Raw genomic sequence first — 72089 nt, 5'->3', positions numbered from 1 at the left:
TAATTTGTTTGTTTCTAACAAATTTTATTGTGTCAATTATTTTCTTCGCTATGCCACTTGTTGGATTCTGATATGTCAAAATTCTAATAGGAAATTGAATTTGAATAAAAATAGTTATTCTTTAGTGAACGGATACGTATATCGGTGGATGTAAGTAGGATAGTATATGACTGTTGAAACAGATTCGAAGAACGTACAATGTAACTTATTAATGTGAAATTTAAATATTCCTCGGGTATTACCTACCCGTTAAAATATTTTCACCATTAACAGTTTGTACAAGAGAATTTTTAATTACAATCTTTATGAAAACATATATACATATATATTTTCTTCAGATGTATACATGGATTTAATGAGTTAATATGATATTAAACTCATTTGATTTTCGGTTGGAACTAGAATAAATAATCTCTAAAACTTTAGAGATTACATATTCGCCATGTCGAACGAAGATAAATAAGGTAGAATGATAAGTAAAACGAAGATCATACTCAAAGTACAGATGATGATATTGAAGCATGGATTGTTGATGGTACCGGTGCTGTTATTGATGGTACTGTTGGTGCCGATGATGTTGCTGAAGCTGGTACATTTTGTACCATATTTTCCAGATTGATTACTCGAGCGCGAAGTTCGTTGACTTCTCCTATTATTCCAAGATGATTGTCGGTCGGAACAAGCAGATGAATAAGGTTCAGAATTGTGGATAGAATATAATCTTGAATAGTTACTCTGGAAATAAGACTGAAAATGGTGTCTCAAACAGGTTCGCCGGTAAACGCTTCAGGTTCATTGTCAAGAGGTAAATTCGGTTGGTGGAAGGGATTTCCTTCTGCGTGTTTCCATTAATTAAGTCGACTACGAATGCATCAGATGAATTGGGGATGGCTGATTGATTGATTCATTCTGGTGACATTGCTTCCGGAGCTTAGGTGAATATCCATGTCGGAATAGCTGTCGGAATAACTATCGGAATAGTTATCGAAGCCTGAGGGACTCGAACTGGTTGAGGGATTCATCTTGTACAATCAGATGAAGGATTTTCGATAAGAAATAGATTATAGGATGTAAATTAGTACCCTGCAATACATAATTTACATATACATATATAATACTAAAATCCCATAAGTTACGGAGGAATTTACGGAATATGTCAGACAAAGTTACAGTAACAGATACGCTAAGATATGAAGTAGCAGATACGCTAAGATATGAATTTTGTCTTTACACTATTCATGCAGTCAATGCAGTAAAACGTGTCTAGACTAAGAATGATAAGCAAGTGATTCTCTAAGAATGATAAGCAGGTAATTTTTTGACACGAAATGATAAGCAAAACTTTTGACATGCAGACCAGGTTCAAGTCCAGACTCCTTAAAGTAACCTAACAACTATTAAGTCGAAGTCCAGACTCACTTATGTATCCTAACAACTCCTAGTTAGACACACTAATGCAAGACCTGGTTCGCTACGACCACCGCTCTGATACCAACTGAAAGGACCCGTCCTAATCCATCCGGACGAAGTCCATATCGATTATAAACGATTCACAACAGTTGATTACATCGCGAGGTACTTGACCTCTATATGATACATTTTACAAACATTGCATTCGTTTTAAAAAAAAAAGCAATCTTTCATTACATCTAAAGTTGACAGACATGCATACCATTTCATAATATATCTAATTATAATTAACTTAATAATAATCTTGATGAACTCGACGACTCGAATGCAACGACTTTTGAAATATGTCATGAATGACTCCAAGTAATATCTTTAAAGTGAGCAAATGCACAGCGGAAGATTTTCTTTCTTACCTGAGAATAAACATGCTTTAAAGTGTCAACCAAAAGGTTGGTGAGTTCATTAGTTTAACATAAATAATCATTTCCATCATTTTAATAGACCACAAGATTTTCATTTCTCATAAACATACGTCCCATACATAGAGACAAAAATATCATTCATATGGACTGAACACCTGGTAACCGACATTCACAATATGCATATAAGAATATCCCCATCATTCCGGGATCCTCCTTCGGACATGATATAAATTTCGAAGTACTAAAGCATCCGGTACTTTGGATGGGACTTGTTGGGCCCGATAGATCTATCTTTAGAATTCGCGTCAATTAGGGTGTCTGTTCCCTAATTCTTAGATTACCAGACTTAATAAAAAGGGGCATATTTGATTTCGATAATTCAATCATAGAATGTTGTTTCACGTACTTGTGTCTATTTCGTAAAACAGTTATAAAATTAGTGCATGTATTCTCAGTCCCAAAAATATATATTGCAAAAGCATTTAAAAAGGGAGCAAATGAAACTCAGGCATATAAATATTGTAAAATAGTTAATAAAGCATTTGCATGTATTCTCAGCCCAAAAATGTAAAGAGTAAAAGGGATCAAATGAAACTCACCTAATGTATTTTGTAGTAAAAATACATACGACTATATTGAACAACTGAACAATGCAGGGTTGGCCTCGAATTCACAAACCTATATCATTTGTTTATTTATTAATACCCATAATTGTAATCGATCAATATATATAAATTTATTAGTTATATCATTTTAAAATATCTATATATGTTTCATATGTTCATTTTGTATATGAAAATATTAATTTTGTTATATTATGTATATAAAATATATATATATATCGTTTGTTTGTCAAAATATAATAATTATAATAGTACCATATTATTATTTGTAAAAAAAAAATGATAATAATGATAATGCCTAATATTACTAGTAAAATATTAAAGTTGATAATTTTGTTAATAATAATATCGATGATAGATTTTTGTTATAAATCTAATAATTATAATATTAGTAGTTTTTGATAAAATGAATAATTTGGTAATAATGGTAGTGAAAATAATAATTTTTGATATTAGTACAAAATACATAATAATAATAATTATAACAATCTTATTATTAATGGTAATTTTAATAATAATACTTTTGCTAATAATAATAATAATAACTCCTAAATGTTTCTAATACTATAATTAATGATAATAATTATAATACTAGTAATAATAACAGTGATAATAATACTAATAATAAAAATATTAGTATTGATAATACTAATAAATTTAAGTTATAATTATAGTACCTACAATACTAATGATAATAATAGTAACTATAATACTTATAATTATGATGATACTAATAACAATAATATCAATACTAGTAATAACAACAATTAATAATAACAATAACAATAACAATCTATAATAATAATAATAATAATAATAATAATAATAATAATAATAATAATAATAATAATAATAATAATAATAATAATAATAATAATAATAATAATAATAATAATAATAATAATAATAATAATAATAATAATAATAAAAGAAAAGGGAAACTACCTCATAAGAGTTCTAAAAAAATTTGCCCATGCCGAGACTCGAACCCGAGACCTCTTGTTACCCTGACACACTCACAAACCATCCTGCTAGTCTTACTTTTCTGAATTAATACACACCTATTTTATTTATAACTCGAATTATTTTAGTGTTCTTCCTCACCTTCTTCTTCAACTCAGTCACGAACCGATTCAAATCAAAATAACAATCAACATCCAAACGATTTTTGGACTTTAAAAAAAAAAAGTAATCAATCTGTCTCCTTCCTCGAATTTATTGAAAACGAAAAAGAAAGAAAAAAATTTAAAAAAAAAACAGTATACCTGCTGTCGCAGGTTTGTTTTAAAAAAAAATTATGATTTCGAGTTTTAGCATGTTTTAGAGATATGTTCCTGAATGAAATCCATTTTAAAACTTTTATAGAACCTTTCTCCAACTTCAATTGAAACAAAAACTTAATAACGAACGCGAATTTGAGCAAAGAACAGTTGTTGACTTTTTTTGTAAAATAACTTTGAATTAAAAATTCAGATTATATAAGATGAATTGGAAGCTAATATTTTGCAGATAGTTTACTTACATGATTCCTAAAGCAACTGCATTATTACTTTTTGAAATTGAATTCAAATTTGAGCTGTTGTAATTCGAGTTCAAGAACAGAGATAAAAATTTATTTTTCTGTATTTTTCTCTATTTAAATCATTAACATTTATAATTGATGAAAAAAATGTGGACGTTTGTCTGATATTATTATGATATAGCTGATTGTCTTATAGTGTAACTTAATCAACCTCAATTATCGTGGTGGCAGGAAGACAAAACCAAAAGCAGAGAAAAAAATAAAAAAATAGAAAAATTAGAACCCGTTAAAAACACTTTGACAAAGTTGTACAATTGATATAGATGTCTAACTGTTTTTGATTTCTATTGAGGACAGATTCACCATCAGGTTAAAAGCATATAGCTGTATTTGATTTTTTTTAGTTGTATTATTATATTTATCATTAACATTATTAATTAACAAATATAAATATATTAAAAATAATAAAAAAATACTAATAATAATAGTAATAGAATTAATAATAATTATACTAATTTCACTAGTATTAATAATAATGATAAAAAAAAATGATATTGATAATATTATTAATGATAATAATAAAAATAATGATTTTTAATGATATTAATATCTAATGATAATACAAGTAACATTTAAGATATAGTAAGTTACATGTATCAAATTCTATATCTATAATAATATTATTACTAATACTGATTTCAATATTAATATTATTATTGAAAGTAATAATAATTTCAATATAACACTTATACTTCTAAATTGTAATTACACTTAACATATTAATATTACAATATATTAATTATGTAATATTTAATAGTCATATAATATGTATATAATAACATATATTAAATATTTAATATTTATAATTTACAATATATAATATCACTTATGTTTAGGATTCATTTATATATATTGATTATGTATTTTATTTTTACATTATTAATTCCCATTGATTAAGGTGTATTTCTATCAATTCAAAATAATATATATATGCATACATATATATTTATTTACAACCCAATGTTCGTGAATCGTCGGGCATAGTCAAGGTCAATGTATACATGAATATAGATTTCAAAACTTTCGAGACTCAATAATACATACTTTGCTTATCGTGTCGGAAACATATAAAGATTAAAGTTTAAATTTAGTCGGAAATTCCCGGGTCATCACAAACTTTTCCTATATCGTATATATATTTGGACATGTTATCAGTAGTATAAAAAATATATTATAATCTTGATTAATTCTGTGATTGTATATATGTATAATAATATTCTTGGTACGTCCTAACACAATAAGTATACAATACGTTTTGATAAATCCTAAGACAATACGTACACAATACGTCTTTGTTAATTCTAAGACAATACGTATACAATACGTCTCTGGGTTGATGCAAAGACAATACGTATACAATACGTCGTGGGGTAATTCTATATATATATATATATATATATATATATATATATATATACCGATTATTGGACTGTTGGACTTTTCAGACTATTTTGGACTACTAACAAAGGACTACTAACAATGGACTACTAACATAAAATGTTAAAAATTATTATATAAGTATTCTATGAACTTGCTTTATTTTATTCATATGTCGTATTATTATCTGAATCGTTATTATTGTTATAGGTTCGTGAATCCAAGGACCACGGTCATATTTTTAATAAGTTAAAAACTTATTATTAATATACTTTTACTACTGTGAGTATGTAGTCCCATTTTTAAACTCAAAAAATATTTTGGGATGAGAATACATGTATTTTATGTTTTACGCTATGGACACAAGTGCTTAAAATATATTATACGTTGAGTTGTACCACCTTGCATATCTTCCCTAATAGCTTGGTAACTAATATTTACATGTTGTAAGAACATGTAAGCGCGAATCCTATTGATAGATCTATCGGGTTTGACAACCCCAACCGGGCTAGTCGCTCTAGTATCGTAAACGGTTGCATAGTACTTCATTTTTACTACACTTGGTACAGTGTAGGGAGATTTCATAATAAAGGGAATATGCCACATTAATGGTTAAGTATGGTTACCGAAGCGCTCAACAACTTATAGAATGCTTTTATACACTTGCGAGTGTACATATATATATAACTATGAAATCTTGTGGTCTATATTTATATCGATGCGAAACCTATATATCTCACCAACCTTTGTGTTGACTGTTTAAGTATGTTTATTCTTAGGTCCTTAAGAAAGTCTTCCGCTGTTGCATTATCTGAGCAAACTGTGCATGGAGTCTCATGCTTTTGTTTAAATGAAATGTTGCATTCAATAAAACCTTTGTCATGTATTATATTCGACTGTTATGTCAAGTGTGTAGTATTTGGAAACCGATGTATTATGGGGATTATTTCTTAAATAATCGCCCACTTGTTTAAAACATGCATTATGTATAATGATAGTGTGCTTTTTATGAAACGAATGCAATATTTTCTAAAACGTGTCATATAGAGGTCAAATACCTCGCTATATGACCAATGAACAACGTACCACGTTTATAGTAATATGGACGAGTCGTTTCACAAGTATTGTTTACAATAAATGTCAACTTGGTCGGGTCAAGCAGGTTGTTACTCTATTTGTTCATTAGCGACAACACACAAAGTCTTGATATATCAACAACCTACTTTCATTTATAAAAAAAAAAATCTTAATGGGGTTGTTTGTTTGAGAGATATCAGTTTGAAATATTAACCCAAGGGTAGACACATCTTACGACTCCCAAACCTCATAACCTTAAGCGTAAATTCAGACAGTCCTTATTGTGAAAGAGTATATTAATCATAGGCAAATCCCAATGCATAACTATAACCAAATGGATTCTATTTCTAGTTTCCTTCTTTCAAAACCATTCATTATTTTATTACTAATTTAACAAAAAGTGGTATGAGTACACATAGCTTAAATCTAAAATGCTCAACAAAAAAACCAAAACTTTTAAACAGTTCATATATGCTTATCAAATGTACCATTAACATTAAATTCATTATACCTCTACACGCAATACATAGTTGGAAAATCATATCAACAATACAAACATGTTTAACAACATAAAGTTTAATGCTATGAGACCCATCTTTTCGCCCAGATAGCCTGTTGCACACAGAAAATGAGAAACATAAGCCATTGAAGGTTCGATTGAGCCAATAATTCATCTAAATGAACAACCAAATCGTATCAATATAATTATAATTACAGATATAATAAAATACCAGTAAGTAGTCTTGAACATACGTCTACCTTATATCTAATTTCTGAAATCGAAGGAATAAAAAACCCTTACCGTTGTTTGATTTCTCCACTGAAGATTTTAAGCATCGGAGGTTTAATTATCTGAAATACGGGAAGAAGCAAAATTAGGTTTTGCAATTTTGTCAATATCCGTACATGAATCGAACGTTTGTAGATCGTTTGTAAATTGATATGAAGAAGTAATCACTTTGAGAGAGAATATGGCCGTTTTTGTTGGTAGAGGAATTTGGGGTTTTTTTGGCTGCAGAAAGTGTAGTGAATGGTTTGAATTGTAAAGGACCCCTATTTTTTGAATTGGAGGCCGTCATTTTTTATTTTTTTTTAGGTTTTGGTATTGGATGAGTATTTTTGTAATCAAACAATTGAGGTTTGAGATTATTAGCTCATAATCTAGATTAGTAGTTAATCAATGGTTGAGATCAAAGAAAGCTAATGTAATGGGTGGCTAAAATTGTTTATTTATTTTAAAAGTGAGCTAATTTAGATTTGTTATTATATATAAGAGAGAAGAGAGATTTGTACGATATGGTGTAATGACGTTGTTACAACGTTGTTACATATAAAATCAATCATTTTTGCACAGAAAATTATCGATCATTTTTACAACACATAAAATCGATCATTTTTACAGCACATAACCATTCATCTTGATATAATAAGTTTGATAGTCTTTGTTTATGTCTTTTGGAACGTGAATGTTTTTAAATTGTTTGTTTTTACAAGGTTCATATAAATTTAAAGTATTTTACTACGGAATATTTTATATTTTGCGTTTATGTAAGCTTGATTTATACAAGTGCGAAGCATATTAAAATTTTTTTTTTTTTTTTTGAAATTTCTAATGACAACTCTAAGGGTTGTCGAGATATATTTGTACATAAAATAGTAGTACACTAAAGATTAGTTAATTTCAAAAGTGGGTGGGTGGTTAGGGAGTACACAATTATTTTTGTTATGTACACAACCAATCATGTTTTACATTATTGTACAGTATAATATTGTAAAGCATAATTGATTGTGTACATAACAAAAATAGTTGTATACATATTATTACCTCAAAAGTTGTACAAACCAGTGGCGATTCTAGGATGAAATGCCAATGGGGTCCTAAATTTTTTTTCTAAGGCTAATTATATTTGAAGGGTACCTTTAGTGGTTATTTACCTCTAAAAAAAACACAAATTTTAAAAATATATGAGGTCCTATACTTAAATTTAGTGATGTCTTGTACAATTTGAAGTATACATCGTATAAAAATTTGTTCCACTAGTGGGGTCACAGGACCCCACTTCCTTCAAGGTAGAGTCGCCTCTGGTAAAAACAAAACTTGCATGACCTAATTTCTTAAAGACAACCTTTAAGATTGTCTTTAGAAAATTTAAAAATATTTTTAAAATTATACATATACAATTATCTTTCATCCATTTATTCAGTATTCTATTTTAGAATGTCCTAAATTAATTGTTTGAAATGAAATTCAAAATTAATTGTCTTAAATAAAAAATATTAGTAGTTAGAATATAAACAAAAAAAATGCATTTCTTTTTAAAATGTCTCAAATTAATTATACTAAATGAAATATCAAAGTAATTGTTCTAAATAGAATTAGTAGTTACAATGCATACAAAAGTAATTAATAACATAGAAGGAAAAAGAAAGATCTTGTTAATTATCAATTAATAATAATAATAATAATAATAATAATAATAATAATAATAATAATAATAAACTTTAATAGCGTCAATAAGTGAACAATACAAAACGATAAAGCATAGAGGATGAAAATGTCAATCATGTCTTTCACCCTTGCTGCTTTTGGTAATGGAAGTGATTTGTGCATAAACACTTTTTATCTATTCACAACTAAATATACTTTATAACGTTATACGGTATATATATATATATATATATATATATATATATATATATATATATATATATATATATATATATATATATATATATATATATAATAGAGGGATCAAATGAGAACTTTTTTTGTGTGAGAACCCTGAGAACTAAAAAATATACTGAAATTCAAGCAAAAAATGTGAAATTCGAGTAAAAATGGGACACAGGCGAACAAAAAAAGTGCTATTCGACCAAAAAACGTGATATTCGAACAAAAAAAAAAGGCGGGCGAACAATTTGTGTTCTACATTTTGATAGTCGAACAAAAAAATATAGAACACGTTGATATTAGAAAAAAATGCGATATTCGAACAATTTGTGTTCTACATTTTGGTATTAGAACAAAAAAAAAAAAAAATTTGCTCGACTATGATTTTTTTGTTCGTCCGTGTTTTTAATTTTTGCTCGACTTCCCTTTTTTTTGCTCGAATTTTAGTATGTATATATATATATATATATATATGTGTGTGTGTGTGTGTGTGTGTGTGTGTGTGTGTGTGGATAAAAAAATAATTGTGTACAAATAATCACGCGGTTTATTAATGGTAATTGGTAATTTTTTGTTTTTTTTTTTTTTGTTAACATAGGTATCCAACATTTTCTAGCTGCGTAATCTTGTGATGACCCGGGAATTTTCAACCAAATTTAAACTTTAATCTCTATATGTTTCCGACATGATAAGCAAAGTCTGTAATGTTGAGTCTCGAAAATTTTGAAATTTATATTCATGTAATCAATTACCCTTTGACCATACCCGACGATTCACAAACAATTATGTGTATATAGATAAGTTTATATAATATATACTTATTAAGTGAAAACCTTAACAAAGTATTAAATGAATAATACCTTACATAAACGTGTTTGTTTCGATATTTGTTCAATATAGTTGTTGACGGAATTAATAGATAATATCATATGATTGATTTATCAGATACATTGAATTATGATTACGAGTCTCTGTTGAGAGGTCCACTTTGATTTGAGAAATCGTTTCTTTTTAACGGTATTTGAAAATAAATGATAAAGTAATTTACAAGTGAGAACAAAGTGTCAATTAACGGGAACTAGACAAAAGTTAATGGAGATTCCTGCTTAATATTCAATGCACACTTTACAATAATTTCTTGTGACTTTCGATAAGATAAATGTAAAGCTTCCATATTAATTAATGTGAAGAAAATGAATATCGACGTTTTATATTAAAATAATTTCATGCACTTAACTACCCATTGGACCTTATCCGACGATTCACGAACCTTTAAAAATGCAAATAGGAATGTATATATAAATGATTATATATGAAAATAAGTATATCTTATAAATTAAACTATTATGTGATTTAATTGCCATGAAAGATAACTTAAGATAAATTAAAACTTGATATTTAAAACATAATGATATATATGGTAGTTGAATATATGTATGATTTCTATACATAACTATTATCATATGTATAGTGATAAAATGTATAAATGTTATATATTCAATAAATGTTATTAAATAATATATTATATAGTTAGTAATTATTACATAATTAATAAATTGTAAATATATGAAATTACAAGTTGAAAAATAATTATTAATAATATTATTACTACTTTCATCAATATTAATATTAATATTAGTATTATGAATATTATTTGATACATTTAAATTGTTATTGTTATCATTATTATTATTAGTATTTTTTTATTTAATAATATTAACAAAATATTAGTATACTTTTATTTATTGATTATTAATGCTAATTACATGGATATAGTCACATGAGTAAAACAGAATCTGCTACACATCTATATCTACTTTATTTTTTTTCTTCCTCTTAATGTCCTTCTTGTCTGTAAATTTGTACCCGATGAAATAATTTTTTCAATGCAAACAAACTGATCAAGTCATCTGTACTAATTTCAATTATGCAATTACTAGCTATATATGATGCTATCCTATACTACAAGTTGAGAATAAAAACAGAAAAATCACAGAATAAGCTCGACACCTCTGTTCTTGATAATTTTTACCATATTTCAAGTTCGAACAAATTTTCAAAATGTAATAATACAGTCTTATTAGGAATCGTCTATCTAAACTATCTGTAAGTTTTCAATCCTCAATTCTTTCTATCGAATTCTAATTTTGGAGTCAAAATTTTGGTTTTAAAAGTCAACTGGGTGTTCTTGAATCAAATTCGAATTTGTTTTGATGTTTCCAGTTAATTTGATAATCCATAAAGATTATAGGGATCATTTGCAACATAATTCATGTTGTAATCATAATCTATAACAGTCTTAATCTAAAAATCAACTTTTGAGTTCATGGGTTCTTGACAGTGATATACAAAAACTTGAACTCGAAACAAATTTCAAAAACTAAAAATGCAGAGTTGTTAGGAATCATTTACTTAAACTTTCTGTAAAATCTCAAGTTCCAATTCTTAATAACGAATTCGAATTTGCGAGTCAAAGTTATTTTGTCAAAAGTCAACTAATTTGTTCAACGAGAAATTAGAGCTTTTTTTGATGTTTTAAGTTCAATTGACGATTCCAATAGTTTTTAGGAATGATTTGAAACATATTTCATGTTGTAAAGATTGTCCAAAAAGAACTCAAAACTGAAAACATTTTTTTTTTTTTTTGAAGCTACTAGCTTCAGCAGTAGGCTTTTTTTCAGTTTTTTTTTTAATTTTCTTGATTACAAGAACACTTTTATTTCTTTGTTTCATGTTGTTTACAAGTCATAAATGAAAACCCGAATTCGTTATTATGATTTTTGAAGTTCTATGGTTGAATGGATTTAAGGTAGAAGATGAAGAAGATGAGTCAAGTTGAAATAGATAATAGATATATATATATATATATATATATATATATATATATTTGGGTTGCATACTAAATAAGAAAGACATGATTGGCAGAATGGTTAAGGGTGTTTGTGGGTGAGCGAGAGGTCTCGGGTTCAAATCCGGTTCGGGACATTTTTTTTAGAAAGGCTTTTGAAGGTAGATTTCATTACCAAAATTATTATTATTATTATTATTGTTATTGTTATTGTTACTAAAATTATAATTTTTATCATTATCATTATTACTAATATATGTATTATTACTATTATTATGATTAGGATTATTATTATCAAAATAACACAAACTATTATTATTATTATTATTAATATTAGTATTAGTATCATTATGTACTTATTAGTATTATTAAAATCATTTTTAAATATATATATACAAAATAAATATATATAACACATAATTTAAGATATAATATAAGTATACGTTTTTAAATGGAATTTAGTATAAATTCTATATAACTACAAATACATAAATAATATATAGTAATAAATGAAATTATGTGATTTCCATTATATGTGTTAATAGATATATAAATGATATAGGTTCGTGAATCCAAGGTCAACCCTACACTTGTTCAATGTCGTCATATGTATTTTTACTACAAAATACAGTATGGTGAGTTTCATTTACCTTTTTACCCTTTATATTTTTGGGCTGAGAATACATGCGCAATTTTTATAAATGATTTACAAAATAGACACAAGTACGTGAAACTACATTCTATGGTTGAATTATCGAAATCGAATATGCCCCTTTTTATTAAGTCTGGTAATCTAAGAATTAGGGAACAGACACCCTAATTGACGCGAATCCTAAAGATAGATCTATTGGGCCTAACAAACCCCATCCAAAGTACCGGATGCTTTAGTACTTCAAAATTTATATCATGTCCGAAGGAGGATCCCGGAATGATAGGGGATATTCTTATATGCATCTTGTTAATGTCGGTTACCAGGTGTTCAATCCATATGAATGATATTTTTGTCTCTATGCATGGGACGTATATTTATGAGAAATGAAAATCTTGTGGTCTATTAAAATGATGGAAATGATTATTTATGTTAAACTAATGAACTCACCAACCTTTTGGTTGACACTTTAAAGCATGTTTATTCTCAGGTATGAAAGAAATCTTCCGCTGTGCATTTGCTCATTTTAGGGATATTACTTGGAGTCATTCATGACATATTTCAAAAGACGTTGCATTCGAGTCGTTGAGTTCATCAAGATTATTATTAAGTCAATTATAGTAAGATATATTACGAAATAGTATGCATGTGGTCAACTTTCGATGTAATGAAAGATTGTCTTTTCAAAAACAAATGCAATATTTGTAAAATGTATCATATAGAGGTCAAGTACCTCGCGATGTAATCAACTGTTGTGAATCATTTATAATCAATATGGACTTCGTCCGGATGGATTAGGACGGGTCTCTACAGTTGGTATCAGAGCGGTGGTCGTAGCGAACCAGGTCTTGCATTAGTGTGTCTAACTAGTAGTTGTTAGGATGCATTAGTGAGTCTGGACTTCGACCTGGTCTGCATGTTAAAAAGTTTTGCTTATCATTTTGTGTCAAAAATTATCTGCTTATCATTCTTAGTCAAGACACGTCTTGCTGCATTGATTGCATGAATAGTGTATAGACAAAATTCATATCTTAGCGTATCTATTACTGTAAACCTTACCTGGCGTATCCCGTAAATTCCTCCGTAATCTACGAAACCTTTTGTTCTATATATATGGATATTCTATGTAATTAGAATACCATCCGTTAGCCAGAAAATCATTTCATATCTAAAAATTCTTTATTCAATCGTACGAAATGGAATTCGTCATTAGTTCAAGTCACTCGGATTCCAAAATGGAATCCCACTCAAGCTCCGAAAGCAGTGTGACCGGAATGGATCAACCAATCAGTCATCATCTATTCTGGATGAATTGGGGATGAGTTCGTAGCCTCCTCAATCATTGGAGACAAGAAGAAGGTGATCCTTTCCATCCGCCACATTTCCCTATTGACGAAGAACCTGAAGCACTTACCGGTGAACCTGTTCGAAACACCATCTTTCCTCTCATTTCCAGAGTATCTTGCCACGATTATATACTATACCAAATTCTGGATTATATTTATCCGCTAGTCCGAACCGAAAATCACCCCGGTGTAATAGAAGAAGTCAACGAGCTTCGCGCTCGGGTAGTGGCTTTAGAGAATATGGTGCCAAGGTTACAAACACCAGCAGCAGCACCAGCAGCATAACCAGTACCACCACCAACGCCAACAGTACCATTACCACCACCAAAAATAACCGCATCGCAAACCTCAACTTCACAATCTGTCACGCGAACATCAACGTCATACGCACCATGGATACCAAGGAGTACCAACAACAATGAACGATGAAGTATTAATTCATAACTTCATTGAAGAAATATTCTGCGAAGAATATGTGGTTTCTAAAAGTTTTAAAGATTATTTATCTTAACTCAAACCAAAAATTTAATAAGTTTAATATCATATTGACTCATTAAATCCATAATTACATCTGAAGAAAATATATATGTATATATATTTTCATAAAGATTGTAATTAAAAATTCTTTCGTACAAACTGTTAATGGTGAAAATATTTTAACGGGTAGGTAATACCCGAGGAATATTTAAATTTCACATTAATAAGTTATACTGTACATTCTTCGAATCCGATTCAACAGTCATTTACTATCTTACTTACAACCACCGATATACATATCCGTTCACCGCAGAATAACCATTTTTATTCAATTTCATATTCGGATTTTGACCTATCAGAATCCAACAAGTGGCATAATGAAGAAAACATATGACAAAATAAAATTTGTTAGAAACAGACTAATTAACTCTGAGAAATTGTGTTAAGAATCCACGCTAACTGTTCCTAGCTAATTATTCCTAGCTAACTGATTACATTTTATTTATCCCAATTTAATTATCGCAATTTACATTCTCGCAATTTACATTCTCGCAATTTTATTTATTGTCATTTAATTTCTGTATTTATTTTACGCACTTTAAATATCGGGACACGTATACAAGGTTTTGACATATCATATCGATGCATATATATATATTATTTGGAATAACCATAGACACTCTATATGCAGTAATGATCGAGTTCTCTATACAGGGTTGAGGTTGATTCTATAATAATATATATACTTTGAGTTGTGATCGAGTCTGAGACGAATACGGGTCACGATATTTATTAATTAATTCGAATATTATATATTAAGTTATATATGAATTATTGGACTGTTATTTGTGGACTATCAACTGTGGACTGCCGGCATTGGACAATTAAAATGAATTAAAATATTGATTATAACATACGAAACTAAATAATTCTTCAAGTTTGCCACTTGATCTCATCTTAAACCTAATTGTATCTTGCTGATTACAATCTGCTTTTAAACCTTTCATGATTCTTGAAAACACCTCAATCAAGAGGATGAATCAACCGCACTTCATCTACGGGAGAAAAGACTGATGCATATAGTTATGCACCTGAAAACACTCAGAACCTGAGTAAACGCTTAAACGTATCTGTGCTAGCTCTTTTGGCGTTGTTATTACCGAAAATAACTTTGCTATTAATTTTCAAAGTAGCAAATTTTGTCACAGCTCCAGCAAGTCAACATCGACTTTTCGTTCGAAACAACCTTATTATAACCTTGATATATATGCGTGCTCTTTTATTGTTACCAGAGAACCTTTTATATTCTACCATATTACCAGCAGACATACCAGTAATCTCGTTGCTCCTTGGTTTAAATCCCTCCGACAAATTACTATATTTATCTATTGAAGTCTCATCATGTACTCGTCCACATCTTGTAACAAGAATTGCCATATCAATTACCGAGAATTAGCAACCAATATTTTGAAATCTCGCAGCATGCCTATGCCAACAGTTATATGTGTACATATAACGTCTATCATCTGGATTTACATGCTTGAATGTGAAGTTTCTGAAAAACATCTCAACTATGAACTAGTTCTTGAAATGCTAATGAAGTAACAAAAACTGTAAACGACGTTAACAGCCAAAAGTTTGATGATAAGGATTAATGTGTTGGTAAAGCCCAGAAAAAGAGAAGAGTTGGTACTGAACAACGGATTGAGCAGACTGTGAGGGAGACTAAGGACAAATACAAGGACCAAAGTCTGTATTTAAAGAATCCTGATGATTCTGTTTCTGACGAAGTCATTAATGAATACCTTGCTCCTGACTCTAAACCTTGCGGACATTATTCTTCATCATCATCTTATCTTAAATATTATAAGATATCTTCGTATCTCTCGTTATACATATTCTCCATATTTCTGGAGATATTTTCACAACTATTCTTATCTGAGATCATTTATCTCTCCGTAATATCTGCAACATAAAAGAAACTGTGTTAGTTTCTAAATTCTGAAAAATTCGAATATGAATGTTTTGAAGTAGTGTTGGGAACTGAAGCATGAGTTAGTATAATATAATGACACTTGATCAACATGATTATATTACAATAATTCATGCTGAGTTTCTAATGGAACGTGATGATTCACAGAACATACCGTCATCAGGTGCCATTTACACGACTCTTACATTCTACCCAATCTCCAAACATAATAAGAACATATCTTTTTGATAGTTCTATATTTTTGAAGATTCTGGTAATTTGCCAAATCAAGATCGTGCCATTACAATTTCTTTCTGAGTACATTAACTATGTTCATTTCAAAATCCATACGAATTCTGGACCAGTATTCGCTTGACTGGAAGTCGGGAAGAGGAGACAAAAGTATGGAACCCTTGAATATAAAAGAAAATATAAAGCTCGACAACAACACATAAATTACAAACTGTGCATATCAATACGTATTGCCACGTAAAGGCACGAGAAAACTAATAACACTATAATCCCAAAATAATAGTAGAAGTAAATAAAATCCTCCGGTGGTAGCTGAAAGAGAAGAATGACAGATATGAAGGTTAGAAATATATCAAGGATCAAAACGGGATGAAGCATATTAACAAATACTATAAAGTATGAAGTAAGGAGAAAGAATAGAAGGTGTGAGTTGTAAGGAAACGACGGGGGTGGATTTATAGTAAGATATCCGACAGAGCAATCAAAACACATGATCGCATTTAAAGTGGATCCTAATTCCCTTGATTACCGAAGAATCAAATCTTATTACGAAGATTTTCTCCAACTCTATTGAACTTGGGAAATCAATCCTATCTACGCCAAAAGATATGACGAATCTATACCTACTCATTTCACTCTTTGGTGATAGCTTCACTTGTACTCTTCACAAAATCAAATAGTTTTATCCATATTACTCAATAATGATAAAATCCTATTTATCAACTCATATTTGTCATGAAAACATTCTTATTGTATTCCATGACGACCTCTATCAAATTTCGAGGACAAAATTTCTTTAACGGGTAGGTACTGTGATGACCCGAGAATTTCCAACCAAATTTAAACTTTAATCTTTATATGTTTCCGACACGATAAGCAAAGTCTGTAATGTTGAGTCTCAAAAATTTTGAAATTTATATTCATGTAATCAATTACCCTTTGACCATACCCGACGATTCACAAACAATTATGTGTATATAGATATGTTTATATAATATATACTTATTAAGTGAAAACCTTAACAAAGTATTAAATGCATAATACCTTACATAAACGTGTTTGTTTCGATATTTGTTCAATATAGTTGTTGACGGAATTAAAAGATAATATCATATGATTGATTTATCAGATACATTGAATTATGATTACGAGTCTCTGTTGAGAGGTCCACTTTGATTTGAGAAATCGTTTCTTTTTAACGGTATTTGAAAATAAATGATAAAGTAATCTACAAGTGAGAACAAAGTGTCAATTAACGGGAACTAGACAAAAGTTAATGGAGATTCCTGCTTAATATTCAATGCACACTTTACAATAATTTCTTATGACTTTCGATAAGATAAATGTAAAGCTTCCATATTAATTAATGTGAAGAAAATGAATATCGACGTTTTATATTAAAATAATTTCATGCACTTAACTACCCATTGGACCTTATCCGACGATTCACGAACCTTTAAAAATGCAAATAGGAATGTATATATAAATGATTATATATGAAAGTAAGTATATCTTATAAATTAAACTATTATGTGATTTAATTGCCATGAAAGATAACTTAAGATAAATTAAAACTTGATATTTAAAACATAATGATATATATGGTAGTTGAATATATGTATGATTTCTATACATAACTATTATCATATGTATAGTGATAAAATGTATAAATATTAGATATTCAATAAATGTTATTAAATAATATATTATATAGTTAGTAATTATTACATAATTAATAAATTGTAAATATATGAAATTACAAGTTGAAAAATAATTATTAATAATATTATTACTACTTTCATCAATATTAATATTAATATCAGTATTATGAATATTATTTGATACATTTAAATTGTTATTGTTATCATTATTATTATTATTATTATTATTAGTATTTTTTTATTTAATAATATTAACAAAATATTAGTATACTTTTATTTATTGATTATTAATGCTAATTACATGGATATAGTCACATGAGTAAAACAGAATCTGGTACACATCTATATCTACTTTATTTTTTTTCTTCCTCTTAATGTCCTTCTTGTCTGTAAATTTGTACCCGATGAAATAATTTTCTCAATGCAAACAAACTGATCAAGTCATCTGTACTAATTTCAATTATGCAATTACTAGCTATATATGATGCTATCCTATACTACAAGTTGAGAATAAAAACAGAAAAATCACAGAATAAGCTCGACACCTCTGTTCTTGATAATTTTTACCATATTTCAAATTCGAACAAATTTTCAAAATGTAATAATACAGTCTTGTTAGGAATCGTCTATCTAAACTATCTGTAAGTTTTCAATCCTCAATTCTTTCTATCGAATTCTAATTTTGGAGTCAAAATTTTGGTTTTAAAAGTCAACTGGGTGTTCTTGAATCAAATTCGAATTTATTTTGATGTTTCCAGTTAATTTGATAATCCATAAAGATTATAGGGATGATTTGCAACATAATTCATGTTGTAATCATAATCTATAACAGTCTTAATCTAAAAAACAACTTTTGAGTTCATGGGTTCTTGACAGTGATATACAAAAACTCGAACTCGAAACAAATTTCAAAAACTAAAAATGCAGAGTTGTTAGGAATCATTTACTTAAACTTTCTGTAAAATCCCAAGTTCCAATTCTTAATAACGAATTCGAATTTGCGAGTCAAAGTTATTTTGTCAAAAGTCAACTAATTTGTTCAACGAGAAATTAGAGCTTTTTTTGATGTTTTAAGTTCAATTGACGATTCCAATAGTTTTTAGGAATGATTTGAAACATATTTCATGTTGTAAAGATTGTCCAAAAAGAACTCAAAACTGAAAACATTTTTTTTTTTTAAGCTACTAGCTTCAGCAGTAGGCTCTTTTTCAGTTTTTTTTTTTTTGAATTTTCTTGATTACAAGAACACTTTTATTTCTTTGTTTCATGTTGTTTACAAGTCATAAATGAAAACTCGAATTCGTTATTTTGATTTTTGAAGTTCCATGGTTGAATGGATTTAAGGTAGAAGATGAGTCAAGTTGAAATAGATAATAGATATATATATATATTTGGGTTGCATACTAAATAAGAAAGACATGAATGGCAGAATGGTTAAGGGTATTTGTGGGTGAGCGAGAGGTCTCGGGTTCAAATCCGGTTCGGGACATTTTTTTTAGAAAGGCTTTTGAAAGTAGATTTCATTACCAAAATTATTATTATTATTATTATTATTGTTATTGTTACTAAAATTATAATTTTTATCATTATCATTATTACTAATATATGTATTATTACTATTATTATGATTAGAATTATTATTATCAAAATAACACAAACTATTATTATTATTATTAATATTAGTATTAGTATCATTATATACTTATTAGTATTATTAAAATCATTTTTAAATATATATATATAAAATAAATATATATAACACATAATTTAAGATATAATATAAGTATACGTTTTTAAATGGAATTTAGTATAAATTCTATATAACTACAAATACATAAATAATATATAGTAATAAATGAAATTATGTGATTTCCATTATATGTGTTAATAGATATATAAATGATATAGGTTCGTGAATCCAAGGTCAACCCTACACTTGTTTAATGTTGTCATATGTATTTTTACTACAAAATACAGTATGGTGAGTTTCATTTACCTTTTTACCCTTTATATTTTTGGGCTGAGAATACATGCGCAATTTTTATAAATAATTTACAAAATAGACACAAGTACGTGAAACTACATTCTATAGTTGAATTATCAATATCGAATATGCCCCTTTTTATTAAGTCTGGTAATCTAAGAATTAGGGAACAGACACCCTAATTGACGCGAATCCTAAAGATAGATCTATTGGGCCTAACAAACCCCATCCAAAGTACCGGATGCTTTAGTACTTCGAAATTTATATCATGTCCGAAGGAGGATCCCGGAATGATAGGGGATATTCTTATATGCATCTTGTTAATGTCGGTTACCAGGTGTTCAATCCATATGAATGATATTTTTGTCTCTATGCATGGGACGTATATTTATGAGAAATGAAAATCTTGTGGTCTATTAAAATGATGGAAATGATTATTTATGTTAAACTAATGAACTCACCAACCTTTTGGTTGACACTTTAAAGCATGTTTATTCTCAGGTATGAAAGAAATCTTCCGCTGTGCATTTGCTCATTTTAGGGATATTACTTGGAGTCATTCATGACATATTTCAAAAGACGTTGCATTCGAGTCGTTGAGTTCATCAAGATTATTATTAAGTCAATTATAGTAAGATATATTACGAAATGGTATGCATGTTGTCAACTTTCGATGTAATGAAAGATTGTCTTTTCAAAAACAAATACAATATTTGTAAAATGTATCATATAGAGGTCAAGTACCTCGCGATGTAATCAACTGTTGTGAATCGTTTATAATCGATATGGACTTTGTCCGGATGGATTAGGACGGGTCTCTATAAATCTTAGGGCGACTACCCGCTTTGCGAGTAGCCCGGAGTCATTGCAGACGAACCTCCGTGACCATGAGAGAGAAATGGTAATTGGTAATTGACTAGTGTGGAAGTTAACATATTATGAATACCTTGTGAAATCCACCAACTCCCAGTGCGATGTGTAACAAAAATCATTTTACATCAATATTGATTTCGATTTCGATTAATAACCCTCGTTACAAACCTGTAGCGAAATTAGAAAATTACAAACCTGTAAAAAATCCTATGACTTCAAAATTGATTTCAACGGATCCATACTTTTAATTGTTGCAGGCGGTTAATTAGAAACCTTTATTCAAATCGGGTCGTCACTCATGAAGGCCAAAAACATCACTGTTGCAGAATCAACTATCATTCTTTAGAAGACGATTGATTGTAAACAACTGAAGAGGATTTAGCGGCTGTGATTTGGTGGAGTGAAAAAGAAACTTTAAAACCCTAGCCATAGAAAAAATGAACGACCCGATTTGAGATCAAATAAATTAAACAAAGAAGAATCAAATGAACAAATTGATCGACGAAAATTGAATGACCAATGGAAAAATATATGATTCTTTGTGTACAAAGGAGAATAAAATAAATTAGACATACCTAACATCCTTTTTTAAATCCGTCGATCAATTCCATTAAACACCGATGAAGTGATTTCTGAAAGTAAATAAACATGAAGAATTAAGCGATGGTGATGAATCAAATTAATTAAAGACGTTTCGTTGAATAGATGGATGAACAATGCCTAATTTATTCATGCCAATGCTTTTTTATGTATGTAGGCTGTATTTGTTTTTGGTGCTTCCTTGCCCTAATTGACGGTAGGATGTAGCAGATGAGAAGAAGGTAGGATTTTCGCTATATGCTTCTTCTATATTAATTTGGGACACCTAATATCTTAATTGGTGGCTAATTACTTGAATTAATTAGATAAATATACCTAAGATGTCATATAGGCAGATTAAACTTTAGCTTGACACGTCAGCACATATGCACGAGATTTAATATATGTTATAGATTTATAACCAATTATTATTTATATTTTTAAATGAAACAAATATTTTTGCTAAGACTTAGTGTAGTGGTGTTCCACATATTTAAAAATTCATATATTATAAAAAGATATATATATGTATTACACTCGCATATTTTTTACAGAGAAAATTTTATACAATGACGTAGAGTGTATTATCGATCACTAACAATATTTTTTTTTCTTTTATATTTTACACTACATATTTCATTAGCACACCTAAATATATGAACTAAATTACATGAACATACTTATTTATCTTGCACAAAAATGATGCTATGAAGTACGAAGCACAAATTTAGAAATTGACTTTAATCTAATAACTATCTCTATGGTAGGTTTCGAGTTCGAGCCTTAATTGAGTATTCATAATGTAATATCCTAAAGTTTTCTTTTAACGACGTCGAAAGTGAGCATGACATGTAACCTTATAGATATAATCGAGTGAGTGACTTATGACCTATGTCAGTGACTTGTTCAGAAAAAATTCACGATTAAAATCTGATCGGTATTGATATTGATATCGATTTAATAACAAATGCTCAACGTTTAGATTTGATATTGATATTGAATTGATATTGATGATATGGATTTAAAAACAAAATGCTCAACGTTTATTCACTCAATCCACTGTTAAATACACTAACGCCGTTAGCTTCATAGCCACCTACCAACTTCACGTCCTGACGGCCACCTAACCCCCATTCAGCACCTATAAAATTAAAACCACCCCCACACAACAATTTCACTAAAATAAATAAGTAAAAAATAAAATATTGTTTCTCTGTTAATTCCGCCATGGATCTACTCCTTTTGGAGAAAACACTTTTAGCCCTCTTTGCAACCATTTTAGGTGCAATCTTTATCTCCAAGCTACGTGGCAAGCGTTTCAAGCTGCCACCTGGACCCATCCCAGTTCCCATATTTGGAAACTGGCTCCAAGTTGGTGATGATCTCAATCATCGTAATTTAACGGATCTCGCCAAGAAATTTGGCGAGATCTTCTTATTACGAATGGGACAACGCAACCTAGTTGTTGTGTCGTCCCCGGATCTTGCTAAAGACGTGCTTCATACACAAGGTGTCGAGTTCGGATCACGAACTCGAAATGTTGTGTTCGATATATTTACGGGTAAAGGACAAGATATGGTTTTCACGGTTTATGGTGAACATTGGCGTAAAATGCGGAGGATCATGACTGTTCCGTTTTTTACCAACAAAGTTGTCCAACAATACAGGTAATTTTGCATTTATTTTGTTTACAATTAATAGATAATATATTACGTAGTATTAATAACCAACGGACCTGTGGTCCTACGGTACCCCGGCCCAAATGATCCTTGCCCCACGCATGTAAAGATAGTAACAATAACTATGCAGGTTCGATTCTCGTTCCTGACATGCTGTAGGCATATGGTATTTCGTCAGGCTCTGGCGGCATATGGGGTGCGGCTGGATGGATTGACATAGTTAAAACAAGGCTAACATGTCCCTCCCGATACACATGTTTTAGTAACAATATATTATTAATATTGATACTCCGTATTACTTGCATTATTACATTACCGTTATATTAAAGATTGTATAAACAGTATTCCGTAATTTTATGTGGTTTAGTATTTTGGTATGATAGCTATACTTTAATTTTTTATATAATATAATACGGAATAATAAATAATATAATATGTTTTGCCTGCTAGGCTGAGCTATTTGAATAATTGATTAAGACTTGTTGAAAGAGTCAAAAGAATGTTGTGTCCATCACATAAACTACGTGGCTATAAATGCACTATAAAAAAAATACAATTTAAAAATATTTTATAAAATTCAAAAATGTTGTATATAGGAGTACAATAAAAAAATAAAAATATCGTATAATATATTACCAGTATACAAACCGGCTTAACATAAGCTGCTATATTGTGTTACTCCATAATAAATTAAAAAAATTATGTAAAGTTAAGCCTAAAGAGTTTGAACTTTTACATGCTTAAGCCCTGATTTATCCCACTTGTACAACATCAGTCCCTAAAAGTGTTTGTGATGCACCGAACCTTACGAGGAGGTTGCTGCAATAGTTATTTCCATTTTAGAGAAATAGAGATGCAGAGTATCGGCTAGTAGCTTAAATTATGATTATGTCTAATTTTGTTTCATTGAAATTAAATGATTGCCAATTATAGGTTTCGAGTTATTTCCATTTGACTAATACTACTCTAATTAGGGTGTTCATTGGTTCGGTTTGTTCGGTTTATTCGGTTCCGTGTATTCGGTTTTGAAATTTTTTTGGGCAAAACCGAAAACCGAACCGAAAACCGAATTCAAAGTTAAAACCGAACCGAAAACCGAATTCGAATTCGGATTCGGTTCGGTTTTCGGTTAAAACCGAATATTATGAAAAAACACAGAACGATGTTAGTTTATTTTGTGGCGTTACTCATGTCTTGGTTATTTATATTCTAAAACAATGACGTACTTTAAATTATAAAGAATTTGATGATTTATTAATATTTACAGATGAATTATGACGTTTACTGCTTCTGTTATTAAGAAGAATAACATAATAATTTGAGTAACATAATTCTAATGTGAGCTACCAAATCGTCATATGGTTGAGAACATATTTTATTGATTGAATCCCAAATTATAATAACATTAAAACATAAATATACAAATTAAATATTTAAAAATTTTGAATTCGGTTTTCGGTTAAACCGAATTCAGAATTTTCAAAACTGAAAACCGAACCGAAAACCGAATTCAAATTCGGTTTCGGTTTGACTCGATCCGAAAACCGTTTTCAAATTCGGTTTGTTTTTTTCCGGTTTGATTTCGGTTTGGTTTTCGGGTTCCATGGTTTCAAACCAAATACTGACCACCCCTAACTCTAATGGTAGTGTAGAGATAAAATTGGCTGCAGGGGCGAAAATATTTGAGGGCGGGTCCCCGGTCGATTTGTAATTTTTACTGTTAAAGCTTTTGATTTTTCGATTTTGTGTGGATTTTTTCCCGTAAGTCTCTAAATTTTGACCCACAACCTTCATATTTTGCCCCAAAACTTCATATTTTGCTAAAAAAACCCTTCAAATTTGTCCAAAAAACATCATATTTTGCTTAGAAAAAAGTCGCTAAGCTTTTAAAAAAATTTCGCCCCCATGAAAAAAATTATGTTCCGCCACTTATTGGCGGTGACGTAATTAGATACAGGTATCCGCTAGTAGCTTTGATTATGATTATGATTATGATTAGTTTTGCTTAACTTTATTGATTGGCAATTGCAGGTTTGGTTGGGAGGCAGAGGCTGCAGCTGTTGTGGACGATGTGAAGAAGAATCCGGCAGCAGCAACGGAGGGTGTGGTGATCCGAAAGCGATTACAATTGATGATGTACAACAATATGTTTAGGATTATGTTTGATAGAAGGTTTGAGAGTGAAGATGATCCTTTGTTCTTGAAACTAAAGGCGTTGAATGGAGAAAGGAGTCGATTAGCACAAAGTTTCGAGTACAACTACGGCGATTTCATCCCAATTTTGAGGCCGTTTTTGAGAGGTTATTTGAAGTTATGTAAGGAAGTTAAAGAGAAGAGGTTGCAACTATTCAAGGATTACTTTGTTGATGAAAGGAAGTACGTACCTTTTTTCAACTTTATTATGATTACTTAACATTGACAAATTAAATTATTTGGAGCATACGGAACAATTAGTCCCTTATTTAGTCCAACAGACTTTGAAAGAGACATAGTTATAGAAATGTTCAACTACTAGTACCTTTTAAAACCTTGCTTGATTGGTTCTCTTGTGAAAATGGACAGTTAAAGTCCCATTTGGCTCACGGAATCCAAAAAGATTCCGGCAGAATGCTGGAATTTCATTGAAATCCGTGAGCCAAACGGGCCTTAGTATTAATAGAGTATCTTTTATGCTAGTTGGGACTTTACTTTATGAACTAAAAAGTTGGGACGAATTATGATTAGTTACCTTTAAAACTTTGTATCAGTAGTAGGTGCAGATGATGGGTTAGGTGTATCCAAGTTGTAAAATATTTAATAGTATGTTTATTTTGTATTAAATTAACAGGAAATTGGGAAGCACAAAAAGCATGGACAACAACCAGTTGAAATGTGCGATTGATCATATTCTTGAAGCCAAGGACAAGGGAGAGATCAACGAAGACAATGTTCTTTACATTGTTGAAAACATCAATGTTGCTGGTATGTTAACTCACTTGATTTACATAATTACATCATTAATCGGTATTTTATTCGAAAGACTTGATTTGATTACATAGTTTAAGCAACTTATTTTCTATTTATCTTAAATCTTAGTTACCTTTTAATAAAAGTTATGCATCACGTATAAATAGCGTTTCATTTTGAAGCCATTTAAACCAGAAGCAGAGTGGTCACTTGAAATTTCAAATTTTTTGAAATAGTTTTTTTTAAGGGAGTAGTGACATTTGCTATTTTGCTTTAATTAAGTTGGTCAATTTGTCACTTTAAAACAGATTGTACACACAACGTGCACTAAGCTGTACCGTGTAAAGCAAAATCACTAATTGAATATAAAATGCCGTGTTTATCTTGCTAGTTGCCATACAAATTTAAGTGTCAAAAAAAGGTTAGGTTTACAATTTTAAATTTAAAGGACCAATCCAAATTGACAACTTATGAATGGATGCAAAGTCAAATAATTTAAAACATGCTCCCAGATGGCAAGATCCATATTTTAAGGCTCTTATTTTCTTTATTTTGACTTTTAACATCTAGCTACAGTTTGACTTTTTATAGTTTTAGTTACAACCTTATTAATTTAATCACGTTTATCTGAAACAGCAATCGAGACAACCTTATGGTCTATCGAATGGGGAATAGCAGAGCTAGTGAACCACCCGAAGATCCAAGCCAAACTCAGGAACGAGCTCGATACAGTACTTGGACCAGGTGTCCAAGTCACCGAACCAGACATCCAAAAACTTCCATACCTACAAGCCTTGGTTAAAGAAACTCTTCGTCTTCGTATGGCCATTCCTCTTCTGGTCCCACACATGAACCTACACGACGCCAAACTAGGTGGGTTTGATATCCCCGCCGAGAGCAAGATCTTGGTTAACGCTTGGTGGTTGGCGAACAATCCAGAGCAATGGAAAAAACCCGAGGAGTTTAGGCCCGAAAGATTCTTTGAAGAAGAAAGTAAAGTTGAAGCTAATGGGAATGATTTTAGGTACCTACCTTTCGGTGTTGGGAGAAGGAGTTGTCCTGGGATTATTCTTGCGTTGCCGATTTTAGGAATTACGATCGGGCGTTTGGTGCAGAATTTCGAGTTGTTGCCACCACCGGGAGAGTCAAAGGTTGACACGAGTGAAAAAGGTGGACAGTTTAGTCTTCATATCTTGAAGCATTCCAATATTGTTGCTAAACCAAGATCTTTTTAAGGATTCACTATATTGATGTTTGTATGACTTGGGTGCTTGATGTGAAGTTGGTTTGTTAAGAAATTTACAGTTTCTGAACGAGTTAATTTCATTTAATTTGATAGATATGGTAGTTATTTGTGCATTGTTTTTGTTCTGTTGAAATAATTGAAACTTATGTTGACATCATCATCTTAGGTGCCTTATATCATCATCTTATTAGGTGCCTTATGTTGACATCATGTTAGATTCTTAGGTGCCATTTGAAAGATATCGTGAATGAATAAATGTATTAAGAAATAGGAGTATAAGCTTTTCAAACATGAACCTAATCAAAAGTTATACCCCACACGCCACACCAATCAACAAATAAAAAAGAAAAAAATTGGTGGGTGTTCCCCATTGTATACCCAGATTTCTTAACCATTTTATTTATTATTATTTTTAACAAAAATAATTAAAATTCATATAGAAACGAGTTGAAAAACGCCCCCAACTAAGAACACAGAAGAACGGGAGAAATTAAGAAGCTCACTCCTAGAAAACAACCATCTAAATAAAACTATCTATAAACGAGTTTTCCCTAACAACTTGTAAACCTTAATACAAAACTATACAATACTAAATTAAAACTACCCGAAAGAAACGAGAACCAAACCAAATGAACCACATGGAATCAACCTCTAGCAACCGCCCTCTTCAACATACCATTAACCGTCTCTTTCAAAGTGTTCTTCCTGGACCGATTCTCAATCTTATACGATAATTAATTGGCAGATCCATCACCCGAAACATTCTCCTCGGCCAAGCGTGTCATCATTTCGTCTAATGCCGCGAAAGCCTCCACACACATACTCTTAACCATATTTCGTGTTGTGTTCTTGTACCTTTTTTAATGTGAGTGATTACTCTATTTTTTTTTTGAACAACGATTGGGATCACCCGAGGGGGACTAAACCACCCGTTGCGATCATCTCCCGTTTCGACTATCCCGATCCAACGATAATAACCCCGCCCCCATCGCTGCCCTGGAGGAAACCTTGAAACCGGTCCAAGGGCACGACCAAGTAAAACCCCCTCCCCTTTTACCCCCTAAACGATATGGGAAGTTAGAACTTAGATACGGTTTGTCTCATATCCAATCCGTCCACTAACTTCCTTAGTACTTAAACCCATTATGTTGGTATTTATTTGAACTTAAGTACTCATTTATGTTAGTGTTTAATTAATATAAACCTCCCATTAATATGTGAATTAATGGAACCCTTTCACTTGTTTGATGGTTATATATGATAACTATATAAAGGAGGTACAAGCATAGTTGTGCAGTACACACCAAAATACACACATACTAAGAGAAAGAGAAATGTGAACAAGATAATGTTCTTGTCATATTCATGTATATTCGATGCAAACAAGGGATTCTTAGGTTGTGTACCATGAAAGCTTTCCGTTTGTGATTGCTTTTCCCGACCGGTGATGTAAACGGTGATCTTTTCCGCTTCCGCTACTAGTTTTCGGGTACGTCTCGAATTCTTTAACTCCTACATTGATATCAGAGATATATGTTTATAATCCTGTTTTATGTGCGTCAATTTGTTTGATGAAATATGTTTGATTTAATTTGATTAAGGGGATGTTAGATATTAGACTTGCATATATATATATATATATATATATATATATATATATATATATATATATATATATATATATATATATATATATATATATATATATATATATATATATATTCCTGTTATTCCATCAACTATGTTTAACACATATAACATATGAACCATATCGATTAGTTAAATTTTGATAAAAGTTTTCTTTGTCGATATGGGTTCATATTTAATTTGTTTTAGTAAACAAATATAAACGGTGTATTGTGTATACACTTCTACTTCCTTTTTGTTTCATAGATAGAAATATTACAAGTGATATTTCGTGCATATATTCTAAAAGCATAAAATGGGTACATAGAATAAAACGATGAGGATAATTATATAAATGAATGATCCATTAATATATATATAATTGTCTGTTTTTTTTTTTTTACGTATGTATATCACATGGATGCATGTTTTTATTTTTATACATGTTTTTATTTTTATTTTCTAGTAGTCATGGTATTAAAAAAGGAATGCACGTTTGTGTCCTTTTAATGTTTCAAATTGTTTTATTTATTGGCATTTATCCATTCGTTCTATTTATATCATATTGTGATTATGTGTAATTGCAAAGGAAGAGCCATTATGTTCGATTTAATACATGAACTGCTAGTAATGATTTGCCTCTAGAATATTATTACTATTACTCTACTTGGCGTGACGATGAATGTATAAATTGATAATGTATAAGTATTTACTATAATGTTTAGAATGGTAAATGATAAATTAAATGAAAAATGAACTTGCTTTCGGGTGATGCTAAATAAATAGTGTAATATATCTATTTGTTAAATACATACCCATTTGCTTGTAATGTTATGTATGTGGACATTATTATGTTTTATATAAATCCATAATGTTGAGTTTATGTAACTCTTCTTATGAATATGAAATGAGTACACAATTAATGTATTAGTTACATTAATATTAAATTATGATTTATAATAAATCTAGATATATACATCGTCAATGTAGTTTTTCGTGACTACTTACAATTATATTTGAAATAATCGATGTGTATTTGAGGTCAATCATTATATTGAACTTGTAACTGTCCAAATAATAGTTTTGATCAAATTAGTTATCTACTAGGGGGTAAGGCCCGTGCGTTGCACGATTAGGCCCACGTTTCAATAATGTGATGTTTGTGCTTTGAATTCTTAAGGTTGGACATGTAACTCATATGATGGTAGTGTATGTTTGCAGCTCAATAGGAGATTCCCAAACGCATTTTGTTTAGAAAAAATGGTGAGATAAGATCAAATGAAATAACAGTTAACCAAGTACGATATAATGGCATCCAAATGTAAAACATGAATTAAAAGAAACCCACAATATAGAGCAAAGTATACATCTAATTTCATCAGATTGGTTTCTGCTCAAATGCAGCAAATCAAACACTTACTAAGAGATTTAGTTAACATAGTATTTTTAGTCAACAGCATATAATGGATAGGTTGTCTCACAAATTGATGGTGCTATGTCGAATGATGAAGCTGGTCTGATATAGCTTGAAACTGTGAAACAAAAATGAACGTGTCAAGACGTGTATATTGAAGAAAACATGAGGGAGATTAGGTTATGGATCAAACGATTGTTATTATTATTATATACGATATACGATAACGAAAAGGGAGAGACTAATAATAACTAACCGTTTGTTGATTAGGTGTTCCGTGAGAATATAAATGACATTTCTTCGGACTGTTGTTTTTCCCCTAATGGCTGACGAATGCTCATTTCAATTTGGACATGTAAGATAATATTTACAGATGCCTGTAAAGAAAGGCTTATTAATTTTACATAAATACCTTCAAATAATATATGCATGTGATTATTAGTTGTAGTGTGAGGGGATGTACAATTTTTTTTGGTAGTGTCGTACCTATGGTTTAAATCACCTCTGTTGGAACTGTTGTTGGTTTGCTCTCCTGATGACTCCCCCGGTGACTCCCCCGTTGACTGAGAAATATGCATTTGAGCTTTGGTATGTAAGATAATATGCACACAATAAATTAAGCATAAATTTATATGTATTTTCATGCAGTACCTCTATATTTTGTTGTAGATTGTTGAACGTCTCCTTGTAAACAACATTTCTTGTGTAGTTGTTAAATGCTTTATCATTGTCTTCGGAAATAATTATTTTGAGACCTTCTGCGTTTGTTACTCGAGAGAGGGCAACATACAGTTGACCATGACTGAAAACGGGTCTTGGCAAGTAAAGCCCAACAAAATCTAGGGATTGGCCTTGACTTTTATTAATGGTCATTGCATAACAGGGCTTTACAGGAAATTGTATTCTTTTCATGATGAAAGGCCATTTTGATTGGGTAGAAGTCAGAACAATTGTAGGTATTATGACCATTTTTCCTATGTGAGATCCAGTAATGATTCTAGCATGAATAACAAACTTTTGTAGATCTGTGATAATGAGTCGCGTCCCGTTACACATGCCTGAGCTTGGATACACATTTCGAAGAAGCATTACTGGGAGACCTATTTTAAGGTGTAGTTCGTGAGGCGGCATCCCTTGAAATTTTAAGGTATTTAAGAACTCTACTGGGTATAGATGTTCTTGATCAATTGTATCAGTTGATCCCTTGCAAATCTCATCTAAGCTTTTATATGTCAGTGTTTGACCTCGCAGCTTTTCATACATATGTTTGTTGATATCATCTGCATCATCATTTTTTGGTGTCAAAATTGCCCTTTCACGCAAATAATCCTCATCATCTTGTCGTGATGCGAAGTTTGGAAATATTGCCTCTACAATTTGTTCAATTGGAGAGTTCCCTGATTTAATAATAAACTCTTCTGGAATTTGTATCCATGTAGGTTCATATTCTCCATCTTTTGCTTTGGCCGCTACTTTTCCATCTCCAACATCCAAAACCCATTTATTAAATTGTTGTTTTCTAATATTAACATCTCCATGAGGAGTATATTCGTTTACCCTCATGATGCGTGAAAGTTTAAAAACCTGGCAATATTTCCACATATCTGATCTATTGACACATGCCTGAACAACTTCTTGTCTTTTACCTTTAGGAATGACCGGTAAAATCTGTCTAAAATCACCACCCAACAATACTGGCATGCCTCCAAATAACTGACTTCTTTTTTCAGAACATTTGTACCCTAATATATCCCTCAATGTCTTGTCAAGTGCTTCAAATGCGTACCTTTGGGCCATTGGGACTTCATCCCATATTATTAACCTCACCTCATGCATTAGTTCTGCCAAATGAGTATTTTGTTTTATACCACACGTGCTATTTTCCATTAGTTCTAATGGTATGACGAATCTACTGTGAGCTGTTCTTCCTCCCGATAGAAGTAATGAAGCGATTCATGTATTAAATTTTTATTAGTTTTGCAATTCTACAATTAAATGAACAAATATAGGGGGTATGCATGTTGGTTACTTTAGAACCTAACGAAATTGTTTGGTAAGTCTTTTAAGTGATTGGATAGAAATGAAAAGATACGCATTATAATGAAAACATATCATAAAATGTAGGTTTTAAAATGGTTAACGGAAGGTATAACTACAGTAAACTTATTGCTTCAAGATGTTTTGCATTAATGAAGATACCGTTTACCGATTGGAAATCTGCTCATCATGTTAAAGTAAGTAATTCAAATACGGAGTATATAGTAACCATGTAAATAAATGATGAAAAGAGAGAAACCTGATGATGCAACAGCAAGGACAATCATGCTCTCTGATCTCAATCGTGCAATTATTGTCTTGTACATGAATGTTTTTTCGGTGCCACCAGGACCGTATACAAAAAAAAATCCCCCTTTCTGTTCTGTTACAGATTTAATGATCTTGTCGTAGATTGTATGTTGTTCTGTGTTGAGAGATTTATATAGGTTGGAATGTAATACCCTCATTTATTCTACACTGTAGTTTAACTCTTCACGAATCAAACGATTGTCCAGTTTGGTTAGCAGCTCGGGGTCGGGTTGTGGAAGATCTTGGTAATCAGATAACGATTTCCCATTTTTATTTAAAATTTCTTCTATTTCCACCAAACAATAGTTTTTTCTTTGAGTATCAGTGAGAATTAAATCTGGGTACCTAAAATGTTTTCTCTTTTTATGGAGTATGTCTTCTGATAAGACTTCCCAGTGTTGTTCCCATAACTTTGAAGGGTTGGTTACATCACAAAAGAGCAACATTGTAACAAATAAATCTCGAAGTTGTGGACCTGTTGCCCATAACTTTGCTTCGGTTATAGCTTGGGTCCATTCTCTATCGTCATTAATCAAACCGTGTGCAAAGCAAGCATCTTTAAACGTATTTTGTAGTACTCCATCAATTGTGCGTAGTTCTTCGTATGACCTAGGCCCTTTAACTATATTTAACAACATCCTTAGATAATAGCGTTCACCTGATGCGTGGTTACAATAAACGATACGGTCGATGCAACCTCTTTGTTTCCGCTTCTCCCAAATTTTCTCCCTCTGATTCCAGATGTAATGTATAGGTATTTTTGAGTAAGTGAGTTTTCTCGCTTGTTCATCTCGTTTGTTTAGCTCAAACCACTCTGTGAACATTGTTTCCTTGATGCTTTCCATGTGTAGTAAGGCTGGAAGACTTTGTGAGTCGCGCAATGTGACCGTATGCTGATTTGGTAGATGAAAGGACAACTTAATGACCGATGGTTTGGAGAAGTGTATGTCGTACAAAAACATACGCCAAACTGCTTCACATGGGGATAAATATCAACAATCCAAGTAACTCTTGATTTCATCAACTTCAACAATATTTTCCGACTGTATGTGACTATTGGTTGTAAGATTTTCTTGTATGACAATAGTCGCTCTGTCCAGTCCTTTATTCAAGTATTTAAATAAGTATTTAATCGCCCGGGATCTGTTACACCACTCCACATTAATGTGGGCATTGTATTTTAAGAGGAGGTAGCGATTGTATGGAACAACTTGACTATTGTCAAATGTGGCTTTACCTTTAACAACTTTCACTCCATTGTTTCTTTGCCAATAGTTAGGGTAGCCTTCTTCATCTATTGTCGTTTCTGCATAATATGGCTTTGGGAAATGTTTAGAGCATTTGCCGTCATTGATGCATGGGGCATCCATGTGCTTTCCGCCGCAAGGGCCATGTAACATGTACTCAGTAACAACTTTATATCCTTCTGGATCTTGGGTTTGTGACAGAATTTCAGCCGGTATGAGATCATCGATATCGCTTGGAATATGACATTTGTATTGGTTTTTTAGCCATATTAAGATATGCGCATGAGGTAAGCCACGTTTTTGGAACTCAATAACATATATGCCTGTAAGGAACGATGAACATTGATTATTTTGAAGACCAAAAGTTGATGTATATATATAAGTTTTAAAATATTATCTGTGTTACTGTGTTACCTACTTGACATGCTCCAAAAATGTGATCTTTCATTATTTCATCTATCAGGCCATTTAACTTCAGCTTAAAGACTCTTGCTTCAATATCTACACGATCATGTGGTTTCTGACCCACAATAAAAGATATCATGGCATCAATTTCCGGCCAATTTGGATTAGCTGTGAAAGTAATGAACAAATCTGGATTATCAAATTCCCGACATAGAGCCATTGCGTCTTGGTAGTTTTGCATCATGTATCGTGGGCTCCCTATATAGGTGGATGGTAAAACTATTCTCTTCCCGATGGATTCAACTTTTGTGTCTCCTCTTGTAACTGCGTCACATACATTATGATATTTATTGGTCCACAAATCATTTTGGTGATTTCTTAGCCATCTAAGTCGCTGCTCTTCAATAGCTGTGTAAGCATCAACCAAATATTGTTGAAATAAGCGACCTCCTCTAAGTAATGTAGTGCCCTCATTGTCTCGTTGTTGAATCCGATAGCAACAGTACTCTCTCATCGTTAAAAAACTTCGATTAGTTTTCCGTCTTCTGTTATTATTGTGGTACGGGATACGTTCGTGGTAACTCGTTTCACCATAAGGGAATAGTAAAGGGTATTGTAAGGACATGTATAGTTGATGAAGTTCAGATATTCTCTTTGATGCAGAGTTTTTTTTGTTAACAATAATATCTCTCGATGTAGTATTCTGACCAAAGTCACTTGTAACTAACACGGCTACTTCAGACACACTGGGTGTGTTATATTGTCTTGAACTGGTTCTCGTGTTAAGTAGCCGAAGCTCAAAATTTGCTGGTGCATTTTGACTACACCAATCTCGGGCCATCCAAAATGCTTTCGCTACAGAACTGAATTCATTTAACATGTTAATGAGGTTTGTTACTGTGGTTTCATCTAGGACTTGTTTAGAATCCCCATTAATAAATGCCGACATACGATTTCTGGTTTCATTTTATGTGTCGTAGAAATACAGTTGCGCATATTTGGGCTGCGCTCCTTCTATAGGAATCAGAGAACCAATCTTATGATAGCTCTGACCACTTATTCTAAATGTATATGGTCCTCTTCCTTGGTTAATGGAGTGGTCTATTTTTGCTCCAAATGATGTGAAGGAAAAATGCTGTTGTATATCCTGATTCGCTCTCTAAACTTTGATGTAGTAGGATTATTGTAATCGAGCAAGTTCTTTAGTGGAGGAGGAGCGTCTTTGAGTTTAGACAGTAACACTTTTCCATTTTGACAACAAAGCGAGAAGGTTGGATTTTTAGTATTTCTTGATTTGTTAGTTCTCTCTTCGTACCACATTGTTGCATTGCAAGTAGGACATTTATAGGATGGAGGTCGAAGGCTATGGTAGCAGACAGGTGAACCTCGCATCATAAGTAAATACATAAATTCAACGGCTAAATAAATTATTTATCATATGTTTAGCATTGGCATGCGTAATAATAAGCAGATGGATGATTTGATTTCTATCTTTATGCATATACAGAACATGGTTAAGAAAATGACCTGTAGAGTTTAATGCCTTTTTGCTTACGCCCTTTTTAGATGAATGGTTAGTCTTTGAATCTAAAATTATTTTAATGAGTTAGAAATTTTAATTATAGTAACAATATGATGAAAACATATTACATGTAAAATTATAACTTGTACTTCAAGTGTGTAGGTAGCAAATGTACCTGGTGCTCCATTTGTGGGGGTTTTTTAGTTGAGAGGGTGTCGGATGGCATGGTGATAACCCTGCATCGGCATAATAGTGTATCACATTATTCAATATTCTGGACCATGTTTATATTTATAAAGTATAGGTAAGGTAGTATCGTTATCAGATATTATGAAAAAATATGCAGACTTTTTTGGTGGTGACCATGTTTGTCTTTATAGAGTACTGGCCAACATGTGATCCCCCCTTTTGTATCTTATAAATTAGAGGCAATATTGAAATAATGTGGCCTGTTTATGTGTGTGTGTTGTGGTAGATAAGTTGAAGGTGATAGTGTACCTAATTGAGGGATAGGTGGATCACTTAATCTGAGACCACAATAGGTCTGGACTTTCCCAAGTGATGTAATGACTGATGATGAATGTATTGATAGAGGACCATGTAGGAAGTTTGAGAGGTGTAAATTGTTGGCGGCGTCATTCGCATTCATTACACCATTCGTGGAGGTGGCAACTGGTGCTGTGAGAGATTAAGTGAATGATGTTAAGCATATAGCCATATGTTTATTAAGCTTTAACGATGAAAGACATACCTGGAGTTATAGATGTGTTAGTCTGCATTTCAGAATCTGATGGTAGAAAGAGTGAGATAAGAAATCTATAAGATGATGTATGTGAAGGGTTAAATTACAATAAAGGGTTTCTTTTCTTACTTTCTTATGTAGTTACTTGATGATAGTTTATATTCCAAATCATTTAAGGTTCCATGGTTTATAATCATTTCATTTATCATAACCATTAATAGCAGTTAAAGTAATTATTGTCGATAACTATGAAATGATAAATGAGATAATGAAGAGACATTGAAGATTATGTAATGTGAAGTTGTGTATATATATATTTATATTAATTCATTCATATAAATTAATTAGTTAATGAGTTGTACCTGATGTTGGCGTTGCATTTGGGCCTCTTTAGTTGTGCTCCGAGTTTGTCGGCAAGTGACAGTAGTTGCTCGAGCGTAACCAGTCATATCTACATAGTATCCAAACCAACCCGTTACAAACATAATGATCAAACTCGCTACTTGTAGTTGTAACCTTGAAATTAAGTTTAAAAGTTTCAAACGCGGAGTATTGGGAAAGGAAAGAAAGTACATGACGTGCTGGGTACCTGGGTTTGCTTTTGATAGGGTAACTTAATCACAGGGAGAGAGTGAACCCTTTGGAGGAGGGGTTGTCTCAACAACAAAACAACTGCCACACTGTAGCCAAACATATTATACCAAAAAAAAAAGCAATGAGCTGCGACAATAAAATATGGATAATCCAAAGCATATACATTAGTCACTCGTAAAAGAAAAAGGATTGTAGACCACTACAAATAAGTAGTTAGTTTAAGTTTTTTTTGTACTCCAGACTTACCAAGTATTGAGTGAAATGCCCCGTTCATATTGATTATAAACGATTCACAATAGTTGATTTCATTGCGAGGTACTTGACCTCTAAATGATACATTTTACAAACATTGCATTCGTTTTTAAAAGGCAGACTTTCATTACAACGAAAGTTGACAGCCATGCATAATATCTCTTAATATATCCAAACTATGAATGACTTATTATCAATCTTGATGAACTCAATGACTCGAATGCAACGTATTTTGAAATATGCCATGAATGACTCCAAGTAATATCTTTAAAATGAGCAAATGCACAGCGGAAGATTTCTTTAATACCTGAGAATAAACATGCTTTAAAGTGTTAACCAAAAGGTTGGTGAGTTCATTAGTTTATCATAAATAATTATTTCCAATAGTATAATAGACCACAAGATACTCATATTTAGAAAACAATCTGTGCAGGTCTGCTCACTGGTAAAAATCATTCATATGAAGAACACCGGAACCTTTCCAAACAACTCACCAACGGTAGCTAATGCATAGTGCAATGACAAAATCATCTCACCGTGGCAGTTAATACAATATAATTTTACAACGGTAGCTAGTGCGTAGTGCAATGCAAAATCAGCTCACCGAGGGTAGTTAAAACGGTAGCTAATGCGTAGTGCAATGACAAAATCATCTCACCGTTACTAACTACAAAATCCAATACAATATAATATAATGGTAGCTAATGCATAGTGCAATGCGAAATCATCTCACCGAGGGTAGTTAAAACTGTAGCTAATGCGTAGTGCAATGACAAAATCATCTCACCGTTACTAACTACGAAATTCGAACCAAATCGTATGCTAACGCGTAGTGCAATGATGAAATCACCTCACCGATGGTCGATAATACAATCTTTATATACGTCGAACCTCTGAATCCAAATAATTCTATCATAGAATGTAGTTTTGAATATTTGTATCTATTTCGTCAAACGTTTATAGAAGCAGTTCATGTATTCTCAGTTCAAAAATATGTATCTCAAAAGCATTTAGTAAAACAGTTATAAAGCAGCACATGTATTCTCAGTCCCAAAAATGTAAAGAGTAAAAGGGGATCAAATGAACTCACAATACCGTATTTTGTAGTAAAAATACATATGACGACATTGAACAATGCAGGGTTGACCTCGGATTCACGAACCTATATCAATTGTATACCTATTAACACATATAATGGATATCACATAATTTCATTTATTAATATATATTATTTATATATTTGTAGTTATATAGAATTTATACTAATTTCCATATAAAACATATACTTATATTATATCTTTAATTACATGTTATATATATTTATTTTGTATATATATTTAAAATGATTAATATCCATACATTTATAAAACCGCATGTAAGTATTTATAATGTTATTATTTTTTATATATAGTTATATTAAATATTAATATAATTCTAGTATATGTAATATGTATATTTAATGTACAAAATATTTATTTATTAGAATGATAGTTTTGATAATATTAATTTAATAATAATAATAATAATAATAATAATAATAATAATAATAATAATAATAATAATAATAATTTTAAAAATAATACTTAATAAGACTTATTTTGCTAATCATAATATTAATAATAATAATACTAATATTTATATTACTAACTATAATGATAATAATACTACTAATAATAATAACTATAAAAATAATGATTTTACTAATAATATTACTTATTAATACTACTTAGTAATAACAAAAATGATAATAATATTAATTATACTAATAATCTTATTACTAATATGGATAATAATAATAATTAATTAATAACAACAATAATAATTAATAATAATAATAATAACAATAATAATAATAATGAAATAATAATAATAGTAATAAAATTATACCTCACAAGAATAGCCTAAAAAAATATAGTTCCTCTGCCCGGGCTCAAACCCGCGACCTCTCGTTTAAACACAAACACGCCTAACCATTGAACTACTCAACTCTTTCTGTTTTAATTTTCACATTTAATTCTCTTATCCTACAAATTCGGCCCAGATTTATCTCGGCCCAACAGAGAAAATTTGGTCTCGGCCCAACAGTAAGCACAAGCCCAACATCAGCTTTTATTGCTAAAAATAATAATGCCGTGGCCTACAGGAACTCTCGGTTACACACACATGCCCCTAACCATCGGACTAATTCTATTTTTCTGAAATTATAGTGATTTTAAATGTTTTTTAACCCACACTTTCTGCCTTCTTATTCTTTAACATAATCAACTGTTATCATCATCTCAACATACCATTTCATCATCATCAAGCATCGTTTATCATCATCATCATTTCATGGATATGAATCAGAAAACGTACACAGTAGATTATATATATATATATATATATATATATATATATATATATATATATATATATATATATATATATATATATATATATATATATATATATATGTGTGTGTGTGTGTGTGTGTGTGTGTGTGTGTGTGTGTGTATATGTTTTGCGTAATTTTTGTTATAACTAAACGGACTGCGTAATTCAATACACTATTCGTGAATTCATGTGATTAAATTACGCGTAACGTGTACATATACACGTGAATCACGTAATGTTTCATTCAATTTACTGTACAATCAACACAGTATCGACGTCTTCTTCATTACAGACACAAGAATCATAGCAGCAAGTTTAGCGAGCCGTAGTAGTCGATGTTGCAGGTTGTTTGTGGTGATCTTGGGTGGTTCTTCATCCAAAACAAAAACCCATAAATGTAGCAGAAGTGGGTTTTGTTTTTAGGTTGGGTTTCATTATAGGTATAGCAGTAGCAAATAGGAGCTCGATGGGAATTAGGTGGAGGTGGTTGTCTTGTTGATGAAGGTGGTGGTGGTTGTGATAGGATGAAGGTGGCGGTTGACAGTTCATGATGGTGGTGTTGGATCGTTATCAAGGAGGTGGGTTAAAGAGTAAGAAAACATACAGTTGTGATTTCGGTGGAGATTGGTGGTGATCATAATGGCATGGTGGTTTTGGTGAAGCAAGGTTGGCGGTGGAAGCAAGTGAAGTGAAGAAAAGGTTTGTGAGTGATGGTCTCGAGTAATAACAATTCACGAGGGGTCTTCCATGGCCAAGGTAATGGTGTTCCTTGGTACAAACCAACACAAAGAAGAAAAAAAGGATGAAGATGCAGTAGTAGTTGTTATGTTTAGTGGTTGGGTTGTAATCATAGAAATGGACATATGGTAGTAAGGTGATAGTGGGTGTATATATATATCTATCAATATCTAACTGTCATCCATTTATCCAATATCATATACTAGTACGATTAATAATAAATAAGTAAATAATATAATAATAAGAATTAATAACCATGTGAATTGGAAACATTAAACTAATTGATATAAATCATAAATCAATAATAGTATAGTCTTAATAGTAAAGCCATCGGTTACTTGGATTATTATCAACTCGCGGAGTATTATATTATGGTCCTTTGCTAAACAGTTAAAATATAAAAGTCTTCCTAAAAATTCCAAAATTTTAAATTAACTATATTTATTTATTTTAGTCATTATGGTAAAAATTCACTCATTAATTTTATAAATAAAAATTACATCAACTGTCCCTCTCGATTCTGAGTAAAATATGAAAAGTGTTGAAATTTATTAATTAGCTTCTAAATATATTTTTAATAAGCCTAAAATTTATATAGCTCATTTTCGGATCACCGTTTATTTTAAAATCACATAAGTTCATTTATAACTTGTTTATTATCAATCGAATGATAATTGAGTGTTACTATCATTTTCCAAATAAATTCGAAACTATATATATATATATATATATATATATATATATATATATATATATATATATATATATACACCTATCAAGTTACAATTAATTGTTCGTGAATCGTCAGAACTGGTCGAAGGGTAAATGAATACATGAACACAGTTCAAAGTTTTTGAGATTCAACATTACATGATATGCTTATCTTGTCGAAACCATATAAAGATTAAGTTTAATTTTGGTCAGAAATTTTCGGGTCGTCACATTGAGATCACCATTGCAGTGCCAAAAAGTTATTAGTATGATACCTATATAATACAGATCAATGATCTGACCAAGTTATTTTTGTAGGCAACTTTATTAGATATGATGTATCATTTTACCATGATGTTTTTATATGGTTAGGGTCGATTGTTTTTTTTAATCTTTATTTGGAAAACTGCTGGGTGAAGTGTGGGTGTACGTTCGAGTGGGTCAATTTACACGATATATATACAACCAACAGGGTTACATATGGTAGCCCAACAAAGATAGTTTCAGAATTTCAAAGTATTGAAGTAGTAACAACTTGATATCTATGTTGATCAAGATCAGAAAGGCACAAAACTAAACTATATCATTGATACCATTTATTGAACTCAAAGACCAGTGAGTTGTATTATTATTTATGAAAGCTAGAAATAAAAGGAAAACAAACATAATGACCATTGTAATCCAAGGTAGTTTAAAAATAGCAAAACACTAACACCCGATATGGAGTAGTTTATTTCAGCTTGCATACTAATATCCCAATGTGAATCAAACATTTTCCTCTTTATCGGGTGTGTCATCCCAATCCTTCCAACTCTCATCTTCAGTATCCTTCAAACTCTCATTTTCGGGATCCTTCCTACTCTCATCTTCAGGATCCTTTTGATTCGCATCCTCTGAATCAGAACTTTTAATGATGAACCTAAAGTAAAGTTCAAAATATCATGTATAAGGTTCATTATGGGGGTGGCAAAACACATACTTTATTGATAGTGACAACTTACTTTCTCGGCTTCTTACGTTCGAAGTTTTTGGCTGGAGTACTAATAACCGTGTTCTGTTTTTGGCTACTGGGTGATGAGTGTTTAACTTGAGTGGCGTTACTAACAGAACCTTCCTCTAAGTTAATAGCTGAAGCATTGTTGGGGGTGGAGTATGGTGGGTAGACCTTAATGCAATTAAAACTCTCAAAGGCTCCATGTTCATAGTATGAGTTTATCTTCAGGACAAATTTGTGGGTGGTGTTAATCAAATTAGCCAAAGGATTGGGCAACACTGAATTGCAGGTATCCTATGTATATAAAGAGTAATTTATAACGTATAATATAAGTATTCGGAAAGTAGTAGACAAATAATATCAATAAAAAACCTCATTGCTGTCAGTCAAAAAGGCATGGGCTGTTGCACTGGCTAATTTTTCAGCCGTCTCATCAAAGAGGACAATTACAGTCTCTGCAGAGTCGTCTCTCAAATCACACTGAAGCCTGAAACTTTGGTGAGTAAAAAAAGAATTGAGGTGTCAGGGAGAGAGATAGATTATATGTGTTGCGTATTAAAGATGAAATGATATTGTGTAAATTACCTTGGCTTCGGATAAGTAGGCGCCTTTTCACACGAATCGCACCAAACATTCCAAAACCTTCGCGAAGTAAGTTTTTTGGATTTGCATAAATTGCATGTATAGTAATACCAAGAGCTTTTGGTTCTGATGTTTGTTATTTGCAGTTTGCAGGTAAAGGTGCCAGCCTGAAAGGGGTAAAAAGTAAGTGAAGAGAATAGAGTTGATTCTGATTAGTGTGAAATGAGACTTGTATAAAAAGATACAGCACATCTTTTTTTCCTTTGCGGGCCAACAGAAGTAACTGGGCAAGGGTGCCTTCCATTGACGATCCCTGATGTGGTGTTACTGGACGATGTTCATTGACTTCGGTGAGTTCCATGTTGCTACAGCTGAACATGGTAGTCATATTTTAGTAATGGTCTAGGCTTTTTATATATGCATTTATATATAAAAATGTGAAAGCACCTGATTTTCGAAGTGAAATCATGCAAGAGTGGTATTTCAGAGTCATCAATAATCAGTGTTGCTGTAGAACTTGAGATACAAAGTTCACCTGTGAGTTGAGTTGGGACGGATAATGTTACTTTCAATTGTAGAGATATGGATGCAAACGTTTAGATAGTGAGCAGTAGTAAGTATGACAAAAGCTGACCGTTGTGCTCTTTGACAGCAACTGAAGACAGAATAATGCAGTAAAACCCATCAGTCCGAGATTTCTTTTCTCGCAAATAATCCCCTAAACTTCCCCATAGGGTTACTTTAATTTTACGCCCCCTGTTTAAAGAGGCATGCGTTTATATGTTAATAGGGAGAAATACCATGGGTCAATATTCAAAAGCAAAAGGGGTTGATGAATAACCGAGACAATCTGAATATGTAAAAAAAGTAGAACCTCGGGTATTATACTGAAGACATAACATATAGGAAGGTTGATGAATGAGTGGAATAAGTCGAGCCAAAACAAAGTTAAAAGCACGGGTATAATACTCTAGAACAGAACATGTAGAAACAACTTTTCAGAGATAAGACAATGGAAACGAAGTTAGAGGTTACCTTTAGTTGAAATGCCTCATTCATATACATTATAAACGATTCACAATAGTTGATTACATCGCGAGGTATTTGACCTCTATATGATACATTTTACAAACATTGCATTCGTTTTTAAAAGACAAACTTTCTTTACATCGAAAGTTGACGGCATGCATACCATTTCATAATATATTCAACTATAATTGACTTAATAATAATCTTGATGAACTCAACGACTCGAATGCAATGTCTTCCGAAATATGCCATTTATGACTCCAAGTAATATCCTTAAAATGAGCTAATGCACAGCGGAAGATTTCTTTAATACCTGAGAATAAACATGCTTTAAAGTGTCAACCAAAAGGTTGGTGAGTTCATTAGTTTATCATAATCAATCATTTCCATAATTTTAATAGATCACAAGATTTACTTTATTCAATAATCATACACTCGCAAGTGTTTAAAAATCATTCATATGGATTGAACACCTGGTAACCGACATTAACATAATGCATATAGAATATCCCCAAAACAGAAATCCATCTGTATAATATAAACTCGAAGTACTAAAGCATACCATTTTCCAGTATGGGGGGTGTTAGTGCCCGTAGATCTACCTTTAGGATTCACGTTAATTAGGGTGTCTGTTCCCTAATTCTTAGGCTACCAAGCTAAAAGGGGTGATATTCGATTCGATAATCCAACCATAGAATGTAATTTTCGAGTACTTGTGTCTATTTCGTAAAACAGTTATAAAAACAGCGCATGTATTCTCACTCCCAAAAATATATATTGCAAAAACATTTAAAAAGGGAGCAAATGAAACTCACGATACAATATTTTGTAGTAAAAATATTCATACGACGATATTGAACAATGCAAGGTTGGCCTCGGATTCACGAACCTATATCATTTGTATATATATTAATACACATAATTATAATCGAACAAATTTATATATATATTTAGTTATGTATTAAGATTAATATTTATATATAATTTTATTAATATGTATAATGTATTATAATGCTTATTTGATATATAATTTAGTTAACATTATAACAATACAGTTAGTATTATATTAGTTAAACATAATATTATGCAATATTAATATACTTATGTAATAAATATATATATATCTTTTGTTTGCAAAAATTAATAATTGTAATAATACTAGGTTAGGGATAATAATAATGATAATAATAATAATAATAATAGTTGTTTTAATAAAAAAAAATTAAAATAATGATACTTTTAGTAATAATGATAATAATAATACAACTGATAATAATAATAATTATAATAATAATTTACTACTAATGATAATCATTTTATTAATACTAACAATGATAATATTAATAATAATAATATTAATGATACTTATAATAATGGTAATGATAATAATGATTATAATACTTATATGATGATAATAATAATTATAATACTAATAATAACAATAATAATAATAATAATAACTATAATAACAATGATAATAATTGATCATTAATTCTTATATTAGTAAAACTAATAATAATAATTATATTACTAATAATAATAACAATAATAATAATAATCACAATTTCAATAATGAAAACTACCTTCAAAAAGCTTTTAAAAAAAAAATGCCATCAATGGGGCTCGAACCCGAGACCTCTCGTTAACCAACAACACTCCATAACCAATGATCCATTTCTGTTTTTCCTGGAATTGTATCGATTTTAATTTATTTAACGTTCGTTATTCTGTCACCCTTTCATCTTCTTCAATAACACAAGTAAGATATAATCATAACATCAACATTTTATTTGTTTAATACTTGTAATTCGAAATATATCATTTAGTATAAGAGTGATTACTAATTAATCAAAACAGTCAACGAAAATATTTGATTTAAATAACCTGCTGTGTTCGTAAAAATGAAGAACTTAACTAAAAATTGATTTCGATCTTAAGACTGTTTTGAACGAAATTTTCTACATGAATTAGATTTTAAATCGTTCTTAGAAACTCTAGAAATCATCAATTGAACTTAAATCATTCAGACGAATTCGAATTTTCATGAAGAACACGAAGGTTAACTTTTTGTTTTAAAACTTTGACTCGAAAATTCCAACTCAACAAAACGAATTGGAACTTCAAAATTTGCAGATAGTTTGAATGGACGATTTCTAACACAATTGCATTTCTATATTTTGAAAATTTATTCGTTTTCAAGCTGTTGTTAATCTCTGTTATGAACACGTTGAACCTCAAATCGAATTTCAAATATTAGATTGTTTTAGGATAAAATTGTAACATGAAAAAGGTTCTATTTCAATAATATAAACTTTCTGAATCCTTAATTAAACTTAAAACATAATAATGAGTTCGAATTTTACCATTAACAATTCGGTTAAATTTTGAAAATTGAACTTTGACTTCGAAATTGAAACTCGATAGGAATAATTGGACCTTGAGATTTTCCAGATAGCTTAAGTGATCGTTTTATAACATAATTGCATTAATAGATTTTGCAGTTAAATTTGAATTTGAGTTTTTGGTAATTCGAACCAAGAACAGAGATGAAACTGCATTTTTTGCTTTTTTTATTTTTATTTTCGAATAATCAGAAGGAGTATCTTATATAATGATTTTAATCGAATAAGTGAAGCAGTAACATGATTGTTATTTAGTGATAATTGATCAAGAGCAAACAAATTCACGTACAGAAAAAAAAAGTTTACAGTCGACAGGGATAGATAACAGATTACTTTTATAAATTGATATTTATATTTTATGTATTATTATTGATAATTAATAAATATAAATACATTATTAAGAAAATACTGATAATTATTAAAAATAAAGATACTAATACTAATATTTATAGAAATAACAATAACAACAATAATATTAATGATAATATAACAATCAAATGTATCAAATTTCATATATATATATATATATATATATATATATATATATATATATATATATATATATATATATATATATATATATATATAATATTAATAATACTGATATTAATATTAATATTAATATTTATGAAAGTAAAAATAACATATCTTAACTTGTATTATATATTATTAATTATGTAATATTTATATAATATATTATATAATAACTTTTTTTTAAATATTTATTATTTAAAAATTTTATATGTATTACAATATACATATAATAAAATAATTATACACAGAAATCATATATATATATATATATATATATATATATATATATATATATATATATATATATATACATTCATTTTAAATTTTACTTAATTATTTTGTATCTTATTTTACACATTTACTTCTATTGTTTAAATTATATTTTATAATTTTAACTTATTATATATACTTACATTTATATTTATATATATAAATATATTTATTTATAAACAATTGTTCGTGAATCGCAGGGTTAAGTCCAATTGATAAATTAAATACATGAAACCATTTTAATGTAAAACGTCGATTTACTTAACTTGTCGATATCCATTTTATAAGTTATCTACACTTCATAATTTCACCTTCACATTAAATAATATGAAAGCTAAATAATTATCTTATCAAAAGTCACGAGCATGTATTGGAAATCAAACAGGAATCTCCACTAACTTTTGTCTAACTCTCGTTAATTGACACCTTTGTTCTTATTGTAAATCACTTTACCATTTATTCTGAATATTGTTGAAAAGGAACGATTTCTCAAATCAACGTGGACCTCACAATAGAGATATGTAATCACAATTCAATATATCTGATAATTCAATCATTTGATATTATCTTCCAATTCCATCGATAAACATATTGGAGCAATTACGTTCATGTAAAGTATTATACATTTAATAATTTGTTGAAATTTTCAAGTTTATAATATATATATATATATATATATATATATATATATATATATATATATATATATATATATATATATATATATATATATATATATATATAATCATATCATTTAAATAATGGTTCGTGAATCGTCGGAATTTGGTCAAGGTTAAATGAATGTATGAACACAATTTAAAGTCTTTGAGATTCAACTTAACAAACTTTACTTATCGTGTCGAAATAATGTAAAGATAAAGTTTAAATTTGGTCGAAAATTTCCGGGTTGTCACAGTACCTACCCGTTAAAGAAATTTCGTCCCCGAAATTTGATCGAGGTAGTCATGACTAACAGTAAGAATGTTATTATGAAGAATATAAGCTGATACATAGAATTCTATCATGATTAAGAAATACGGATAAAATAATTTGATTTTCCGAAGTGTATGAGTGAAGCTATCGTAAAAGAATGAAATGAGAAAATAGAGATTTGCCTTATCTTTTGACATCATCACGGTTGATCTCTGGATAAAAGAAAATCTTTGTAATCTATATAGGATTTGATTCTTCGGCGATTAAGGAAATTATGACCCTCTTCGATTTAATGCGATAATCCATCTCGATTTCTCTGTCGGATATTTCACTATAAATCCACCTTCTTCGTTTCCTTACAACTCACACCTTCTATCCTTTCTCCCTCAACTCATATTTTAAAGTATTCGTCAATATGCTCCATCCAGTGCTGATTCTCGATATACTCCTAACTTTCATATCTGTCATTCTTCTTTTTCATCTACCACCGGAGGATTTTATTTACTTGTACTATTACCTTGGAATTATAATATTTTTAATTCTCCCGTGCCTTTACGTTGCAATACGTATTGATATGCACGGTTTGTAATTTATGTGTTGTTGTCGAGCTCCATATTTTTTATATATTTAAAAGTTCCATACTTTTGTCTCCTCTTCCCGACTTCAAATTAAGCGAATAATGGTCCAGAATTCGTAGGTATGGATTTCGAAATGAACATAGTTACTGTTCTAAGAAGGAAATTGTAATGGCACGATCTTGATTTGTCAAATTTCTAGAATACCTGGAAAAGACCGAATCATCAAGAAAAATATTTTCTTGATATGTTTAAAGGTTAAGTAGAATACAAGAGTCGTGTAACATGGCACATGATAACGTTATAATATGTGAATCATCATGTTCCATTTAGAAACTTAGCATGACTTACTGTAATATAATCACGTTGATCAAGTGTCATTATATTATACTAAATCATGCTTCAATTTTCAACACTACTTCAAAAACATTCATATTTTAAACTCGAAGGTTTCAGAATTTAGAATCTAAAATAGTTTCTTTTATGATGTAACACAGATATCGCGAAGAGATAAATGATTTCGGATAACAATATTTATGAAGATAGCTCCAGAAATATCGAAGATATTTATAATGAAAGATATGATGATATCTTAGAATTTCTAACATCGATGGATGATGATGGAGATTTGTCTGTAAAGGTTTAGAGTCAGAAGCAAGGTATTTGATAACAATTTCAGCAGACATTGAATCATTTGGATTCTTTGAAGGTAGATTTCGTCCTTGTGATTTGTCCACAGCCTCCTTCATGTTTTGCTCAAACCGTTTACCTTCTCTTTTTCTGAGCTTTACCAACACACTATTCTTTATCAACAAACTTTTGACTGTTACGGTTGTCTACAGTTTCTGCTGCTTTTCCAAAAATTCGGAGAACTGAATCGTATATTGGGCTGTTTTTCAGAAACTTCACATTCGTAGTATGTAAGTCTAGGAGATAGGCGTTATATGTACACATATAACTGTTGGCGTAGACATGCTGCGAGGTTTCAAAATACTGATTGCTGATTCCCAATAATTGGCATGATAATTCTTGTTACAAGTTGTAGATGAGTACTTGATAGAGTTTCAATGAATAAGTATCGTGATTTTTCGGAGAGACTTAAAGATCTATGAAGTTGTTGATAAGTTTATTGCTAATGTGGCGAGATATGAAAGGTTCCCTGGTAACAATGATGAAGGGGTAATCGTTATAATAAGGCTTATTCGAATGAAAAGTCAAAGTTGACTTGCTGAAGCTGTGACAAAACTGGCTATCTCGAACAGGAGTTGCAAAGTTATTTTCGATAATAATAACGCTAAAGGAATTAGCACTGCTACGTGTTAAACGTTTACTCAGGTTTCGAAGTTTTCAGGTGCATAACTATATGCATCAATCTTTTCTTCCGTAGATGAAGTGCGGTTGGTTCATCCTCTCGATTGAGGTGTTTTCAAGAATCATGAAAGATTTGAACGCAGATTGTAATCGTCAAGATATAAATGAGGGTTAAGATGAAATCAAGTGGCAAACTTGAAGAAGTGTTTAGTTTCATATGTTATAATCAATATTTTAATTCATTTTAATTGTCCAATGTTATTAGTCCACAGTTAGTAGTCCACAATTGGTAGTTCAACAATTCATATATAGTTTAATATATAATATTCGAATTAATTAATACGTGTCGTGACCCATTATATACATGTCTCAGACTCGATCACAACTCAAAGTATATATATTATTTAGAATCAACTTCAACCCTGTATAGCGAACTCGGGCATTACAGCATATAGAGTGTCTATGATTATTCCAAATAATATATATAGATGCGTCGATATGATATGTCAAAACATTGTATATGTGTCCCGATATTTAAAGTGCGTAAAATAAATAACAGAAATTAAATGACGATAAATAAAATTGCGAGAATTAAAATTGCGATAAATAAATTGTGATAAATAAAATGTAATATGAAATTAACAGTTAGCTAGGATTTTGTTAGCGTGGATTCTTAACAAAATTCCTCATAGTTAATTTGTATGTTTCTAACAAATTTTATTTTGTCAAATGTTTTCTTCATTATGCCACTTGTTGGATTCTGATAGATCAAAATCCAAATATAAAATTGAATGAAAATAGTTATTCTGCGGTGAACGGATACGTATATCGGTGGTTGTAAGTAGGATAATAAATGACTGTTGAATCATATTGGAAGAATGTATAGTATAACATGTTAATATGAAAACTAAATATTTCCTCGGGTATTACCTACCCGTTAAAATATTTTCACCATTAACAGTTTGTGCAAAGAATTTCTAATTACGATTCTTATGAAAATATATATACATATATATTTTCTTCAGATGTAATCATGGATTTAATGAGTTAATATGATATTAATCTCATTTGCTTTTCGGTTGGAGCTAGAGTACATAATCTCTAAAACATTAGAAATTATATAATCGTTATGTAGAACGAAGATAAATGATGTAGAACGATTCGTAGAACAATGATTATGCTCGAGGTACATAATAAGATATTGAGGTGTGTGATGTTGAAACTTGGGTTGTTGGTGGTACTGTTGGTGCTGGTGATGTTGCTGAAGCTGGTAAGTTTTGCACCATATTTTCCAAATTGATTACTCGAGCGTGTAGCTCGTTGAATTCGATGATTGTCGGTCGGAACGAGCAGATGAATAAGGTTTAGAATTGTGGATAGAATATAATCGTGTCGAGATACTCTGGAAATGAGAGAGAAAATGGTGTTTCGAACAGGTTTGCCGGTAAGTGCTTCAGGTTCTTCACCAAGAGGTGAATTTGGTTGGTGGAAGGGATCGCCTTCTTCGCGTCTCCATTGATTAAGTAGGCTACGAACCCATCCCCAATTCATCCAGAATAAATGATGGCTAATTGGTTGATTCATTCCGGTGACGCTGCTTTCAGAGCTTAGGTGAACATCTATGTCAGAATAGCTGTCGGATTCCGAAGAACTTGAACTAGTGGCGAGTTCCATTTCATACGATTGAGTAAAGGGTTTTTCAATATGAAATTATTTTTGAATATTAGATGATATTCTAACTACATAGAATACTTATATATAGCATAAAGATTACGCAAATTACAGAGAAAATTTCGAAAGCTGTCAGGCAAAGGTAACAGTAACAGATACGCTAAGATATGAATTAGCAGATATGCTAAGATATGAGTTTTGTCTATACACTATCTAGGTAATAGAGGCAGTAAGATGTGTCTAGACTTTAAGGATGATAAGTAAGTAATTTTCGACACGAATGATAAGCAAAACTTTTGACATGCAGACACGGTCGAAGTCCAGACTCACTAATGCATCTTAACAACTATCAGTTAGATACACTAATGCAAGACCTGGTTCGCTAAGACCACCGCTCTGATACCAACTGAAATGCCCCTTCATATACATTATAAATGATTCACAATAGTTGATTACATCGCGAGGTATTTGACCTCTATATGATACATTTTACAAACATTGCATTCGTTTTTAAAAGACAAACTTTCTTTATATCGAAAGTTGACGGCATGCATACCATTTCATAATATATCCAACTATAATTGACTTAATAATAATCTTGATGAACTCAACGACTCGAATGCAATGTCTTTCGAAATATGCCATGTATGACTCCAAGTAGTATCCTTAAAATGAGCTAATGCACAGCGGAAGATTTCTTTAATACCTGAGAATAAACATGCTTTAAAGTCTCAACCAAAAGGTTGGTGAGTTCATTAGTTTATCATAATCAAACATTTCCATAATTTTAATAGACCATAAGATTTCCTTTATTCAATAATCATACACTCGCAAGTGTTTAAAAATTATTTATATGGATTGAACACCTGGTAACCGACATTAACATAATGCATATAGAATATCCCCAAAACAGAAATCCATCTGTATAATATAAACTCGAAGTACTAAAGCATACCATTTTCCAGTATGGAGGGTGTTAGTGCCCGTAGATCTACCTTTAGGATTCGCGTTAATTAGGGTGTATGTTCCCTAATTCTTAGGCTACTAAGCTAAAAGGGGTGATATTCGATTCGATATTCCAACCATAGAATGTAATTTTCGAGTACTTGTGTCTATTTCGTAAAACAGTTATAAAAACAGCGCATGTATTCTCAGTCCCAAAAATATATATTGCAAAAGCATTTAAAAAGGGAGCAAATGAAACTCACGATACAATATTTTGTAGTAAAAATATTCATACGACGATACTGAACAATGCAAGGTTGGCCTCGGATTCACGAACCTATATCATTTGTATATATATTAATACACATAATTGTAATCGAACAAATTTATATATATATATTTAGTTATGTATTAAGATTAATATTTATAAATAATTTTATTAATATGTATAATGTATTATAATGCTTATTTGATATATAATTTAGTTAACATTATAACAATACAGTTAGTATTATATTATTTAAACATAATATTATGCAATATTAATATACTTATGTAATAAATATATATATCTTTTGTTTGTAAAAATTAATAATTGTAATAATACTAGGTTAGGGATAATAATAATGATAATAATAATAATAATAGTTGTTTTAATAAAAAAATAAATTTAAAATAATGATACTTTTAGTAATAATGATAATAATAATACAACTGATAATAATAATAATTATAATAATAATTTACTACTAATGATAATCATTTTATTAATACTAACAATGATAATATTAATAATAATAATATTAATGATACTTATAATAATGGTAATGATAATAATGATTATAATACTTATATGATAATAATAATAATAATTATAATACTAATAATAACAATAATAATAACTATAATAACAATGATAATAATTGATCATTAATTCTTATATTAGTAAAACTAATAATAATAATTATATTACTAATAATAATAACAATAATAATAATAATCACAATTTCAACAATGAAAACTACCTTCAAAAAGCTCTTCAAAAAAAAAATGCCATGAGCTGGGCTCGAACCCGAGACCTCTCGTTAACCAACAACACTCCATAACCAATGATCCATTTCTATTTTTCCTGGAATTGTATCGATTTTAATTTATTTAACGTTCGTTATTCTGTCACCCTTTCATCTTCTTCAATAACACAAGTAAGATATAATCATAACATCAACATTTTATTTGTTTAATACTTGTAATTCGAAATATATCATTTAGTATAAGAGTGATTACTAATTAATCAAAACAGTCAACGAAAATATTTGATTTAAATAACCTGCTGTGTTCGTAAAAATGAAGAACTTAACTAAAAATTGATTTCGATTTTAAGACTGTTTTGAACGAAATTTTCTACATGAATTAGATTTTAAATCATTCCTAGAAACTCTAGAAATCAGCAATTGAACTTAAATCATTCAGACGAATTTGAATTTTCATGAAGAACACGAAGGTTGACTTTTTGTTTTAAAACTTTGACTCAAAAATTCCAACTCAACAAAACGAATTCGAACTTCAAAATTTGCAGACAGTTTGAATAGATGATTTCTAACACAATTGCATTTCTATATTTTGAAAATTTATTCGTTCTCAAGCTGTTGTTAATCTCTGTTATGAACACGTTGAACCTTAAATTGAATTTTAAATCTTAGATTGTTTTAGAAAAAAATTGTAACATGAAAAAGGTTCTAATTCAATAATATAAACTTTCTGAATCCTTAATTAAACTTAAAACATAATAATGAGTTCGAATTTTACCATTAACAATTCGGTTGACTTTTGAAAATTGAACTTTGACTTCGAAATTGAAACTCGATAGGATAAATTGGACCTTGAGATTTTCCAGATAGTTTAAGTGATCGTTTTATAACATAATTGCATTAATAGATTTTGCAGTTAAATTTGAATTTGAGTTTTTGGTAATTCGAACCAAGAACAGAGATGAAACTGCAGTTTTTGCTTTTTTGTTTTTATTTTCAAATAATCAGAAGGAGTATCTTATATAATGATGTTAATCGAATAAGTGAAGCAGTAACATGATTGTTATTTAGTGATAATTGATCAAGAGCAAACAAATTCACGTACAGAAAAAAAAAGTTTACAGTCGACAGGGATAGATAACAGATTACTTTTATAAATTGATATTTATATTTTATGTATTATTATTAATAATTAATAAATATAAATACATTATTAATAAAATACAGATAATTATTAAAAATAAAGATACTAATACTAATATTAATAGAAATAACAATAACAACAATAATATTAATAATAATAATAATAATATAACAATCAAATGTATCAAATTTCATATATATATATATATATATATATATATATATATATATATATATATATATATATATATATTTTACTTAATTATTTTGTATCTTATTTTACACATTTACTTTTATTTTTTAAATTATATTTTATAATTTCAACTTATTATATATACTTACATTTATATTTATATATATATATATATATATATTTATTTATTTATAAACAATTGTTCGTGAATCGCAGGGTTAAGTCCAATTGATAAATTAAATACATGAAATCATTTTATGTAAAACGTCGATTTACTTAACTTGTCGATATCCATTTTATAAGTTATCTACACTCCATAATTTCACCTTCACATTAAATAATATGAAAGCTAAATAATTATCTTATCAAAAGTCACGAGCATGTATTGGAAATCAAACAGGAATCTCCACTAACTTTTGTCTAACTCTCGTTAATTGACACCTTTGTTCTTATTGTAAATCACTTTACCATTTATTCTGAATATTGTTAAAAAGGAAAGATTTCTTAAATCAACGTGGACCTCACAATAGAGATCCGTAATCACAATTCAATGTATCTGATAATTCAATCATTTGATATTATCTTCCAATTTCATCGATAAACATATTGGAGCAATTACGTTCATGTAAAGTATTATACATTTAATAATTTGTTGACATTTTCAAGTTTATAATATATATATATATATATATATATATATATATATATATATATATATATATATATATATATATATATAATCATATCATTTAAATAATGGTTAGTGAATCGTCCAAATTTGGTCAAAGTTAAATGAATGTATGAACACAATTTAAAATCTTTGAGATTCAACTTAACAAACTTTACTTATCGTGTCGGAATAATGTAAAGATAAAGTTTAAATTTGGTAGGAAATTTTTGGGTTGTCACATTGGTTCGCAAGATCAAATTCCACAGTGTTTGAACCTGATTTTTGGGGTGTTGGGTCGCCAACGTTTAGTACACATCCAATGACATCTACATGATATCAGACACGTAGTTTATATTTGATCAATGTAATAGAAACTATAGTTCCAGGTTTTGATGAACATATTAGAATTCGGAGAAAATATATATAGAAATATTAAAGGATTTGAGTTAATACCAATAAAATACTTACCCTTTGTAAGTTCAAGGTTCTCAAATTCAATACATTTAAACGGGTAACGAACGAATCCGTCAACTGCATCACTTGTATCCTTTTTCAAATAAGTCGAGCCTTGAAGCTCAATCATGTTTTTGTTATCATGCAGAATGCGATATTCATCTTTGTTGATTACGACTGTAAAGTTACCAATAAAGTAAACACATCCTTCTTGCAATCGATCGATGAAACAATGGGCGATATTGTTTTTTGCAGTGCACTGTATAACGTTTCCCTATAAAAATTGACACACCACACACCACACTATATTATAAGCATTATATATAGAAGCAGTACACGCGTATATGGAATCTGCATTATAAATAAGAAGTCATACGAATACTATAGCTCAATGTGGTTAACATAACAAAAGTTAGTTATATACCAACTCATCAGAAATGATAAACTCTGAGCTCATGTAGTTTCCATGGATTGTATGTGTATCCCATTTACGGCAAATTAGGACCCATATTTGAGATTCATTGTCTCCAAGTTCAAGCTGGTCAAGGTAGGTGAATGAATTTTTATGACTCGTTTGAGTTTTAGTAATCTTACCCATTTGGAATAGCAAGTGTGTTTGTGGTTGATTTGTGGTGTAGTTGATAACTGTGTTGAGTATATATATGTAGAAAAACTATAGAAGTTAGACGGGTGCAATTAAGTGTGAGTAAGTAAGAAGATCGTTCGGCTTCGAAAGGTGGAAATAAGAAGGCAGCTTCAAAATTAATTGGATCCATGAATTGATAACCGGACGAATTCACTTCCATCGTCTTTAAACTATTTGATTACTATTAATTGCTCTGTAAAAGTAACGTATTTTCGAAGATGACAACCAAACATCATATGAACGATACCTTAATTGCTGAGATATAATATAATTTGGAAAAGAAGGAACCTCAAAGTCGATCAGATGTCTGGCTACCCTAATTGTGTCTTCATTAATTTTTTTTTTGGGGGGGGGGGGGGGGGGTTTCCAAAGTTCAAATCAATGATAGCAGAAGGGGCCCTAACTTTGGGTGGAACTTATAAGTACACCGTATATATATTTATGTATATTATACTATTATATATGAATATGAATATGATTACTATTTTAGATACAATCATAAATATACAGCAAATTTAATGCCAATGTACTTAACTTTTATATAGTATAAGATAAGAAGATAAGATGTGATACATATTATAACCAGTGATTTGTTATTATATGCGTTATGGAAATAATGAGACAAGGAAAACTCGCTCGAGGACCAAAAGCTATTAATATGCTCGAAAGTTAATTTTCTTTTAAGAGAAGTTAAGGACGTATTAATTATTAAATATGTGATAATGACAATAAACTTTTATTAAGTTTGAAGGATGCAATTTGTATTTTATTTAAGCAAACGCCCTATTTGGTTAAGTATTTTTTTTGTAATAATTATCACTTCGTACTTTCTTTGCGTTAGAAAGTTGTAATTTCTTTGACAATGTTTAATAATATTTGTGATCACTTTTATCGTAATTCTATATCTGTTATAGAAATTATTGTGAAAATTAAAGAAAAACTTATAAGGGATCAAATTTGTTTTATATTTCTTTGTGAAATAAGAAGCATATGAATTATTACTAAGTGTTATAATTATACTTTATTTTTGTTAGAAAGTAATTTCTTAGTGAAATCAAAATCTTTATTGAATATATGTGTTACAATTTGATAACTTTGTATGATAAATTATGTTAGTTGTAGTTTCATGGTGGGATTTGTGGACGATAATTGGAAACACAGTGAACTTTTTCTTCACGGCCTATTGTGAACTATTATTTGATATAATTATATTATTGACAAAGTGAGTATATGGATGGATATTAATTAATCTTGCATAATTGTCTATGTATTGAACGTTGGTTCAATTTAAAACGGTCTCATTTGAACTTTGTGCTGTATCATGACTTTCACATCGAACAACATTGTTTAACCTAACAAGGATTTAAAGTAAAATATAAACAATTTTTGAAAATTGAGAAGCATGAATACCCAATGCGTTTGGAAAAGTAAGAAGCTCAAGATGTTCTTACCGTATTTAAGAAATGTATATGAGAAAGAAAATAAATCCCTAATTAAGTGGGAGTGTGAAGTGTGCGACACTTTACATAAGTTAAATTGTCACTCACATCGTGTTGTTGAGTAATTATTTTTTACTTTAATGAGTTATTATCGTTAAAAAATATATTGTCAATATCGGTTAATATACGATGATTAAAGTCTTACGCATGAACATTGGTTCAAGATTTAATTATTTTCTTACCTTAAAGTTTGGAGCATATGATGTTGCACCTTACTTATAATGAAAACATCAAGTTTCATTTTGGATTGTATATGGTTACCATGGTTGGTAAACTTTGTGTTTTGCATCTTGTCCTCTGTGAATAGTAGGTTTGAACATGGGAAACCATTTATTAAAGGATAACGAAATATTTGTAGAGTTTTAATGAATTTCACTTTTTAAGTGAAGTGGATATATGTGGAAAATAACTCTTTAGATGGAGTTGTAAAGAACGGTTCATATAAGTTAGTCTTAGATGATGATCGAATTTAGATTCTTACGTGATTGTTCATCAAAACAAATATCTATGTGATATTGATTTTCATTATTGATTTCGTGAAATGCGGTTGAATTCTTTTTAAGAACATGCTCATTTGATATTAGTTTTATCCTAAATGTATTTATCATTATCTAAGTGATAACTAAATAAAATTTCCTCAATTACAACTTCAATATGTTTGAATGAAGTAAGTACGACATCCTAGTTTAGTCATATTGACTAAACATACTTCTAGCTTAGTCTACCATTTTCACTGGCTAGATATTGATAAAGTGAAAATGTGCACTTGTAAGCATCGCCAAGGAAATAGCTACGAAAAATCGTGTAGAAAGTAAACTAAATTGTTTATTTCATTGCACTTGACTTATTTGAATTATGTGATCTCATGAACGTTAGAGAAAGACAAAAGACATATTGTTAATAATTTCCCCGTGTTAGTTTATTTCTCAAAAATCCAAAGCATTGGATTAAATTTCAAAATTATGTGAATTTTGTTAAGAATTAACTTACGCGAAAAATTATTAAAAACATATACTCCGTATAAAGGTCTAATCGAGGATGTGAATATCTTGTGATTAGTTCATAGCATTGTGTGATGCTAAAGGTATTCAAACGTCATTTATTTACTCCAATAACTCTACAACAAAACGATGTTTTGGAAAGTTGAAATAAACGCTCCTCAAATTGGTTAGGGCGATGAAGGGGTAGTGTGAAATCCCACAATCGTACCTAATTAAATGTCCTTGAAAATTAGTAACTTCCACACCATATAAGTTATGGAAAGACTATGACCACAATTACGATGTCATAGGATATTAAGATTGTGAAACGTATATATTAAATTTATCAAATAAATTTTGAAAAAAAGGTCCAAGTGGTGGAAATTTGTTTTCACCAAGTACGTTAACAATCAAAAGGTTATATGTTCATACGTGAACACGTCAGTGGGAGTCTAACTCAATTTAAAATTTGAAATATAACGTTCTTGAAAATGAGTTTCCAAAATCTCTATATACAAATAAAGATTCTTTTTTATTTGATGCCACATAATTATCTCAATCGAGTGGGAGAAATTTGAGAAATAATGTTAGCGAATTTGTTTATCTATGCACGATTCCTCAAACTATTGTGAATGAGATTAATTATGTTTTGAGTGGGAGCTTATGAGATATCAAGATTTAGGCCAACATGTGGTAGAAGACTACAACCAACAAGAAATGTTTACTTTGTGATAACCTCTTATCTTGTTATAAATTCACCAAGTTAGGTTGATTCTAGCCATAATAACAAACAATAGTCTTAACTTCTCAATGAAGAATTGTAGCAAGAAATCAATGTGTAGATTTCTTCAACAACGGCCACAAACATATGATTTATAGATTTGTTGATTTATTCTATGGCCTCAAACGGTCTTTGTGAAAATGGTATATGTGCTTCTGAATGTAATCATATTGATCATGAGTATGTACTAAAAGGTCTAAATGTTTATTTTATTGTTATACGTTGATGATATTTTTGTGGCTTGAATCACTAAGAATACTATGAGAGAATTTTCATGTATTCTTGAAATTAGAATTTCAAGAGATTGTTCAAGGAAGTTAATATCTCTTTCACAAGAGCTTATATTAACAAGATCCTTGAACATGTTAAATAATCTCACTGACAATCTTATGGTGAATATTTAGCATATCTTATTGTCCTGAGACTCCAATATGAAATGAGCTGTAACGACCCAACTTCATTTTACCAAAAACACGACTTGAATTTTTTTTTAATAACAGACCATCTGGACGGCGTCCAGTAACAAAGGACAGGACGGTGTCCAACAGTCAGGACGGCGTCCAGTAACACTAAAATGTTCTGTGACAGAAAACCCCAAACCCATGTTATACTGGACGGCGTCCAACCAAATCTGGACGGCGTTCAACAGACCTGATCAGCCCCATTTCATTTCAAAACACACTTATCACTTTAAATCAACAACCAAACACTTTGTAACAACCAATTCAAGTTTTATAACAATCAATAGGTCAGATAAAAGTGTTTACATCACAATATACGGGTTAAGACTCAATAACCCAACCCAATACCAAGAGCATAATCCCGGGGACTACCAAATCCCCAATCCACATCCAAACATCCAAAAGCTACCCCATCGAACCCAAGCGCTCCTACGCATCTAGCCTAACAACTAGCTAGCTTCATAATCACGATACCTGTAAAAAGGTAAACAACGAGAGGGGTAAGCATAACGCTTAGTGAATGCAATAATTATACATATACATATATAATCTACTTACTTGCAATCACTTACACAATTACCTCATACACGCTAGCAATTTAATTAGCATACCATCACAAAGTATAACGCTAAATTCTCCAATACTCAAGCTAGCACAAATAATAGCATATAATCTGAAATATAATATGCTACACTACAACACATAACCATGGTTAACCAATCGTACAAAGGGAACAATTCTCGCGAATGAATCGTTAGCCACGCAGACGCCACTAGTATCATCACTAGTCCCTTGGGTGGTATCGCATACCCGAACTTAAAACTCACCCGTCACGTGAAATGTGGTATCGCATACCCGAACTTAAAACCCACACTTCACGCCCGCACACACACATGATGATGAGGTATTGCATACCCGAACTTTAAACCCTCATCCCATGCCAACACGATGTGGTATCGCATACCCGAACTTAAAACCCTCATCCCATGCCAACACGATGTGGTATCGCATACCCGAACTTAAAACAAACATCGCATTTCACACAAGTAAATACATTACATACACACGTATAATTATTCCCACCTTGGAATGCCCGCACAAGTCATGTACAACATGATCTCCATCCTCAAATCTGAGCAAGTAACCACCTATATCACACATAGGTACAATATACACATAAATAGCCATTCTCTAAAAGAGAACCCGACACAAACATCCCTTAACAGAGGGATTACTATCTAACTCAACAACCCACCCATTTAGACACCTAAAATGGACCTCACCAATTACCACTACTGGTGGTAATTCCTACCCAATTCAATTCACCCATTTCGACATAAGTCCCAAAAACGTCCAAAATCACTAACGACTAGTGATTATATTTTCAAAACACCAATTAACACCTAAATCAAACATTTATTTGCTTGGTTCATCAAATCTTTACCCACAACTTAGTTTGACACCAAATCAAGGTTAACACCCATTTTGACCAACAAACATGTTCTTATGAACATCTAAATCACCAACACACTTACAATCTAGTGATTAAACACCCAAACCATAACAAATACTTCAAATTTCGTCATCTAACCTTAAACCCACCAATAACGGGTCAAAAACCTATATACTAATCACAACAAACCCATTTCACAACCATTCAAGGGTCTCTAACAATATCAAGCTCAAACCCTAAATGAATATCAAATTAACAAAATGAAAATCAGAGTTAGAGCTTACCAACACTACCAAAACGTAGCCGTTAACGAGGTGAACAACCTTAACTCTTGCACCTTAACCCGAATCAACATCCTTTTCTCTAAATGAAACTTTCCCTCTCTAAAAACCCTTCCTCTCTCTAAGATGAAGATGAGAGAGATGTGTGGATGTGAAAATGATCCAAAAGTGGATCTAAAACTGATATTGAGGCTACAAATCCGTCCTCAAGTGAAAATACACAAATAACCCTTTTAATTCATTAAAATTCCAACAGCTGGCTCGCCAGGCCATTTGGACGGTGTCCAAAATGGCTGGACGACGTCCAAATGCATTGGGACTGAAACATCATTTTGTTTTGATCGTAACTTTCAAACCGCAACTCCGTTTTTGATGAATCAAATATTGTTGGAAACGTAATGAGATTTACTATCCAATGGTAAGGTTTTGGAACATCAACTCCAACTTTATTTGGGATCCAAATATACGCTTACATGCCTTGTAATTCAAATGACGTCCAAAACAACGCGTAACTGAAAAACGGGGTGTTACATGAGCAAATGAAGTTTGACATTTATGCGAATAAGGTTGGAAATCATTTATATGTTATGAAATGTACAAAGTTAATTACTTTCCATTTAGAATGGAAAGCAATTAAAAAGCCATGAAAAGGATACTAAGGTATCTAAGTAGTAATGTTAGCTTATTGTGCTTTGACGAAAATGATTTGCAAACAAAAGGCTATATAGATATTGACTAGGTTGTTATCTCATAGAGTAACAAGTATTAGTCATATGAAGCCTTATTTACAATGGAGGCTGTTTTTTTTATAATGTCAACTAAGGCTCAATAAGCTGTGTAGCTTAACCAATCTTTTGAGAAACTTGGAGTTTATAACAAAGTTATCGATTGAGTAATAGTCTATTCAAATAACTAGTACTTTTTAGATTATGAAAATGATTTCAAGGTGCATTGTAAGTCAAACACATAATTGTAAAATGCAACATTACGTAGAGACATGGTTGCACGAGTTTTAGTAAATATGTAGTAAATATCTACGAATGAAATGGTTACAAATCATTTAAGAAATCCATGCCTAGAGAGATATGTTTATGTCACATGTCACGTCTCAAGGATTACGTAGATTTTGAGATTGTATTGAGTTTTATTTTTCCCAACATATTTAGTGTTTAATATCCGTGACAATGTGTTTGTCAAATCTTATATACAAAGTATTATTGTGAGAAAAGTATGTCGGACAGATTAGAGATCAGCCCACTCACATGGGTTATCAGCTCCATCACTTTAGTGGTGACTGGTGAAGTAGCGCATTTTAAGTATATTGTATGAGTGACAGCTGAGCACAAACTTAAAATATTTGATGCTACAGTTGTAACGTTTACAACAATATGTGAATTATTTAGGTTTCGTATTATCTGTCTTATATATCCAGATGTGAGTTCTTGTGAGAAAGATGTGTTTTGATGAGTATATGAGTGAACTCGAGTTCGAACATTGAGTATGTTTAAACTATCATCTGTGCAACATTGATTTAAAGACATACCTCCATTGAGAAAGGAGAAATGATGCAGCATGTGATACATACCTCATGTGATCAAGACGACCAATAATGGAAATAGGAGAAACGATCTCTACTTCTATGTTATGTGAGTCCCTTGAGGTATTGAAAACCTCAATTAATATCCTTATGAATTTTTCTTGTCTCTTGAGGCTTAGTTTGATGTTTGCTATCTTAAGGCGTTACTTAAGGGTCATGAGTGATTCGACCTGGCAGGACATTCTTAGAAAAGAAAGTTGGGTTAATGCCAAAAGATTCTAAGATTAAGGAAGATCATTTGAAGTTCACATTAATTTGTATTCACCAGCCGGCCAATTATCCAGTCTCAGTGATAAGTCTTAGGCTGTATTCTCGAGATTTATTTAGGATGGAAAGGAGAGGAGATTAATGGATTAGAAAATTACAGGGATTCTCGAGTTTTAAATTTTAGCGGAAATAAGAAGAGAGGAGATGATTAGAAAGGATAGCACCTTTAGATTTTGTCACCAAAACTCTCTGCCCATATTTGAGCGGATTGGGAAGGATAGTAAAACACTCTCATCCTCTTTCTTCTCCACTCTTTTCCACTAAAAGAACTCGAGAATACAACCTTAGTGATAAATGATAATTGGGAATACAATATGGTTTACGAGCAAAATCGAGATCATGTGAGTTACTAATGTGATTAATGATCTAGGATATTGCATAATAAATCTACTCTTGTCATTTTGTTTTTGAGGTGCTATATATTCCTAACAGGTGTATAGCACGTGTGCTCTCAAAGTATGTCGGTCGCACGACCTATTTTTCCAGTATGAACTGTTTGCAAATTACACGTTTGTTCTCGCGAGATATAATGAGTATATCAAGATGGTTTGTGTACGAGTGGGAGATGTTGGAACTTAGATACAGTTTGTCTCATATCCAATCCGCCCACTAACCTCCTTAGTACTTAAACCCATTATGTTGGTAATTATTTGAACTTAAGTACTAATTTATGTTAGTGGTTAATTAATATAAACCTCCCATTAATATGTGAATTAATGGAACCCTTTCACTTGCTTGATGGTTATATATGATAACTATATAAAGGAGGTACAAGCATAGTTGTGTGGTACACACCAAAATACACACATACAGAGAGAAAGAGAGATGTGAACAAGATAATGTTCTTGTCATGTTCGTGTATATTTGATGCAAACAAGATAAGGGATTCTTAGGTTGTGAACCATGAAAGCTTTCCATTTGTGATTGCTTTTCCCGACCGGTGATGTAAATGGTGATCCTTTCCGCTTCCGCTACTAGTTTTCAACTACATCTCGAATTCTTTAACTCCTACAGTCTCTGTAGATAATGACTGTTAAAAAGGACTATTAAGGCATGACATGTGTGGTCCAAGTGAGGCGTATCTCTTATATGATGAAAATACCTCTCGCATAGTCATGTATCAGGACTTAACTAACTTTTTAACAACCATTATTGACAGGGATCACTAACATTACTTTTGCAAACCAAAGGTAAAAAAAAGTACTGAGAACCCGTATGAAATCTAAGTAAACCACTTAAGCACCCTTGTAATATCTTCAATAAAAATAAAAGAATAACACAATTAAGCTAACGAGAATGTAAACAACATACAATTTTTATCGTAATTATATCTAATCTACTTTATTAATTTTAATCCACACACAAATCAAAGACAATTTTATGATAGTTGTTAGAGTTACAAATACATGGTTTAAATATTTGTAAAGAGGCAATTTGCAAAACAAGCTAAACTACCTGGTTTATGTAACCATACTCACCCTTATTCGCGTTACGACCTTAAACTAGGAACTAAACTGTTGGAGCCGTTTGGATCTTCAGATCGATGTTCTAGCGAATCGTTGACTTTCGGGGATCGATTTAGTCGAACCGGATTGAGTGAATCGGATTAGATCGATGCCTAAAGTCGTTATTTGACTTGGGTGAGTTTTGGATCAGTTGTGGTAGAGAGAAAACGACCAGGAAACCAAATGGGATCATTAACCCTAAATTGTGAAGATGAAACCCCTTATATACTTGAATTGGGCTTCAGTCCATTGACGGGCCCGACTGTCAGTCGAGTGTCTCCTCTTATATTAAAAAGCTTCGATTGATATGAACTTGGGACTTTTATGCACCAACATACTCCCCCTAGGACCTAGTTTGATCAGCATTCCTTCTTTACTCGAATTTAAACACACCAACCAATTCCCTTGAGGATCATCATACTCCCCCTCGGATGTGGCATTACTATTAGCTTCACTTGATTTTCTCTTATGCACCAATAAACTCCCTTATATGGCACATACTTTCTCTATTCATCTTTATCCTTGTTATATTTCAATGATAATCGCAAATCGATACAATTATCAAGAAATACAATCTGTTAAACCTTTGAGTAAAATCTCTTTAGATACCCGGAGAGTTATACTCAACAATCTTCAAAGCTCACCAGTCATCAGATTAACCCTAACTTATGACTGTTGTGACTTCAGGTTCTTCAATCTCTTCAAATCTTCTTAGAAGCAGCGGAATTTAAGATTTGACTTTGTTTGGCTCATAAATAATCAGAAGGTTCTGATTACCCTACATTAACTTCAATATCTTTCTAAAGCTTCATAACTCGCACATGTGAACATCACAAAGTACAATGACATATATAATCATGAGCACGTTAGACATAATCAATCTCTCATTTCTTTACAACGTAAACATTATAAACATCGAGACAATTAATTAAGCAGATATATTCATTTCTTTCATGTATGTCATTCCTTCACTTCATCTGAACTCCAGTAGCTCCAACTTTAACTTCTTCTTGCAGTTAACATGGCTCGTATGTATATCAACTTTGACAAAAAGTTGGTCATATCAAACATTTAGTTCAAACACACACTGGTTTAACCATTTTGACACAACATTCTTCACAAAAATTCAAAACAAATTGTTAAAACATTTTCAAAACACTTTAACTTTTCGAACAAACCTTTAGCTACAGTCTGATACGTCAATTTGAATTCACATGAATATCCAGAAAATAAATAAGACAGAAAATATTTTTGTATTTTCTAAAATTTATGCTAGAACACAAAAAAAAATCTTTTTGTATTTTTCAGATGTAAATGCATGCAATTAAACTACATTAAATGTAAACTATATTTAAACAAAAAATTTATAACATGTAGTAATGCAAACATAATGAAATGAAATCAAATATACGAAGCTTCACATATTTTTTGCTAGTTGTTAGCCTTAACTTGAGATTACACCTGAGCTATATGAGTAGTCCAAATATCGTATTATTTAAATTAAGCTATATATAAGCAAACTTTCTGATTATTGGTATCAATCCTCATTAAGCTATCATTGACTCTCCTCTTAGACTTTGATGATCACGTTGAATTACTTACTTTAACATATTTCTATGCTTGATTTTGATAAAAGACTTTGTCATCATTTGAGATCGCATGATTTATTAGGTAGTCAATTGAGCACCATTCTATTGACGCTGTCCGTTATCACCTCGGTGTATTTTTTATTTAATTGAACAGAAAGGTTCTCAAGGCATTTCGAATAACCCTGTCAGCCTTTGGCTTCCACCTTAAACTCATACTTTTCAATCCAGTTGACTCAGCTGATCTCAGAGTATGTTGAATCATCTGAATGGGCTCATTACTTGTCGCGGGTATATCAAAGTGCAATGATATACCTGATGACCAATCGTTATGGACCCCAAACTTGGTAATTATTCTTAAAGTTATTGGTGGAAATGGATATTTGAAAGACTGTACTTTCTTTGAGAGTGAAATGTCATAATACCCTCCAAAAAATATCCCTCGCTATCTAGGCATTAATGGGCACAGTCCCATACCACAGACAATAAAAGAGAAGTCCAGCTAAAAGGTAGCTCCATGGACAAAATGATTCGAGTTCTTCATATTGAGGTATCTTCTTCCATCCATGGTGATGTGAATAGACAATCTTCTGTTCTTGAAACACTTTATGGACGTAGACTTGTATAACTTTATGATATTACATTCAGTTCATGACCTTTGAATTTGTGATGCACCAGCCCGAAATACAATTTTTTTTATAATTCTTTCTTATTTTTCATTTTTGCGATGATGCACCGATGTCTTTGACATTAAGTAGATTCCCGAGTTGTCGACTGCCTTCAAACTTTGGTGTTGACCTCATCTCCTTAGTTGTGATGTAGCGTACTCAAATCATTCATTTTCTGTGACACGGAGCTCTACTTTTCAACCCGTTCATAGGAAAGACATCCCCCTTTGGATAAAACAACCTTTTGAGTGATTAGTTTCGATTAAAGCATTAAAGGTCAACAGAAATTGTTGTGCACCAACTAAACAGATAACCCTCAGCTCAGTATTGATCTTTTGAATATCCCATCATAGTAATTAAGTTGAATGGTAGAGCAACATTTGATTATTGCTTGGGGATATCCAACATCAACTTTCTCTAATGATTATAAGTCGTAGTAGGGGAGATCCTCAACCGACTATTGATTTCCTTGACAATTATTTCTAGATACATTTTCAGTGATAATTAGGTGACTACCCTCAACCGCTGTAAATCTTTCCATGATTTTCGTATCCCAATATTTACGAGTTTTTAGTGTGATCATCTCAATCTAGGATTTGGTCAGTAAAGCCTACTAATACATCATAAGGTTAACATGTACAACTTACATTATACGCAAAACAACAAACATGCAAGTTCAGTAATACAGTCATTTCCTAACAGATAGATCAACAACTCATTTTCAGAATTATCTCCCCTACAATTCTAAAATCGAAAATCTTTTGGCTTTTTGGAATTTATCTATGCAGAAACATATGTAAATATGCAACAGAGAAAAAAAACTAGCAGGAAAAGCAGAAGGTATCCAAATTATCATGCAAACAAAGAAAGATGCAGATGCAAACATATACAAAAGAAAAAAAATGAAATGGTTACTCATTTGACGTTTCGTGTGACCATGATATCACACTGATTATTGACACCAAATGACATTATTTAACGGTATCTACAATGAATTATGTAGAAGCTAATAACATACGTTTCGATTCGGGTTGAATACAGAAGTATATACAAGCCATTCTCCTAGGCAGTTATGTGCGGACCACCCATTGTCGATAATCCAGGTACTATCAACAAGGTTAAACAACATGGCAACTTGCACAAGCATAAAAACATGATTAGTTCAAAGTAAGAACCCAAGCCTGAATAGCAGTGGGTTTCCCGTCGACACCAACAACTTGTAAATCCACCCATTTTCTTGTGGATCCTGACGGTGTTGTAATCACATCATCACCACCTGAACTACCCCTCCCTCAGACCTCGCTTTCCAGACATGACATTTAGAAAGCAACTGTTTATGATAAACAATAGATGAATCAACATTACGAGGTGTGGAAATTCTAGTGGGTGAAGTGTAAGCTCGATTCTTAGTAGGAGAGGTTGAACGGTTCTTGAAAAATCTATTATTCCTCCATTTTGATCTAGACGAATTTTCATTAAACCTTTGGTTTAGGTCAACCTTCCTATGTGGTGGACGCAAACTCTTGGGACAACTCCACGCAACATATCCTAGTTCTCCACAATCAAAACACATCGTACGATCTATAAACTTTCTAGGACGGAGAGTCCTTCTCTCTTTGAAAATAAGTTCCCGATTAGCCTTTCATCTATGTGGTGGAATGTACGCACTTTTGAGATTTGGAGTCTTTAAGGGCACACCGAGAATAGTTTGATACTCTAGTTCCTCTTTCTTAGGAGAAGCAACAGGTTTGGTCATTGGACTGAAATCAGACTTAACCTTTATGTTCGATTTAGACCTTGAGGACTTGAATTTAGTAGCTCTTCTTGGTTTTGACTCGGGACAATCAATAGGTTTTGACATAACCTCTTAAACTATCTCATCATTAGTAAGAACTTCCTCAATAAACTTAGGCATACTGCTAGGCTTGAGTTTCTCATCTGGAGGTGATAGTCCACACATGGTAGCAAAAATATCCTCCTGTGCAACACTAGGTCCCCTTTGAAACTTAAGTAGAGCTAGCTGTGTGTCTTTTCTTCTTGGTTTCCTAGACCTCTCAGCAAATTTAGGCTTAGCTTTCTTAGAGTCACTATCCCGATGAACATTCTCGGGATTTTTCAAGATGGTAATGGGTTTTGTCTTGAGTTGAAAAGGTTTACTATATTTCTCAGTGTCAATATCAGTATCTGACTCTGTTTCATAGACACTCTCTACAGGTTTCTTAACCCCTACCGTCGCAGTTTCAACTTGTTCCTTCTTAGTCTCTATGCGTGTCTCCTTAGTCTCAACGGGTTTCTCCTTATTCTCAACGGTTGTTCAAGGATCCCATTTCTACACTTCTCACGAGGCTTATAGATGTATTCATTCCTAAGAGGAGGTGCGCACTGATTGTAACCTAGACCGTTCTGTTTATCATTCTTAGGAGGATTAAAGGTCTGCATCACATACGCTAATCTTTGCCAATTATCAATTCTATCCTTTTCTGACTCATATTTTAACTTAAAAGAGTCTCTTTCCTTGTTAAGGCTCTCGATCTGATTCAAGTACATGGTTATGGCCTTCTGATCATCTATGACAGTTGCTTTCAAATGACCTACCTGATTTTCTAAAGTATGAATAACATGTACGTACTCCTTTTTCTTATTCGGATAATACACTGCATCCTGATAATTCTTCTTATCTGTCTGATTTTCTAAACTTATGTTCTTAAGTTCAAGCTTAAGTTTTGGACAATTCTCACAAGTTACATGAATTTCACTAAGCTTAGAAATGACACATTCAAGTCTATCAATTTTCTGCTCAAAATCAATACATTTAGAACAAACAGAATTAGATTTAGTGTGTACCTTATCATTTCTTGACGTGTTGGCCATGAATGCACAGTAAGTTGTCGAGTTCGAGACCTCAATTTCAGACTCCGACCCAGAACTGTCTGACACTATCTCCAGCTTCTCAATACTATCTGCAGCAGCATTCACAACTGGCTCTTCTTCTCTAGCCGAATTTTCAATATCAGTAGCAGCATCACCATGATCACTTGAAGATTCGTCTTTAAAGCAAACACTAACCATCTCAACCTCATTCTTAAACTCGGATGCAGACACACTATTGGCGATCCAATGTTGTTGTCGCTAGGGAGGTTTCCTCTAAACCCATAAAAATAAATCATACATAATGTTTTATGGGTTTGAAACCTGGTCAAGCTAGTCGATCGGTTGATCCCCAAATCAATTTTTTTATTATTTGGATAGTTTACGATACGAGGAGATTGTTGGATGTGAAGGATATCAAAACAAAGGATTCAGACGAACGGGGTAGCCGCGTCGCGGCCTTCGAAGATGCGACGCGGCTAGCGTGTGATCAGAGCATCATTTATTTGGAAAATGACTGTCCGGAGAATAGCCTTTGAGGCGCGGCGCAACTCAAGGTGGCGCGGCGCGGCTTCGTCTGGCGAGAAGTTTTCAAATTTATGTTTTTCTTGTTCTCCAAGGTGTTTTGGCCTATATAAAGCATTCTAATGTAACCCTCAATTGTATCTATGAATTATATCAATAAAATCTCTCTAGTTGGTCCGTGGATTAAAGTAATCAACATTCGATTACATATAATCACGTTAAATCTCGTGTTCTTTAATTTTCTTGTTTATTGTCTTTCGTTTGTCGAAGTGGGTGATTAATCTCAGTGATTAATCTTATTGTTTGGGTCCTATAATACTTACAATTTGTATCTAGAGCTCAAGGTTCGAGTTGGGAACGATGGCGGAAGACGGTAAATTAAAGATCGAGCGGTTTGATGGTAAAGACTTCGCCTTTTGGAAGATGCAAATAGAAGACTACTTGTATCAAAAGAAACTTCACCAACCTTTGTTGGAGACCAAACCCGAAGGCATGAATGATGTCGATTGGATGCTCTTAGATAGTCAAGCATTGGGTGTGGTTCGTCTTGCACTCGCGAAGAATGTTGTAGGTAATATTATGAACGAAAAGACAA

General features: G+C 31.2%; 3 protein-coding genes across 3 annotated transcripts; 1 reads left to right on the top strand and 2 right to left on the bottom strand.

Annotated features, from left to right (window-relative positions):
* Window positions 1-22972: 22972 nt before the first annotated feature.
* On the top strand, window positions 22973-27794 carry LOC139882816 (trans-cinnamate 4-monooxygenase-like). The gene is made up of 4 exons (XM_071867084.1): window positions 22973-23470; window positions 25514-25858; window positions 26310-26443; window positions 27065-27794. Exons 1-4 carry the CDS (start codon window positions 23031-23033, stop codon window positions 27661-27663), a joined length of 1518 nt encoding a protein of 505 aa, XP_071723185.1. The 5' UTR covers window positions 22973-23030; the 3' UTR covers window positions 27664-27794.
* Window positions 27795-31212: 3418 nt separating this feature from the next.
* LOC139846158 (uncharacterized) lies at window positions 31213-32601 on the bottom strand. The gene has a single exon (XM_071835944.1). It carries the CDS (start codon window positions 32599-32601, stop codon window positions 31213-31215), a length of 1389 nt encoding a protein of 462 aa, XP_071692045.1.
* A 1451-nt stretch (window positions 32602-34052) lies between these two features.
* LOC139846142 (uncharacterized) lies at window positions 34053-35592 on the bottom strand. The gene is made up of 2 exons (XM_071835943.1): window positions 34722-35592; window positions 34053-34630 (listed from the first exon to the last, which is right to left on the bottom strand). Exons 1-2 carry the CDS (start codon window positions 35590-35592, stop codon window positions 34053-34055), a joined length of 1449 nt encoding a protein of 482 aa, XP_071692044.1.
* Window positions 35593-72089: the final 36497 nt, after the last annotated feature.

This window comes from Rutidosis leptorrhynchoides, chromosome 1 (assembly GCF_046630445.1).
Source record: "Rutidosis leptorrhynchoides isolate AG116_Rl617_1_P2 chromosome 1, CSIRO_AGI_Rlap_v1, whole genome shotgun sequence".
NCBI lineage: Eukaryota > Viridiplantae > Streptophyta > Magnoliopsida > Asterales > Asteraceae > Rutidosis > Rutidosis leptorrhynchoides.
This window is presented reverse-complemented; position numbering and strand designations above follow the sequence as displayed.

What these genes read in the sequence shown, in the direction of transcription:
- LOC139882816 (XM_071867084.1), top strand. Translation starts at nt 23,031, where the DNA reads ATGGATCTACTCCTTTTGGAGAAAACACTTTTAGCCCTCTTTGCAACC. An exon ending in AAAGTTGTCCAACAATACAG is followed by an intron (nt 23,471 to 25,513) that starts GTAATTTTGCAT and finishes TGGCAATTGCAG; the next exon opens with GTTTGGTTGGGAGGCAGAGG. An exon ending in TACTTTGTTGATGAAAGGAA is followed by an intron (nt 25,859 to 26,309) that starts GTACGTACCTTT and finishes TTAAATTAACAG; the next exon opens with GAAATTGGGAAGCACAAAAA.
- LOC139846158 (XM_071835944.1), bottom strand. Translation starts at nt 32,601, where the DNA reads ATGGAAAATAGCACGTGTGGTATAAAACAAAATACTCATTTGGCAGAA.
- LOC139846142 (XM_071835943.1), bottom strand. Translation starts at nt 35,592, where the DNA reads ATGTTAAATGAATTCAGTTCTGTAGCGAAAGCATTTTGGATGGCCCGA. An exon ending in TTTTGGAGCATGTCAAGTAG is followed by an intron (nt 34,631 to 34,721) that starts GTAACACAGTAA and finishes CGTTCCTTACAG; the next exon opens with GCATATATGTTATTGAGTTC.